We start from the raw sequence: 72,089 nt of genomic DNA on the forward strand, positions 1-72,089 counted from the left end.
AGGTAACGGTAAACATTTATTACTCGTTTTTAAGTGATTTTGTTTTATAGAAGTGAGTGAAAGATTTTCGCGTCGCAAACTATACCGATTGTTAGCTTGAGTAACGTAAATAACCACCGACAGCTATAGTTAATACAGATGATGAAGTTGTTTGCCCTCATTAAGAGCGATTAATCATTTACATTATTAATAATAACGCCATAGTCGGCGCAAGTTACGGATTGTAACGTACGCGATTTTACTGAGTTGTTTAACTGTTCTTGTCAATAGCAACCAACATTATGGCTTATTGGACAAGTGTATTTATTTCAGATAACGTAAAGTGTGCACAAGATTTAATCAAATCCTAACTAATATAGCGAGAAGAACCGATACTGTAGTGTTGGCCATTCACCACTTCAGGGCACTGAAATACTATTGACGAGTGTAGTATTGACAGAGTTTGTACAATATAATAGGGGCATGTAACCTCTGCACTTCTGTTTTAGTCCGGTTCTTGGACATTGTTTTCATTTTAGATTTCTTACCGTTTACGAGATTTTTGTTTCTTACGTATAGGTAAGGTAGTGCACACGACACCTGAGATCCCAGAATTTACAATTATTACGAGCCTTTTATATTGACCCGAAGTTTCTATGTTTGTTACATCTGTGATGTTCGACCCTTTGATCATATTGCCGCATCATATGCACAGCTATCCTGGCTGCGTCCAGACAAGCGCAGAGATTTCCGCAACCACTGTCTTCTGTACTGTCTTATCAATGAACACTGTCCCTCATATCTCTCCTCGACCTTAAGTCTCTGTCTGAACAACATGGCAGAAACAGCCATTCCCATCACAGCAAAATCCGGTCAGCCCCACTCCGTCTACAGCCACTTCTCGAACTCCTTCAGAGTAGCAGAAACCCGACTTTGGAATAACCTACCGCATTATATTAGAGAGCTAAATAACATCTCCAGCTTCAGAAGACAGGTAATGACATATACTAAAGCAACAATAAGGTTACCATTATCCCTGTATGCACTCATTCCCGTGTACATTCCTCTTTCCTCATTTCCCAGTATTCTTAGGCAACATAGTCTCTATAAATTTTCTTTTCTCCAGAGCACGCTATATCAGAAAACATCTATTTTGTGGAGCTATAAATTCTTTTATCTGACATCATCATTATTGTTATTAATGTCACAATAATGGGCATTATTATTGTTATTAGGTTCTTATTATTGTTATTATTAGTTGTGGCTGCAGCTGCAGTACTCAAGTAATGCCAGTATTAAGTTTTTTAGTTCATAGTCAGTATAATTTAATCACTGCATACACTCAAATCGTTTTAATATTAGTTGTCATACTAAAATTGTTATTTTCTCAAGTTGTTACAGTGTTATATATATCGTATGTTTGAAACCCTGGTCCAGTTTAAGAAAAGGGTTGATGGCCCTAATCAGATCAGGTTAAATACATGAATAAGTAAGTAAATAAAGAGATCAGGTTATTATTTTTGTTCTTTAGAGATCGTCTAAACCAAATATCATATTTACGAATGCTGTCATGCTTTTTTAGTTTGATTGCGGCTGGCATGCACCATGTTTCTTGTATATCACTGTATATTTTTCAGTTGGATCACGTTTGATATTTTGCCATTTGCAAAATTTGCAGTTGTTGGACGGTTAGTTGTTTTATACTGTCGCCGGTCGCGTGGCCGAGCGGTTCTAGGCGCTTCAGTCCGGAACCGAGCTGCTGCTACGGTCGCAGGCTCGAATCCTACCTCGGGCGTGGATGTGTGTGATGTCCTTAGGTTAGTTAGGTTTAAGTAGCTAAAAGTCTACGGGACTGATGGCCTCAGATGTTAAGTCCCATATTGCTCAGAGCTATTTGAACCATTTTTTATACTGTCATATTTTTAACGTAAGCCAGTAGATACCTTAGAAGTTTCACATTTTTCACATATTCTAAAACCCCAAGTATGATTAAAATGATACATTTCTCTATTGAGTATTTTTATGTTCATGTACTTTTATCCATTTTATGATTCAACTAACCCCTTTCCATATGTTGATGTTTACACTCATAGCATTGGTTCCTTTTACGACCTGAAGCAGTATCTTATCTTTACATCAATTAAGTTATTAGACATAGGCATTGGAACTTCGTAAGTCCTTTTTTGGCAAACAGGACCTGAAGATGACCCAACTGTTGAAAATAGCGTTCTAAATACTAAATACTTTAAAAATAAGGGTGTGTTGTTACATTTGCATGATTTTTCATGGATGCTCCCGACAGTGGCACCTGAAAACCTGAACAACTTCAGCGTTACCAATAAGCTCGTTCCCAACCGCCTTACCATATCAGCCCGCCCATTGTCAAAGTCGCTTTCGTCAGTGGATTTCCCCATTTGCGGGTTGCATCATGACTAGAGTGAAACCCAGTTCGTCTCTGCTCCGCTTACATAAATTCCTTACGTGGCACGTGACCGCGGTGCAGCAAAGCAGTATTCAGTCTTGCTGTGGGCAGTGGTCATAAAGATTGGGTTCATCAGCGTAATGTGTACTGACAGAACATGGTAAAAAAGCTTTAACTCCACCTACATCAGTATACTCGAGAATATGTACATCACTACTACACTCATCGTTAGATTACTTGAAAATAGTGAGATGAGCGGAGTTAAAAGATGAACGAAATGAGGAGTCTGCATTGTAATATTACCGATGACCCATGCAAAATTTTCAGATGGTCAAACTGGCCAAACTAAGCTGGAATACGACTTTCTGGACAGGCTTAAACAACTTTCGCTTTGTTGACGATATTATACTCCCTGCCTCTAGTGCAGATGGTCTCGTTAGTAGTTGTTTGGGGTACCTGACGGTGGGAAATCCGAGTCTAGTGTGAAGGCTGTTCAGTTAGCCTTAAGGCTGTTGTAGAAGTCCTCAGTAGTATGTGATAAAAGCATTATGTTGTTAAAACGGAAGGTTCAATAATATAATTCCTATATCGGTGCTAAGGAGCATGTAGAAATTTGTTCGCACATACTTTGTGTGTTGTCATTAAGTCTGTAAAACTACTGGATTTGTAGCTAATACAAATTGCTATAGACACCAGTTTTTCGCACACACCATCTAAAATCTGAATGTGAAATTGGTTCCTTAACACTAAAGCTGTGTTACATGCCATAGTCACTTGCAGAGTACAGATTTTTATGCACACGTAGAAGGGGAGTCAACTACCGGGTTATTACAGACAGGGCACAAATTCGGCTTTGGGAAGGATACTGGCCCTATCAAAGGAACCATCACCTCATTTACCTGAAAAGATTTAGTGAAACCGCGACAAAACTACACAGGTTGGACGAAAATATGGAGCAACCGCCAGAAATGCAAGTTTGATCTCAAATACAGAGGCTACCCAAGTCAGTCTGCAGATTGTACTGGTATATTCGAGCACGAACGGCACTTGTACAAAGTCCTCAATACGTTCCAAGTGTCAATAGTGGTCAGTACGGTGTTCTGTAAATGCATTATATCGGGGCTAAGTGAATTCAAATGTGGGCAAATTGTTGGTGTTTGTATGGGAAGTGCTTCCGTAGCCAAGGATGCCGAAGTGTTTGACGATTCAAAAGGTGCCGTACCTAAGATTTATACCATATAAAGAGAAGCTATAAAACAACATCCGTTAAGTCACAACGCTGGCGGAAGAGGATGATGATGATGATGATGATGATGATGATGCTGATGATGATGGGGCGCTCATCAGGGTGCTTATCAGCGCCCATACAAAAAGCCCAATCTTTACACTGTCCAGTCTCACCAAGTTTACGAATGATGATGAAATGATGACGACAACACAAATACCCATTCCTCGGGCGGAGAAAATCCCCTACCCGGCCGGGAGTCGAACCCGGGAACCCGTTGTCCAGAGGCAGCAAGGCTAACCTCTGGACCACTTGCTGCGGACGTGTGTTGAAGACGACTGCGGAAAAAAAAGGACGACAGCTGCAGAAGTCACTGCAGAATGCAATGTCAGATTCACGCACATCGTTATCACCAAAAGAACACGAAGGGAGCTCCGTAAGTGCACAATTGCATGGCGAGCTGGAGTTCCAAATCACACATCGGTGATGGTTCAAATGGCTCTGAGCACTATGGGACTTAACTTCTGAGGTCATCAGTCCACTAGAACTTAGAACTACTTAAACCAAAAGAACACGAAGGGAGCTCCATAAGTGCACAATTGCATGGCGAGCTGGAGTTCCAAATCACACATCGGTGATGGTTCAAATGGCTCTGAGCAGTATGGGACTTCTGAGGTCATCAGTCCACTAGAACTTAGAACTACTTAAACCTAACTAACCTAAGGACATCACACACGTCCATGTCCGAGGCAGGATTCGAACCTGCGACCGTAGCGTTCGCGCGGTTCCAGACTGTAGCGCCTAGAACCGCTCGGCCACTCTGGCCAGCCATCAGTGATGCATGTGTCCGAAACAGCCCAGCGTGGCGCCGAAGCCGTAAACCCTGGACTGTGGAATAACAGAAGAAAGATATTTTATCGGATGAGTCTTGCTTCACACTGTTCCTACCTTCCATCCGAGTTTACGTCCCAAAAGCGTCACTTGGAGGGAGTTCGTTGACGATATGGGCAGCCATACCGTGGTATTCTAGGGGCCCAATGGTTGTTCTGCAAGGTCGCGTTACTTTGTCTGACCAGGTACGTGCCATTGTGCAATGCTACAATGCTTATTCCCCAGGGCGATGCTGTGCTCCAAGGCGACATAGTCCCTGCCACACGGCTCGCATTGTCCAATACTTGTTTTGTGAGACGAGGATCAACTGTCGTATCCCCTATAGCTACCACAGTCACCAGATCTCAATATTACTGAGCCTTTGTGGTCTACTTTGGAGAGAAGGATGCATTATCGCTATCCGCTTCCACACCCTTACCTGAACTTGTCACTATTTTTCAGGATGGATGATGTAAGATTCTCTTGAAAACAATACAGGATCTGTATTTATCCATTTCGAGACGATTGGAAGCTGTTTTTCATGCCGATATATTTCCTACACTGTATTTGATATGGTAATTTGCTCTGATTTTCGTGTTCCTCTATTTTTGCCCATCCCCTACATATCAGAATGGTAGGACGTGGATGTGGGGCATTGTCCTCCTGAAAACAAGTCCAAAGTGATAAGCATCTGTCCACATCACCTGGTCATGCACGTTAGATATCTCAAAAGAAAATGCGGTGAAAATGGGGGAACCATTAATTCGTTGAATAACCAGTCTGGGTAGTAAGTGCTGCGGTGCAGTGTGAGAAACGAGTTGATGTTGATAGGGAGATACGAGGGCTGTACGTGATCTTTTAGGAGTGTAATGCCACGGTAATTTTTTCGCACGAACCAGTCCCAGAAAAAGGAACTGAATGAACTGCTTAAAACTCAATGCGTGTCGACGAGAGACGTATTTACAGTAATTAAGGGAGCTGCGTAAGCACGGTCGTTACTTTCAGAATAGGAATTAATTCAGCGCTCAGGGTCGACTTTTGCAATGTCTGCCGGAGAAGTAATAATACGTAGGCCTTGCACACAACACGGAAATTGTGAAGAAGAAATTCACGGAGCTAGGAAGTCTTATAATGAATGCCAGAATACTGCCAACTAAACATCCGAAACTGCACTCGACGTGCAAATGACGATGTCCCGTGGCTTCGTTATTAATGCAGCTAACGTGAAAGAAGTCTAGTCCATTTTGCACTCCTTCATCGTATTGCACGGAAATTAACGGCAACTACACCTGTCAGCAAACGGCTATGCGATTTTGTAAAAGCAAGCTACTTGCCATACGATGAATATATAAACCTGAAACTGAGAACAGCGATTTGCAATACAGTACACCATCATAATATTGGGGATGGTAATTGCTGCACTCTATGAACATTCCTTATCATACAATACGCACTGTTTTCCAAAAATGTCATTATTTGACAAAACAGCATTTAAATGAAACTTGGTTTATGGCAATGACAAAAACATTTTACTTAAGGAAATATCCAAAATTTAAGATTCTGAAAACTACGTAAACTTGACAATCCAGCCCCACTAAGAAGAATTGGTTTTAGGACTGACACATCTCATGTGGAATCCCTGATTCTCTTCTACGTGAGGGACTTTTTCTTATTTTTTTCCAAATTTCATAGATCAGCAAATATACCCAACAATAAATGCTGTTGCATACTTATCTAAAAATTTTATGCTACACAAGATTAAAAATACATACCGTTCTTACAACACTAATTTTGCTGTATTCAGAAATGTATACTTTCACTAGAAAAATATGTTAGTTAATGAAATATGACGAGAATAAAATTTGTATTTCCAGAATAATTTTGGTGTACTTTTACTAGGAATGTGGGTGCTAAAAATAAATTTTATAAAACAGAACCTCCTGCTTCTGACTTTGAAAGAAAATGTGATTTATAATTAAGGAAAGCAAATGTTTGACACATTTATGTAAATATTACCTATTACCTTGTCTTCTATGTTATTATGCAACGTGTATTTTTTCTGCATTAGTGGTTACTTCCAAGATAAGTTTCAATTTCGGTTTCAATGAGAAATGTTTGTTAAAGTTAATCTCTGTTACAAGTCATCAACTCAGCTTCACGTTTGTGTGCTTTCCACAATTATAACCGTTTTGAAAAAATATACGTAAAGTTTCTATTTGGGATGCATATCTACAAAACTGATAAAACTAGAAAAAATACGTCGAGATGGGTATTATTATGTGGATTACAGCCTGTATGTTTGTATTGTGCATCAGTTCGCATAATCTTAACAGTTACCTTGTGTCCCAGGTGTGTCCATGCACGTGTCTCAATGCCAATAGAAGTAACATGGCATCGTTTCCTTTTATGACGATGTAGGTGTTCCGGCTAAAGTCAAATTAATGTTTTATAGAGATGTATGTGGTTTACCGCCAAATGATGGCAAGATCTCGTGATAATTAACAACGATAACGAGGTTGGGTTTACCTAAAGGTATACACAATAAAGAATGTGGAAGGCGTATAGGTCTTAACACGTTACTCGTGGTGCTCCAGATTTTTATGCTTTAAATGCATTTGTGATAGATATCGCAGTGGGAAGTGCATGGATTATCTTGAATTATGAAAGTAAAAATCAAGTCCGAAATTGAAATACTGGAATCTACGTTTTTCATTTTCGGCTGATGTTAACGACACAAGATATATGGTGATAAAATCTATTTTAATAAGATTTGAAATACTTCTTTCTTTCGTCGATAGTTTCATTATTTCCTATTGTCACCAAAAATTCGATGTCAAATAGTTTCTCTACAAAAAAAAATAAATAAAAAGGAAACAGTTTAAATGCAAAAATAAACAGTATACCTTTGTTAATTGTCATGCTCCAATCAATGATGACAATATGAAAAACCAAGTAAAGTAGAACTATTCTGGGAACTTCTAGAAGAAGAAATATCAAAAATTCCAAAATCAAGTGTTATACTAATGGGGGACTTTAATGCACAAATAGGGAGAGAAAAATCGTTTCGAAAAATAGTAGGATATTATCCAGCTCATAAAAGAACAAACAAAAATGGGTCAAGACTAATCAATCTTTGTAGAACATTTCAGTTCAAGGTAATGTCAACCTTTTTCAAAAAATTACCAAAAGAGGCAAAAACATGGATCTCTCCGAATACAGAGGTAGGGGAGTTGCAGTTAGATCACATGCCTATTTATAAATCCAATTTTAACGAAATCGTGAATGTAAAAGTAGCAAGAAACAGGGAATTTGATTCTGATCATTACATGATTAAGATTAAACTGAAACTTCTCCTCAATAAAAATCAAAAGAGACAGCAAAAATTAATTAAATGCAATACAGACAGGCTCAACGTCACCAAAGAGGCCATAAAAATTTTTCAGGTAGAAATTAAAGGAACTAAATCAGAGAAATGGGAAGAAATATAGAAAGAAATTAACAGGGCAGCGAAAAATGTAATTGGAACAACAAAAATGAAGAAGAACGTCTGGTGGAATGAAATTTGTGAAGAAGCATTTACAGAAAGAACAAAGCAGTGGAAGAAATGGAAATGTTCTGGGAAGCCTGAACACCTTGATACATTTAGAATGCAAAGGAAAGAAACAGTAAGAATGATAAAGAGTGCTAAAAGATCTTTTGAGAAATCAGAATGTCTTGACATACAAAACAACTTTGTAAAAAATAACTCCCGGAATTTCTATCAGATGTTTGAAAGTCATCTAAAGGGCTACCAAGCTACAAGTATTTGCTTCAGAGATGAAAATGGTAAAGTAGGCCTAAGCGACAGCCAGAATTGTGAAATACTAAAAAAGTACTCTACCATCTGAGCTACCGAAGCACGACTCACGCCCGGTACTCACAGCTTTACTTCTGCCAGTATCTCGTCTCCTACCTTCCAAACTTTACAGAAGCTCTTCTGCGAACCTTGCAGAACTAGCACTCCTGAAAGAAAGGATACTGCGGAGACATGACTTAGCCACAGCCTGGGTGATGCTTCGGTAGCTCAGATGGTAGAGCACTTGCCCGCGAAAGGCAAAGGTCCCGAGTTCGAGTCTCGGTCGGGCACACAGTTTTAATCTACCAGTAAGTTTCACATCAGCGCACACTCCGCTGCAGAGTGAAAATCTCATTCTGGAAACATCGCCCAGGCTGTGGCTAAGCCATGTCTCCGCAGTATCCTTTCTTTCAGGAGTGCTAGTTCTGCAAGGTTCGCAGAAGAGCTTCTGTAAATTTAGGAAGGTAGGAGACGAGATACTGGCAGAAGTAAAGCTGTGAGTACCGGGCGTGAGTCGTGCTTCGGTAGCTCAGATGGTAGAGCACTTGTCCGCGAAAGGCAAAGGTCCCGAGTTCGAGTCTCGGTCGGGCACACAGTTTTAATCTGCCAGGAAGTTTCAAATCAGCGCACACTCCGCTGCAGAGTGAAAATCTCATTCTGGAAACATCGCCCAAGCTGTGGCTAAGCCATGTCTCCGCAGTATCCTTTCTTTCAGGAGTGCTAGTTCTGCAAGAGCTTCTGTAAAGTTTGGAAGGTAGGAGACGAGATACTGGCAGAAGTAAAGCAGTGAGTACCGGACGTGAGTCGTGCTTCGGTAGCTCAGATGGTGGTGTTCCTGGCCAGATCAGAGGATGAAATGCATATGGCGCTACAGTGGCTACGCCAGTAAGGGGCGGTCGCTGGGAGCGTCATCAACGTGAAGAAGACAAAATACATGGATGTCGGAGGGGGGCTTTCCCACACAACGGCGGTGCCCTTTGACAAGGTGCCCGTACTCAAGTGTTTAGGAGTGCAATTCTATAGCAATGTCCGCCGCACAGCGGCGGCTACGTACCGCCGGCTCCTACACCAGACACGTGCTCTGCTGCAGGACAACAAACTACGTCGCTTGGATATGCTTCTCAGAACACGTTATGTCAACACCTATCTTGTCTCAAAACTGAACTATTTTGCGCATATCCTTCCCTTTACGGCTACGATGGCCGACAGATTTCAAGCAACATATGGACATTTCGTAAGCACCGGTCTGGTTTTTAAAGTACGATACGCCACCCTGACGCTGCCGCAGCGGGCGGGCGGTATCGGTTTAATTCATGTATATAACCGTGCTCGATCGCTTTATCTCAACACTATGCGTCGCAAGTGGACCTCTGCCCACGCCACTCTGACGGGCACCCTGATAGCGGAAGTGGCACCACACTCTCTGCATCCCCCGGTTTCTGTAGGACACATTTCACCGGCACTCACCCACATCAGAGAGTTCTTGATTGACTTCAGCTACTTACGGTCCGAACTTCCGACGACACGGAAGCCCAGCACAAAAGACTATTATCGCCTCTATCAACAGCAGCAACCTGTAAATACGGTCACCCACAGACATCCTGAAGTTGCCTGGAACACGGTGTGGAGAGCGGTACACACGCCTTTTCTCCCTACGACGGTGCGTTCAGTGTGGTACGTGGTTGTGAATGGGAAGTTCGCTACTCGTCAGAGGCTACATTCCATTCATCTGACGGACGACCCCTTGTGTCCGACATGCTCAGTCGCTGACACGGATGCACACCGTCTGACGTGTGCCGCGACCAGTGAGTGCTGGCTACTGACGCAGCGCATGGTGGCGTTACTCTTGCGGCGATCTGATGAAGTATTGCGCCCCGACAGCGTATACTTTCCATCAACCAGAACGAACGCCGTTAACTGGCTAAAAGGCATGGCCGTTTACTACATATTTTGCGATGCTCCCAAAGGCACACTCGACTTTTGGTCCCTATTGATGACGACACATGCAGCTTTCAGCCGCCACCCGAAGTACAGAACTCGTTTCGCAAATTATTTAGGTTCATTATTTGTGGATCCTCCTGCTCACTGGGGCGTTCCGGGTATGAGACGCTGAAAATGAAGAAGAATCCTGGAGCATATTGATCCTCTACGGACGGAATAGGGGGGAACCCCTCCCAACAGACGAGAAGACGACTCGGACGCACGGCTACGGCAGTTGTAGGATCTTTCTTTGTAATGAAACGAAAATAAATCTATATAAAAAAAATGTTATAAAAATTAAAGAAATAAATAAATAAAACAACATCGACAAACCCACTACATCCTCTTCCTGATCCTTCGATCCTCGAACTCGAACACGTTGCTTGGGCGTGGCGGCGGTATGGCCAGGCTTCGGGTGTCGACCCCTGCCCTACCCGTCGTCCTGCTCCTGCAGCGGTTCATTAGATTTAAAAAAAAAAAAAAAAAAAAAAAAGATGGTAGAGCAATTATTGAACTGTGAAGAACCAAACTGTAAGCTAGAATTTCCAGATCTTCGTGAAAATACAGAAGCAGATCCACCATCTACAACTGAAAAAATGAAAATAGCAATAAGGACCCTGAAAAACAAAAAAGCCAGTGGAGAAGACTCAATTACAGCTGAACTTATTAAATGGTCTCAACCAAAAATGATAACTAACCTTCAACCCATGTCTGAAGAAATATGAGAAACTGAAAAGATATCAGAAGACCGGAAAGTGGCTCTCATCCATCCCTTGCACAAGAAAGGTGATAAGCAAAATGTAAATAACTGCAGAGGTATATCTTTGTTGCCAGTGTATTATAAAATATTTTCAACAATACTATTAAACAAGATAGAAACAACATTTGATAGCCAATTGGGAGAGTATCAGAGTGGATTTAGAAAGGGCAGATTTTCAAGTCTATAATTCATCACAGACTTAACAACTCCAATGATATAGTTGTAACATTTATAGATTTTAAAAAGCAGTTGATAGGGAAACACTAGATAAAGTGATCAGAGGATTTGGCATCAAATCTAAATTAGCAAACCTTATTCGTGAAACGCTCACTGACACCAGATCAAAAGTAATGTTTCAGGGTGAAATATCGAAGGCATTCAACGTAAAAACTGGTGTAAAGCAAGGTGATGGCCTGTCTCCACTCCTCTTTAACTGCGTACTAGAGAAGATAGTAAGACAATGGAAACAAAAACTAAAAGAAGAGAAGCTGACAGCAAGCAGACTGGGAACTAAAAACAAAGGTATTGGAATTCACTGTTTAGCATTTGCGAATGATTTTTCCATTCTTTTTGAAAACCTAACAAATGCTGGAATACAAATCAGTCTCTGAGAAGAAATAACCAACACAGCAGGTTTAAGAATAGCTGTAGAAAAAATTTATGACAAATGTAAAAAAGTGTTCCGGAATTCCTAGCGACAGATATTGGCCAGATAAAGAGGGTAAATAAATATAAATATTTGAGAGAAATTAGCCAAGAAAATGACTTAGATAAATTCGCTATAGAAAAAAGAGTAATGAAATGGAGAGAGCTGATGGAATAACTAGGAATGTCTACAACAAAATGTGTCTGTCTAAAAATTTGAAGATGAAGCACTACAACACAGTAGTAAAACCAGAATGTCTTCATGCAAGTGAATGATTAGGACTGAACTACAAATTACTCAAACTTGAAGTCCTAGAAAGGAAAATCATTCGAAAAATACTTGGACCACCAAAAAATACAGAGGTATGGATGGCAGCATAGAAAACATAAATGAAACACCACGAAAGAGGCGACTGCTATTTTTTGGACACTTACAGAGAATGAATAGCAACAGGCTAACCAAACAGATTTTTAAATATCTTTCGGACAAGAAGTCAACAATAGACTGGATTCAAGAAGTTAGGAAAGATTTGGAAAGAAACAACATAAGTGAAAAAGATTCAACAGAAAGAGACAGTTTCAAGAGGAAAGTGTTAAAAATGGGAGGATTCCAAGGCAAGAAGGAGAAGAAGACAGGGTCAAAATGGTCCGAGGAGAGAAAAAGGATACATAGTGAAAGGCTGAAAGAATATTGGAGGAAAAATAAAGAACAACAAAGAAGGAAGCATTGAAATTGGTGCGTGGTCCTTAGACGACAAAAACGAAGAAAGAAAGAAGAAGAAAAAGGAAACGTAATACTGAATTTGGACACAGAGCGCCCTACAGTATCAACTCATTATGTTTGAGACTGTGCTAGCGATCTGATGAAGTGACGTGGAAACTTTGACCGTCGTTTTCTCAGAAACTGTTGTGTGTCGGCACTTTAACTCAATAGGTGTCTGTTTCCAATCTTCTTTCAACCTTCGAAGTTTCGACTACGTTGCGTTTCCTTGATCCGCCTTCAGGTGTTTAAAGAGTTGAAAATGTATCCTGCTTTCTTTTCATTTTTTCTGTGGACACACTAAAGAATTGTGGGTGGTATGTCAAAGGCAACATGAGAACATCTGCAACATGAATATTTACCAACACCAAATCAATAATGCTGGAAGAAAATAGCTTTTTATAGCTGACTATTACTGGGAATTCTGGAATCTATCGAACTGTACTGGTAGCTTTGACGAGAAGCACATCAGGGTATTCCTGTTGGCAGTATCAGTTGCATATGGGTTACTTTTACTAGTTGGCTTTGGTGAGTATGGCCTAGACAGTGCTGCAGACTATTAAAGTTGTTTCGGTAAATCACTGTCAAGAGGCACGATCCCGATTGTGGGGCCCAAAGCCTTTCCTGGATGAAGACTGCTTTTTCTCTCTCAAAACACATTATGAAACTATATCGTCAAACACAATTAATCAATGACAGGCGTGTATTTAACTACGAGTTAGGTACATAGAATGTTCTTTTGATGTGTTAGCGTCGAAGATCTATGCCGATGTCCGCCTCTGGAACAAGCCTGTAAGCGTACAGATATAGAACCTGTATTTAGCAAATCAAATCTACACTTACTCATCTTTTCTCTGGTGTAGTGGAATAGCTGACAGGAAAAAGCCCCGCGCTACGAATAGGGCGAGGTTCTGCGCCTGCCGATATTTGGCTGACAAATGAGTCAGTCCAGCCTCCACCTAATGGGTTGCAGGCTCGCACTCTGATTCTGATCACGTACGGAATTATGTAAACTGAAGATTGTGTTAACCTTCGGTCTGTATGATAAGGTGTTTAATTGAAGGTGGCCATATCGAAATCAACAGCAAACTCAGAAGGAAATGCATAGGTGCGTGAACTGTGAAACGTGATTTGGCAACGTAGGGACATTTTGCTTGTTCCTGAGGAACAATACAACTCAGTGGTTATTTAAACCGTAAATAAGAAAAACTTATCATATTTAATATTTTAGTGGGGATCAAAGGACAGAAGCGGAGGAAGTTTTGATAGGACATATGTCAGAAGGCACACGGTTATGAACTTCAATAATCTGACGCATGTACCTTGGGCGCAAGCATGTCCTCCAGTGCTGTTGTAGACCGACAATCCAATGCTTACTAATTTCGACAGTCAAATAACTTGAACATTTTATAACTTAACCGGGATTGGAGGCTACTGTACTCTCTGTACACAGTCCAGTGACATAACATTTAAGCAAAGTTGATGCACTTACTTTCGTCAGGCTCGTAACTATACCCTATAACCCTATAACATTAAGAGTAAAGCTCTCATCTTTTCCGATTACGATTCTTTTTTCTTTTCTTTTCTCAGTCAGTCACGCCACTCTCTTTGCCCCCCTCTTCTCTCTCTCTTTCTCCTTCTCCGTCCCATTCTCCCTCATCCATTACCGTCAGTATTCTCAGTTTACATCTACCTGATTGTCCTCTGCCTTTATTTCTCTACATTTTATGAACCTGTATACTGTCGGAAAAAAATGCAACACCGTCAAAGACAAGGTAATTTTATTGAGAAGTGAGGTGACAAACAATTAATCATTGAACGAGTATATGAGAAATTCATACCAAAGGAAACGCACATGTTACAGTTAAGGGTGCCCAAACAGTGATATCAGTATATAGCGTACTCCCCTCTAGAGCAACGCAAACGTGTGTTCTCACATGCAGACAATGATAAAAATGCTGCGCTTTTTTTTGCAATTCGGCACGCCGTGGAGAACGAGTAAGTTCCCACTATATCATGTCCCAAACGTATTCAATTGGCGAGACATATGGTGCAGTTGGCGGCCAGGGTAGTTACTGTATATCACAAAGAGCACTTTGCTTGGCAGTAGGCGCATGTGCGTGTGCATTGTGTTGTTGAAAAACCACATCACCTCCCTTTGGAAGAACTGTCAGTAGCGCTGATGTGACAGCCTATGGAATGTAGCGGTCACTGATTACTTTACGCTACAAAAACATCAATCGTGATCACACCATGACGTCTGGGATAGGACCTGTGTGTTGTTCGTGAATGCACTCTGGAATAGGCAGATCATCAGATGAAACGTCCCCTTAGAAAAATTAATGAATTACTGTGCTGGTAAAAGCCTTACGTTATTTGATTTTCAAACAGCTGAGCAAAACTGAACGTACTCAGACATTTCTCTCTTTACTTATTCTGATCATCACTAAACTGACACACAATATTTTTAGCGCAACGCAATCTGACTTTTAATAATCCCTACACAAGAATGGCCCTGACTAACAATAACCTATACCTTTCATGAATCACTTACCTCACAAAAATCTTCATTACTCGAACTACTGCAATACAGCGAGCGCCAATACTGCCAGCTAAATAAAAGATTCTAACTACTGAAGTCACTAACTACTGATAGGCATAGTTAGCAAATGAAAGATTTTGATAGAGAACGAACAATGTATAGACCTTAATAGTGTTCAAATGTCATAATGTATATATGTTAGTTTATGACATTCAGTCTTACAAATTTACTCTCTCTGATGGACACATGTCCAGATGATCCGCTCTCAAAACTCCGCCATCTCTCTCCCCACATCCACCACTGCTGGCGGCTCACCTCCAAGTGCGCAACGCTACGCGCTGTTCACATCCAACTGCCCAACACTACAATAGCGAATTCCAACAATGCAAATCAGCTACAGACTGCACACAGCACAGTCAGTGATTTTCATATAGAGCGCTACATGGCGTTACCAGCATAAAAACCTAAACAGCCTACTTACACAGATATGCCACACATGTGCTCGTTCATCACTGGCATACGGACAGAATGTGCTCTCATCATTGAAGACAAAAGAGCACCATTCCACTCTCCAGTCAACTCTTTCATGACACTGGAGTAGCCCTGCTTGGTGGTGTCGTGGAGTCAACGATAGCCTGGCCAGAGACACACGTGATCTTCAATCTGTTGCAAGCAGGCGGTTCCCAGTGGTCCCTATTGACACAGCAGGTGCAAGTGTGCCCAGATTTCACCCCTCAGTGATATTCCGTCGGCTACCTCTGCTCATACAATGCGTCGATGTTGACGTGCGCCTGTACTTCGTGGACGTCCAGAACCTGGTTACAGGTGTGCAAGTGTTCCACAGGCCATAGTTTGCAGTAGCGAATAACCACCGACACACAGTTCCCAACGTGTACAGCAATCCGTTGGTACATCCATCGAGCTTCTTGCAACCCGACAATGCGACCTTATTCAACTGGCTGAAACTGTTCAGTAGGCGTACATGTCATCTGTGAGACATGGTTGTACCATAGAATGAACTTTGCAAACACTTTTCACTTCTAAGGTCAGTTCCGTTACGGCCTGCAGAGTGGAAACACAGGTTGCGCAGACAGGCTTCCTGAGCGCTATTTGATCACCGATGATGGTGGCAGATGAATTACTAACACTAAAACCGTTCAGTATGCAGATAGTATACCCTGGTTTCATTGAACACAGCCCCTGAGAGAGTTACATTTTTTTCCCCTGGCAGTGTTTTCTTTTTACTACTGTTGGTACTACTACTTTCTAGTACTTATGTTACAGTAACTTCTAGGTGTTGTATGCAATATTAAATGTAATTTTTTTAAAACCATCTGTGTTTTTATGTGTACATAATGTAAAGTCTGTAGATTGTCTTGTTAGATGTAAGATAAATAAATCAGTAAGCAGCAAACAGTAAATACATTCAAAGATCATACAGTCTAGAACTGGTATGCCAGTCCGACAAAAAGCTGTAATCAATGAGGCCGTGATCCTACCGACAAACCAGGCTGAAGATACTCGCTTGGTAAAACACTCTGTCCTGCTGTGTGAAGAAGTCTGTAACTGACCGCCGCACGTCCACATCCGACAGAACTGTCAACTATTCAAGGCGTTTGTTTTAAGGGACTGAAGGGGTGATAATCGCATGGGGAGATATCTATAGGCCGGGAGTTCGAGTGCCTGACACTTGAGATGTAGTTAATGGATGAGCCTAGACCTGCTGATCGACCGGCGTCTTTCGTCGATTCGAGACCAGCACTGAACTAGGTGAACCTTTCCACAACAGTGGTTTCCAACAGACATGCTGTCCCACACACAATCTTCATTCTCTGATGAATGTCTACTGGTGTTTTTGTCCTTAGGCAGGCAAGAAAAGAATAGCAGCACATTGGTCCCGTTTGGACGCATTTGCTAATAATGTCGCCATATTTCATATTTCCCCATTTATTGCAGTCACACCGGAAGCATACGAAAGCCACAAAGAACGCCTGCCTAGATGTCGGTGCTCATAAACACGCGTCTGAGTCGTACTGTTTTGCATATAAGCTGCAGCAACGTCCTCAAAGGGAAGTTTTTGAACGCGCCTTATACATATGCAAGATCTGTGACCTACCGAAGACATTACTAACGCCTTCCACGAGAACGCTCGATACACATCAAGGAAAGCTTTTTAAGACACGAAAAAACCCTTAAAAGTACTTACATTACTTCCTCTTTCGAAAAAGTGACTAAAAGTGCAGTTTCGTTGTTACTCAACACATGAACTTGACAGAGGGGACAGCAAAATCGTTATTGTGCCAGATATGTGGAATACTCCATGTTCAACATTGTGCGGAGTCTGGGCGACATCATAAAGCGTACAGAGTGCTCAAGATAAAGTTGACCCTTATCTAATCAGATAACGCAGTAGGCTGGGGGGGGGGGCTTAGCACAACGGTGGTGGTGGGGTCACCAACTTAATGCACTTGCCACTGTGTTTTCTCGTCCTGCTTTAATCTATTTATTGTGTGGTCAGCTTAGTGCCTGCTGCTTCAATTGTGTAGACTGCATGGTCTGCACAGCCTTTGATTGAATTTGTGTGTTTTATGGCCAATGCTTATGCATAAATCTACTCAATATATAAGAATTAGTGACCCTTTACATGGCTGGTAGTCTTTGCATAATTAAAGTGTTCCAGCAAGTTTAATTTAATTTCATATAATGCCTTTAAAAGAGAAAGACATAGGTTGGATAAGTGCTTATATGGTTATCAGCACCAACCAACACTGAAGTGTCATCTTATCCACCTTGGTAGTTGCAGAGTCAGTGCAGCAGCTTGCTAAATAAAGAGGCCCGGGTTCGATACCCGGACGGATCGGAGATATCTCCGCTCTGGGACTTAGTGTTGTGTTTTTCTCATCTTTGTATCTTCATAAGTGACATGGAAATCGCCTGCATGGCGTCACATGACAAATGTAAGCCTAAGATGTGTAAGAAAAGTAATGAGACTGACAATACTATCAGCAATCTGGCAACGTCATGTTGTTCTGCTTGTGTAGACTAGTATGTTCATCACTTCCAGATGCTCAGTCCGAGTTACAGCCAACATGAGATTTATGAGATTGCCATCAGTGAAGTTGTGTTTTTATTGTGTGTTACGAAAACTAAAAAGTGGAATTTAGAGTTAAGGAATGCTACCAAGTTTTGTGTTAAACTTGGGGAAGCCACTAGTGCGGCCTTTAAAATCTTGAAACAGGTTGGGGAACATTCCTTATCAAGAGCACAAGTTTTTCGCTGGCACAAATAATTTTTGGAAATCCAAGAGCATGGTGAAGATGAAACTCGCTCTGGGAGACCTTCAATTTCAAAAACCAACGAAAACGAAGAACGTGTGCGTGCTCTTTTGAGATTCGATAGACGTTTTGTTAAGGGATGATGGTTGACCTGTTAAACTTAAACACTTTCGCTCTACATAAAATTTTATTTGAACTTTTAAGCATGCCAAAGGTCTGTGCCAAAACAGTGCCGAATGTTCTTGGGAGGGTTGCCAATGACCAGCAATGACTCAGTCGTATGATCACCCGTGGTAAATCTGGAGTTTTTGAGTACGATCCTGAGGCAAAGCGGCAAAGTAAGAAGTGGCATACGGACATATCTACTTTAACGAAAAAGCTCGAATCAAAACAATGTTCATTTGCTTTTTTGACAGTAGGGGTATCGTGGGTAAAGAATTTTTTCCTCCAGAACAAAGTGTCAAACAAGTGTTCTACGAAGATATCCTTGAAGGGCTCAGGAAAAGGGTGAATCGAGTGAGACCAGACATTGCATACAAGTGTATGTTACATCATGACAATCCTCGACGTGACATGACCACTTCCATAACGGAATTTTTGACCTCAAAAGGCATTCCTGTTGTTTCGCAGCCTTCCTATTCACTTGGTCTGAGTCTTTGTGACTTTTTTCTTATCCCTAAATTGAAAATTGTCTTAAAAGGTCGTCATTTTGGGACTCCGAAGAACATTCAAACAAATATATACGAGATGTTAAAGGCCCTACCAGTTGCCTTTCAGTGCTGCTACCAAGTCTGGGAACAATGACTCCGCCGGTGCACAGCTGCCGAAGGGAACTGGTTTCAAGGGGACATTAGTGTTGTTTGAAAAAATAAAAAATTCAGTAGATGAAAAAATCACTTTCATTCTTTTTGTTACACACTCGTATATAACTTCGAACCAGAGTACAACTTGAATGAATATTATGAACTGTCGAAACACACTGTGGTATCGTCTTCCCACTACTGAGATGGCTGTATGGTCAAGTACCGAAAGCCAATAACAAAAAGAAAAAAAATCTCATATCAAACGGATATTACTGTACATGGGATCGCGTCTAAATGTGGTATCTACTTTGTCGTCAGTAATAATTAGTTTCTGTAGCAATTACAACAAAAACAATTTTAGGAACATGTATTAGACTTACTGCGACATTAATTAAAGATCCATTTGTTTTGCTATGCAATTCTGGCAAAGCTCGTTCGTCGTGGTCATTGTTAAACAGCTTTCTCTGATTTAGTTCATAAATGCAACAGCTTCTAAACTTTTCACAGTAATGAAGACCATAGAAGCGTAGTCTATTCCGAATGTTCTTCTGACCAAAAAGCAATTCTGCTTTCAGAATGAAATATTTTTACAAATGTTTTCATCCCCTATTTGACTTCCTTTGGGGCTGAATTTCCAAAAACCACAAAATACGAATTTTTGTAATTCCTAGCCACGAAGTCAAATACCAGTTTTCACAGGAGTATCTCTAAAGATGCTTTAGCATTCTTTAATAATTATTTATCTTAAGAAATTGACCCACTATTTGAGACCCTCAGCGATGAATTTCCAAAAATACTGAAACACGTATAATTTTGTTTCAGAGCGAGAATTCCATTTTCGTAGTTCTAGCGGCAAAACTGCCTTAAGAGTGACATATTTTCAAAATACATTTAATCCCTTTTTCACCCCCTCAAGAATAGGATATCGAAACATCCAGTCTTAAGCGATGCCTACATTATAATATCAACATCCTTTTGAAATTTCAAGTTTCTATCTTTAGCAGTTAGGGCACGGCAATGGTGAGCCAGTAATCAGCTGGGACATTTCCTTGTACATACTGGGTGTTCGGAAATTCCCGTTACAAATTTTCAAGACTTGTAGAGGGGAATGAGTAGATAATATTTTCAGTAGGAACCCGTGTTCATAGCCATTCAAAAATATGTTGGTAACGCGACCACTTTTACAAGAAATTGATTAGGCGTGACCCAGTACGTCACTTGTTTTACGATTCCACTCATTAATAACCACAGAAATTGCTCGTGTACTCGTTTACAGGTTCTTTCCAAAGTGATGCAGCATGGCCTCTTTCAATTCGGATGTGCGACGTCTCCTTGGAGTACCACAGTCACGCCTGCTTACGATGTAGGAACCGTTTCTCGAAGTCGTTGTGTAACTGTGGCGACAAGGGTATGCGATGGGATAGGATGTCGCCGAGAACGATCTCGATAAAAGCGACGCACAGCTCTTCCATTACCGTGGGCTTCGTATTCAGAAGGGTCATGTCGGTGTGCTCTGCAAATGTGTACTGAACCATGTTGCTCTAACACTCACAGATAGATGACTGATGCTCGAAGTAGGTCAAAGAGGTGGGACAGACACCAGATGACATCAGCCGAACAGACGTAACCACTCCCCAAAATGACTACAAACATGGCAAACATGTTTCCAAACGGCTGTAACACGGAACGGTAAGTTTTCGGATATGGGTGCTTATTCAAAATATTACGTACTTCCTCCCCCCCCCCCCAACTCCCTCCCCCCCCTCCTCCTCCATCCCAACAAGTCCTAGAAGTTTGTAACGGGAATTTACGATCATCCTGTATAAAGGATATTGGAACAGCATGCAGTTCTTGCAACTCTCTCAAGTGCAGATTTTAATGAGATTGTAGTTTCCTGGTTTGCCTCTTCCAACATGACTTTAATGGCACTGAATACAGTCACACGCGCCTGAGTATTACTAACTTTTTCTGCACCTATAGCGAGTGAAGACTGCGGTGCCATGGTATGTAGTAGGCAGGAAACAGAACGCTCGAACGGCACAACTCGGCAGATGATAGTAAACTGAGGAGGCGCCCATTCGGAATCGGCCAGAGGTCAGAAAGAAAATGCATTGCTACGCAAGTGCGCCATTATTTTTCGTGAGTTCTGCTTTGAATACTATGATCGCGCCACGAGATTACTGTTTTCAGAGGGATTTGTGGTTTGGAAATAGGAATGTGTCCTGTACGCATGCTCAACACAAGTAACCAGGTCCTAGCGGGAAAAAGCAACCGTTTCACTGTTAATGCTGATGCTATAAAGCAATTTGTCCTACAGTAACATAACAAATGAACTCGGCAAAGAGTCTGGAAGGACTGGATCTGTTACGCACTGCCAGCTGCAGGTTAGCGAGGTTGAAAGGGAATGGTACATCTCTGACTTGCCCTGTGTTTTCCACTCCCTCGTTACGTCGGAGAAAGGGTCTTCCTCAAAGCTGTGACAACAATATGTAAATAGATGGACATCGTCATCTTATAAGAGTTGTGTGTAGCTGGTTCTGCAGCCCCCTGGGATACTCCGACATGCAGCTTGAAGCAGGAGCTTGATGAATGCGTCATAGTTATTCGGACTGTTTACAGTATTTTGTGTTCAAGAGTTTTGTTGAAGCTGAATCTGCATCTGTAGTGGACGACTCAAATTCGTAAAACTTTTTGATCGGTGCCTATAACTGATCTGAGTTGTGTGGAGAATATTGCTTAGAGAACCTGCTTCTTTATTAACTTACTGATGTCACAGCTGACAAATAGGAGATCAGGTCTGTAACCCTTCTCCAATCGATTGAAATAGAATGTCTGTGGTTGCTTCGGATCATGGGTGAGTTTGAGTTTTTGGCTCTCTGCCCACAGCTTAACTTCAACTCCATCGTTACTACATGCATTCTATGCCCAGACAGCGTTTTGGCTGTTGAAATCGTCGCTAATAACTGTTTTTCTGGTTGTGGTGATTTTATGGAGGTCGGAAAACTTAGCTTCAGAGGGTTTGTAGACAGAAGATACAGTGCACTTGACGGGTTCCACAGTTAGGATTTCGATGTCGTTGTCATCTCCTAGACAAGCAGATTTTTATCACTGGACTTGAGTTTGCAGAATACTGTACTTCCATACTTTGAGGGAGGTCTCTCTATAATTAGACCCATGGCGTCAACTCTTGGTCGGCAGTCGTTCGCACCACGGTGGGTTTCTTCTATGCATAGAGTATCACTGTCATGTTTTTGACGTAAGTCATATAATAAAACTGATTTGGTTGTTGAAAATCCCTTGATGTTGATCGTGATTGCTCTTAAGGGTGGTCTTGAAAAATATGTATTCTGTAAATCCGTGTGTGTCATCGTGGCGAGAAGTCTGGCAGGAACATTAGCATTGTCGTTGATGCGATTGTGAAGTGGAAACGCGAAGCCACAACAGCGAAACCAAGACTAGGCCCACGTAGTGTATTGACGACCATTGCGGAGGGTTGGTGTGAAAGTTTCATGAAACTAGAGGAAGGAATCGCTCATGAGTTCTAACGCGCTACTGGCAGTCCAGATAGCACAGTGGCTGTGTGTCGGGTGTTAAAGAGAGTGGCGTTCAGTAGTCGAGCAGCTCCTCATAAGCCACTCATTTCTGTAGTCAGTGCTAAGCTACACTTGAGGTGGTGTAAACAGCTATGCCATTGGACAGTGGATGACTGAAAACACGCTATTTCCGGTGGCAGTCCAATGAAAGCATTTGGATTTGGCAAGTTCCTGGAGAACGTTACCTGCTGTCATGTGTAGTGCCCACAGTGAAATATTGCGGAGTTGGCGTTACGGTACGGGTTGTTATTCGTTATTATGGTGTGGTACATTTACGGCACTGAAGAAAACGCTAAATGCAGAAAGGATATGAACACATTTTACGACATTGTGTACTGAGTACAGTAGAGAAGTCGATGTCTGTTTGTATCAAATGCAATGTACACAGTCGCAATGCAGCATCTTTGAGACGATGACATGTGGGCAATAACATTTCAGCAGACTTTAAACCACCATAAAGGCGATGTGTGGATGCACCCCATATTACTGTCCACTAGCAGGTATCCGGACACTGTTGATCAGATAGTGTATGTGACTCAAAAGAGTTCCATCACGTATCTCTTGCGTTTATGATCTATTACCCTTGTGATTTAAGGTTACTTAAATACATTAGTTCTTAAATAATTAGAAATACGTTCCTATGACATGTCAGGATGTTACTTTTTCTTCGAGTCGTTTTCAGTACAAGCAAATTATACAAAATTTCCCGTACAGCCACAGCGTTCTAGAACTGACAAATGAATGGTAACAGCACACTCTTGCCTCAACATTCTTCGCTGTTCTTCAGTGCTGTGCTGCCTGGCGAATCTTAGCTTCGTTCAATCGGGGACTAACGAAAAATTTGTGTTTGCAACAAAACCAAGAACTGCAATTAACATAAATGAATAAATAAAAGGCCGGACTGATTCTATCTGCAGCTGGTGGGTAATCTTTAACGTACTGAGGTTCAAAAGGCTCTGAGCACCGGTCGTACGGTTCCAGACTGTAGCGCCTAGAGCCGCTCGGCCACCTCGGCCGGCACAACTTCCTGAGTTTTCAGTGACACCATGCCTGAGAAATTATGATCCTGCTACTGTGCGATAAGACACGTTTCAAATCAGTTACTTGCCATTAAATTGATAAATTTTAGAAAAACTTTATTGTTTTCTGTCATCAACAGCTTCTAACATTTTGCTCATCTTCAGACGGCAATATATCTTTCGGGCTTGCATCTTGAATATTAGTGACTCTCATTCCGATATTTAGGCTGACAACATTTCAGGCTTTTACAAGGTGAGTCGCTTGCAAGATTTTCAAATTTCTTCCTACAATAGCGTAGATTAATTCCGCATGCGTTAGAGATAATGTTGTTGACAACAAGAGCGTCAGTCACAGACAAAACTTCACATGTGTAAGAGTAAAACAATGCAAGCGCATAGCCAGTGAATGCATAGTATTTAAAAAGTACTTAGCGAATATTATGTTGGAGTGCCAGGTAATAAATACTTAGAACAATACTTGCTATGACAACGCAAACGTCAAATGAGAGGTTTCCATTATTTTTCGGGCTGGTATCACTCTTCTCCATTGAGTAGGTTGTCTGCTAATTGTGTGTCCACAGATCCTAGCCCAGTGGGATGGAACTGTGGCCTGCATCTTAACTTTCCCATAATTCGTGGACTGGACAGTGCAAAAACATTATTTTTGTGTATAATTGATGCTCTTGTTAGCAACAGTGCTATCTCCGATTCACGTGCGTTCAGTCCACAATTTTCGTATAAAGTCTCACGTTGAGACTGGCCGAATATTTGTTACCCGACCTATAGGGACCAGAACTAATAATATCCCTGGTGCACGCCCGAAAAGTGATGAAATATTCGATGCGCTGGGAAAACTTCAGGAAATATGATAATCAGGTGTTGATTTTCTTTACTATACTTTGCGAATGAAACTTCTGAAATCTGGCATTTTCCTCGTAGTTGGAAATACGACGGCCATACACTTATTATTGTATTCTGAGCTTTTGTGATTACGATCATGAATGTAACGAGTCAAAATATTGATTGTGTTATCATTTACACTTGGACACTGACATCAAATTAACAGCATGTTTTTAAAATACACTGATACACACAGAAAATGACTTCGGGGTAGTTGGTGGTACCTACCTTTCAATGTACCATACAACCACGAACGCTCTAAATTACCTCTACTTATAAAACAGCTTGATGCTGTGATAGCATTTGGAAAGACAACTATTTTGTTTCCGCCTCTGCGCCACTTACAGTTCACTAGAGGCTTCTATATGCTGACGAGAAACATCACGTTTACATGAGAGATGACTCATTAGCTACACCTTCCAATCCCCGCACCGCGGTTATGTTGAAGGTACTGCACTTCTACCAAATGCGTACCTGGAACAACGAACCTTTGGCAAAGTCCTTCTTGACAGTCAGCCTGAAGGACGCGGGGACCTGTAAAAGATCAGAGTCCGTGTCGTGATACAAACGTTGCAATTATCCACAAAAAGCACCGCAGGAGAAAAAGCGGAATGGATCTCCTCGTTTTAAAATAATTACAGGGCTCTTTCAGAACTGTTGTGCAGCACTCACATTCGTCAACTGGTTCTCCGTTCCGAAACAAAGGTGTAAAATATCTTCAAATTACTCTTCTTTCTGTTGGGGTCTAATGCGATAATTCTTTTCGGTAAATCGCACGTACTGTCGTGCACGGTGAGAATGACACAGCGAGCAACACTTTCTAGCTACACGTCTTATAGTGATGGTAGGTTTTATACTGATGGCTGGTGTTACGAGATTTGATCAGATCACCAGAAAATGTTCGTTATTTGGTGTTGTTGCTGAACAGCTTTCCGTACAATAAAACGCCAAAAACCGAAATTACAACATGATGAGAGTAGCGCGTCAAAAACGGATGGTGTGCGACTCGAACAAGCATATTTAGAATAAGATGAATTTTAATTTTATGTATAGTAGTTGCAAACACATAGTAGTTGTAAACACAAAACCACCCTAAAATAACACAGTGGACTAACATTTCAGTGCAAATGCTTTGCTGCTTTAAACAGAAAATTACAGAACATCCTTTCCAAATTTGTTAGAAACGGCACACGGGTGCTTTTGGACCCATCTACTCCAAAAAAATACGTAATAGATAGCAGATGACATTCATTGTGGTTCACTCTGAAATTAAAGGGAAGAAACTAGACCTGTTATACTGACTTGTATTACTTGTGCACAAAAGGAAATGGTCCTGTAAATAATATAAGTGAGCAACCTGTTTGAAAGCTACAGAGACATATCATCTGTAGCTGCATCTTAAAATATAAAAAAAGCAATATTTTTGTATAGTGATGTCAAAAAACGGAAAGTCCAGATTGGAACATCAACAATGTTATGAAATGGAGAGATTGCTACTGACCGAAAGATGACATGTTGACTTGCAGATAGGCACGATTAAAAGGTTATTACACATTTTAGCTTTCGGCCAAAGCCTTCTTCAGAAAGGAAAATACACACACAAGCAAGTACATCTCACATACACGTGACTATCTGCAGCCACTTCGGTGCTTACGTAACCATTACGGCACCTCACCTCAACCCCTCGATACAAGCAATATTCTACTGTGTTTCTGTAAAGTAGTTAACATATTTCTGAGACAACATTCAGATTTGATTTCATTAATGTAGAGGTACTTTGATCCATCGATATGTTTATATTGCAATGATACTATTCTTATGTGTATTCTTTCTTTTGTCACTATGATCTTTGTCGTACTTGTAACTCTGATTTTTGGGCGCGTAAGCGGTTATTAGAGAGTCAAGTCTTAGTCGTCATGTTGAAAAGACGCAAATTGTAGTCAGTTTATGTATTGTGAACTTTAACAGTGAGGAAGATATTTTCAAGTATGTTTTATATTGCGAAGTGCTATTGCAACAAAAATAATAAAAAAGAAGTGTAACTTAAATTCGGAGTGCTAATTATTTTTTTACATCACCATTGTGCTACCTTGCAAAAGTTTAATCTTCAAGAATGGTTTATGAAACACATATATAAAACTTTTGAATATCGGAGAATAACACCTAGGTCTCTTTGCATCCGAGCTTGGAATCATCACTACCTAGATTTTCGACGATTGAACCATGAGTTCACAACGAGACCAGCGTGGGAAACACGAAAATATGAGTGCCTAGTTTATCCATTATTTCATGAAATGACTTTATTAACTGTGCTCTAATGACACCTGCCACATAACATAACTTTTTTGTTGCCCGAAAATGCAATATTTAGCAGCGTGAGCAACATTGCAAATCATAATTAATTTTTGACCTTTGTTGTGGTAGAGTTGTTAGAGTCTGGAGACAGCATGAGGCGTGCTTGCTTGTATGATTGAGTGGTGTTTTCCTTTCTGAAGAAGACTGCGTGCATGTAGCGTAATTTTTGTGGAAGTGCGCGATAGTTTTCTACATGTTTTCGAACTGTGTAACTGAGGCGGGACGTGGGTACCAGCCTGGTATTTACCTAGTCGGATGGTGGCAGGTGCGCCTCCCAGACTCCCGGAAGTTGCATGCTAATGCGCATGTCTATCCCAACGGGTATTCAATATTTTCACACATGAAAGTGAAATCACGGTACAGTGCAAAAGCTTATTTTTTACAACGTAAAGTATCTGTGATTCAGGCCTATACCACCGACAACGGTACTAAGGAGTAATTTTAGCGGAAATGTTTATTTTAGTCACAATTGTTTCGTCATCAGACTAAACCATATTGTGTAATAGAATCGATGGGAACTGCCATGTACAAATAATGACAAAATACACAGTCCACCAACTACGTTCGACGTTCACCTGCTCACCCACTCACAGACGGCAGGTCTTGACAATGGCGGTGAAGGATATAGAGGGTGGTCAGAAACAGCCTGAAAAGATTTTAAGGGTGCTGCAGGGAAGGCTGTGCTCAGAAATAACTGGTCAGAAAACTATTCGATACTTTGCGCCGTTTCCGAGTTATTTAGCAGTGACGTTAGTCTGTCATGTCCTTCTGTGCGAATTCAAGCAGCTGCACGCGCCTTAATGCGGTAAGGCACAGATTTGTCCAAATGCTCATTACCAGTTAAAATGAGCCTTTTCCGGAAGTAATAAATTTAAGCTAGGTGAGCAAAAGCTACGCTAGTTTGGTCAAAGAAAACGAAACAAAGAACACGTTTGGCGACACTTCTCTTCCAGACTGCTTGAATTGGCACGCGCGATGATCTGATTGGCTACCTGTGACGATAAATAACTCGGAAACGGCGAAACGTTTCGAATTCTGTTCTCAACGAGTAGCTGTCGGCAGAACTTCCCCTGCAACAGTCCTACAGGTTTTTCTGATTGTTTTTGACCGCCCTGTTTGTAACACTCCAGTACAGAACTGGACGTCTACTGAGTGGGGACAGGTCACCTTCTCAGATGAATCACGTTTTACGCTCCATCGACAGACGGCCGTTGGCGGTAAGGCGTGGGACTTCTCAAAGCAAACACCCAGCAGCAATCGTCAAAATGGTCCAGGCCCGAGTAGGGAGCCGCCCTAGTCGTATTACTAGACGAAATTTTAGCACGCTCAATTCTGTCGTGGATGACCGTGGACATAAACCCAGAGAAACAAACATAAATTAAATATTACTGTTCAATTGTAAATAAACAACAAATAGCAGTCTGAATAGTTTACAAAGCTTTCAAATGGCAATGACATTGGCACCCAACAAGCGGTATAGCCTTCAAACAAAGAGCCCCAATGTCATTGCTAACAACTGCCTTCAAAGAACACATTAACGCATGTAGCGTACAGGCAGAATCTTAAACAGAGATACATTAAAAAACTGCAAAACCTACTGTGGCAAACAATCGTTCAACATAATTAAAAGGCAACCTGCTTGACATTTATGCAGCCAGTCTTGGAGTAAAAAGCAAATTAAATAAGGTGAGTTTAAGAACCAGTAATAAAACTTGATATTCACTGAAGGGTTATGGCCAAGAGTGCCAAAGAAAAATTGTTAACAGAAAATACACTTTATCTTAAGTTAGAATTTTGAGGCTTTCAACTAACGTAAACTCAAGCTGACAGAGAGCCACAAGACGTTTGAGGCTAGCTATAATCTTTCGTAACTTGCTTCAAGTATCGTAATAATTTAAATTAAAATGAACTACAGAAAAAACAAATGATCCAACGCAATAAGATAGTTTGAAAGGTATTGTTACAACAAAAACATAATGAATTTCAAACATTTTAAGCTCTCTTCTTAAAACAACAAATTTTTAAAGCAACAAAAGCCTTACCGCCGGTTAAATTCAGGATCATCAAAGCCAGATACACAGCCGAGCGTTCAGAGCACACATGAGCCTCTTGTACTAATGCCACTGAAAAACTGTTTCAGTGCAAACCTGATGCTAGCCATGGACTGAAGTGTTTCTTTGATCTTCATCAGCGAACATATCTCGGGAAGCATCCACAGTTGGCGACTAACATCGGGAGCGGCTGACAACTCCGTTTGGTGCTTCTAATCACTGGTATGCAGTATCTCTATAAATAGACCATATCAGAAAGTTATCCACTATGGCCATCACGGTTACTCCGCTGCAAGGTGTACTACGTTGGCCAAGGAACGACACCATGGTTGCAACTTCCGGAGCAGAAAGGGAAGGAGGAGGAGGAGGAGGAGGAGGAGGAGGAGGAGGAGGAGATTATTAGTGTTTAACGTCCCGTCGACAACGAGGTCATTAGAGACGGAGCTCGAGTCCGGATTAGGGAAGGACGGAGGAGGAAATCGGCCGTGCCCTTCCAAACCAACCATCCCAACATTTGCTTCAAGCGATTTTAGGGAAATCGCGAAAAACCTAAATCAGGATGGCCGGATGCGGGTTTGAACCGTCTTCTCCCCGAATGCGGGTCCATTGTGCTAACCACTGAGCTAACTCACTCGGTGACTACCAAAGCGCCACCGCACATCTCCCACAGGATCTCCCCTCAACTCATAACAACAACAGAGGCGGTAGTGCAGACATTACTTGTTCGGCGCCACATAGAGCACTGCTGATAGGTGAGACCCAGAGGCCATTGAGCCAGGCAGTGCATGGTCCTTCAATCCACAGAGTCGAGATTCTGTCGCCTCCTAGCGAGGCGGCGTGGTAGCAGGGCCTCGAGCGCGGCCCGAGATCTGTGACAATCTATCACTGTCCCACTCACTTTGGGGAATGATCTCGTGGCATACCGTGGGTAATTTTGTCATTCTGGTAGGCAAAATGGATCAACGCAAGTATGCATCTATCACTGGGTCCATATCAACCCTTACATGCACTTTACTTTTCCTCGGAACAGTGGCATCTACCAGCAGGACGATGCCATATGTCACACAGCTCGCAGTGTACGTGCGTGGTTGGAAGAACGCCAGAATGAGTTTACTGTACTCCCATGGCCAGTAAACTCCCCGGATTTAAACTCAATCATGGATCTATAGGACCACCTCGAACGGGCTGTTTGCGCCCTGAATCCTCCATACGAGAAAGCTAGCTCAGCCGGCAACAGTACTGGAGTCAGCGTGGCTTCAGATCCCAGTTGGTACGTTCCAGAACCTCATTGACTCTCTTCCTGCAGACCTCGCAACGGTCCACTCTGCAAAAGGTGGTTATTCAGGCTTTTGACAGGTTGTCACATAAATGGACAGTCACACTGAACAGACAGCTTGTAGCCTGCAATGCCGGTTCTACTCGTTATAATAGTCTGAAATTCGTTGACGCGACAGGCTTCTTCAGGTATACCATGTCACGGTTCTGATGGACGCATCCGACTGTGTATAGGCTGCGAGAAGAGTGAACATTAGCAGACAACATTCGTCATCGTCACACGGTGCCAACGTGGTGGTAAGGTGATCCACGAAGAGCTCCTTCGCGGAGCTGGTAATTTGTACAGCAGCCGTTCCATTCTAGCATGTTGAGGCTGGTGGCTGGGACGTATTTTTGAGGCCTCCATGACGTTATCTTTCAACAAGATAGCGAAAGATACAGAGGGTGTTTCACAGCTGCCTTAGCTCGTACGTTACACAGATCTCTCACGCACTGAAAACCTTCTGGCCACGTGTAGCCGAGAGAGAGACATACTACCGGTCGTCGGCCACTACGCTGGAGAAACTTTTGGACAGAGTTAAGCAGTATTGAATGATGTACTTGTATCTGTCATTCGAGCTTAGATCAACTCGATACGCAGCCAGGATAATGGCGTTGGATCTGCAAACGAGTCTGTTTTGCGAGGTAGAGGAGAACGTGTGACCACGTGCTGCCATTGACTTTCAGTATGAAATATCGTCATAGTTGGGACAAATTGGTAGGGCACTGTTGATTCAGCCACCCTTTATTTAGGTTACGTGCTTTCTCATATCGATTTCGACAGAGTTCTTTGGCATATTTTCCGATAGCTCGGTGGTCGATTCGGAAGCCCATCTGCTACATGGAAAGTATTTAGGTTTCACTGGCGCCTTTGGAGCTAGTATATCAGTAAATGAACGCCTAAAATATTATTGTCTGCCGAGATGACTTGCAGCACGTCGTTTGTACTGCTTGCATACCGCGGCCGCGTATTCACGTCCTTGATGGCGAGGAGCCACAATGCCGGAAGCCTATAGCTGTCCTCTCTACTGAAACTGCATGCGTTCTTGGAAATTTCAACCGCTTCTCGGACCTTTCTTCCATAAATCTTAGTTTCCTTAGGTAACACACGTACGTCATTGAAGTCACACCGGCGGACAATAATATTTTGCGGTAAACATTCCCCCTCTCTTGCTCTGTAAGTTTCGCATCTAGCCGATGATGATGGCCAACCAGTAGCAGTAGGAGTAATTTCAACCGATAACCCTTCTCCAGCGTAAGTGCAGAATAGTGCCTTTCTATCCAATGACGATGGGCCACCAATAGCATCCGTAAGAGTTTAGTGAATAACGCCCCTTCTTCTGCATCAGCGATGGATATTCTCCTATGACGATGGCCCTTCAATGGTAATCACAAAAATTTTAACCGATACTCCCACTTCTCCAGCACAACCGCGTGAAAACTCCCCTTTGTAAGAGTACGCGACATTGGTCTCTGACAGTGTTCTAGCAATAGTGGACACCGAAACATCCTAAAGAAGATCCCAGAATAGGGGTCGAAATGTCGATTATTTTAGAAGGAAATTTTTCGTGGCCTAACTACCCTGAAGATTTTAACTTGAGTTAGATCATAGTACTCAATTTATCTCCAACAGGTGGCGAGGCAGGCGTTAAGTCCACTGCCCAGACCGCTGCCGCTCGCCCACACATAAAGGGCTAGCCTCTCCGCAAGGGGGCGTGGTTGACACAAAGAGATTTATCGACGGGGTCTCGGCCAACAAAAGGACCAGCAGCCTAACCTGAAAACGCCACCAGGATGCGAAACTTTCTCTTCCAGCACACAGTCCAAGTATCCGTGTACTTAATGGCAAAATAGTGGTTGTGAAATGAACAGATATCACATAGCGTCTGCGACAGTAGTATCACAACATATGTCTGACTTTACATCATACCGACAATTCTTTGTTAGCGTAGTGTAGCCTCTCAAATACGTTTGCCATTTCCAGACTATTTCCCTATTACAATATATACTGGCGCTATGAGGGGGCAACAGTAATTAGTTACATACATTTCTCCTGCTCGGAGAATGTGATTACTGGAGCACTGAGCTCTCAGTTGTTTTGAAGTTTTGTGTAAACTGTGTTACACAATGATGTGAACAAGATGTGCCCTCCATATCATAAATAAAAGTAGCGTTTGTCTCTGTCGGGGTAAAGGAAGGTATGTTGATAAAGTCATCAAGGATTATAAGCCGAGTCATGGCGTCGCGTTGTCGCAACGTTATGACGAGTATCCTACTCATCTTCTCCTGAAGAGCATTTTACATACTCATCGAATGCTTCTCTAGCCGACATTTTATTTTGCATCACTTGTTATTCGAAGAAATATTCTTTCTCCAAGAAGAGTCAATTTTGGAATTATCATTATCTGTGTACAGTATTGGAAGCGAAGTGCCCTTTATACGATTTATAATATTCACTGTTATTATCTCCCATGTTTACGATTACTTAATTTTGATACTGTTCCGTGCAGTTTCTGCGGGGACAATTTTTGTGGGAATACACGTCCATCTGTGACTCTTATGTTGTTATAGAGTGTTTCAATTTCTGCCATTTTAAAATGAATATGATAATATATTTTAGCCCCAACAAAAAATTCTTTATGATGTTTCGTATAATATAATCGAACTATATTCGCCGGCTAAAGTGGCCGTGCGGTTAAAGGCGCTGCAGTCTGGAACCGCAAGACCGCTACGGTCGCAGGTTCGAATCCTGCCTCGGGTATGGATGTTTGTGATGTCCTTAGGTTAGTTAGGTTTAACTAGTTCTAAGTTCTAGGGGACTAATGACCTCAGCAGTTGAGTCCCATAGTGCTCAGAGCCATTTGAACCATTTTTGAACTATATTCTGTGAGCAGTGCTTTCGATTTCATTCTGTAACTTCTCTTTTCACCTCAGTTGTTTACATATAATAATGTGGATAACGTACTCTAAATGTGAGCGAAAATAACATTTATTGAGGTCATTGTTTGTTTGCCGATAAACTTTCCGTCTATAACCAAAGTTATTCACAATTTATTTTCAGTTTACTATTTACGGGGGCTATTCGAAAGTAAGGAACGATAGGTCGCGAAATGGAAACCATAGTGAAAATCAAAACAGTTTTATTTGCAACAGTTAGCTACAACTTCCAGCTACTTAACTCCATAGTTAGCGATCCGACTTAGACGTTTGTCGTAGCGTTGTACCAACTTTCCAATACCCTCGTTATAGGAGGCAGCCGCCAATGTTTTCCGCCAATTCTCTGCGCTGGCCTACAACTCGTTGTCTGTGCCAAAATGTTGTCTTCATAGCCAGCGGTTCATGCGAGCAGAGATCAAACTCAGAGGGAGACAATTACGGGCTGTATTGTAGGTAATCAAACAATTCCAACTGAAAACGATGGAGAAGCATCTTCATTGCCCCTGCAGAATGCGGCAGAGAATTGTATTGAAGAAGAAGACGCGCAACAGTTATGTAATGTTGGCTGCATAGCTTCAGGCGAAATTTCTCACCAGGCCCTCGTACTTGGCCTGAGACACTCTTGTTTTAGGTATCTTTATGTGCCCCCTGTGTGCTCAGAACTAAAAAGAACGACGTAATGCGATCGAGGGGCATACTAGAGACACTGCCCAACACACCTGCCCAAAACTTCAGCTGATTTTCACTGAGTTTTCCATTTCGCGACCGATCGTTCCTTACTTTTCGAATAACCCTCGTATTTGCGACAACTACGCGATATTGCACGATGTTTCTAGGCAGGCGTCTCTTGTCTGTAGCATCTTTTACTGATTCGGTTTTAGACTTATTTTTTGAAAGTATACTCTTTAACGCCTACCTTACCATCGTCGGAAACCGGTAACTTATCGGCCGAGAACGTTATCATTTTGTGAATGAAATACATTTCAACTAAGGCTGAAAGTGATTTTTCGTTTGTGTTTTTCAGCTATACTGCAATGATCGTCAAACTGCGGCCCATAGGCCACATACAGCCCGACTGAAGTATTCGTCTGCATTGCGGTTCTCCGCCGTATTTTAACAACAATATGCGTCTGGCAACTAACAGCGGAATCCAAAAACATTAACTAACATTGAAAGCTTTTTAAGAGTGTAGTTTCCTACTCAGTGACAAACAAAAATACTTACAAAATAGTAATATTTCTAGCTGGACTTATTTTTGAGTTTAACATATTTGACCGTGAGCTAAGTACAGTTGGCCGCTAACTTATAAGGCAGAGAGGTAGGTAGAGTGGTCACTGCAGGCTTTCAGGAAGTGAGAGGGGAATATTTTATTGTTTGTATTCCAGTACTGACAACTCAAGGCCTTGCGCGACTCGTACCGATAAGCTGCTATGGAATAAATTTAAAACGGAAGTAAAATGGGTCCGTAAATGTGTGTTACAGAGAAAATTTTTACATGTTTGTGGCAAGGAATATGAAATGAAATTAAAGTTCATGTAAGAATACCCAGTTTCGTTAAAGAAAAGTGATATTCAAAATATTTATTAAACATTTGTTGTCATGCTCATATTGCGCTATGCATTGAAGTATAAATTCAATTTTTGCTGTTAATCAGTTAATAAATTGCACAGACAACACAACAATTCTTCGTTACACAATTAAAGTGTCACAACTTTGTGATCGATATCGGTTGCGGGAATCTGAAAGAGAGAAGAGTCGACACGAAGTGTTCCAAATGATACGGATTGAAACTTTCAGTACTTGGAGGCTGGCGGCCAACTGATCGCGTCCTTAGTATTAGCTAGGCTACTACAGGCTCATAACCAATAATATACGTAGGTTACCGATTAATAATACGTTCGGGACATATGTGGTCCGAGGTGCCGTCCAACAATGTCAGATTAGCTATTGAGCAAAATGATTTGACGACCACTGATCGGGTGCGTCAGTTTTGTAATGTCTACACTAAATATAGACCGGAACAACATGTGTGTCAAGGAGTTTTTATCTACTGTGGTTTAATTGTACGCCACAAATGAGTTTCCTTGTGATATTTTTGTACTGTAGATCTGAAAATCCTATAGATCACTCAAAAATGTCTCAGGTCACTTTTCAGAATTTAAGCACGATCTTTGGAACAGTGCTTACTTGTTGTAAAGACATTATACATAAATTCTGAACGTACTGTTACGGTGCGAAGCTCATCCATCAGCACATTTGGTCCAAGAGCAGCACTATCCGGAATTACCACTTTTCCGTGAGGTTACAGTAGTGAAAGGAAGTCCAATTGTGACGATAAAATTAAAGCATTATCTGGTACGGATTTTGTGTAATATTTTCACTGTCTTTCTTAGATGATGATTAAACGTTTAAACTCAAGATGTGGGCACTCAAGACGACCAGCCTCAGCCGAAACCACGGGGAAAGTGTAACGAGGGCGACTTCTATTCAATTGGGACCCCAACAAATGAAAAAAACAACAAATCATGATATCACGACGGTCTCTCCCGAGAATAGTGAAACAGATATTAAACTTTTTCCCTTACAAAATTCAACTGTGACAACTCTGAAGGACAGTGATATGGAGCAGAGATATTCTTTTACAAATGCGATGGTGGGGTCTTTGATAACTGAACATTCGTTAAGGATCAGGTTTGGTGATGAGCCACACGTACATAAAACCGGTCTTTAAACCAACAAACAAAATAAGTCAAGTACTACGACCTGTGAAGGATAAACACTCTCCCCTGTCGACATGCGGTGTGTATAAAATTCCATGTACCTGTGGTAAAGTTTACATTGGTACTACCAAAAGAAGCGTAAACACGCGACTGAAAGAGCATAAAAGTCTTTGTCGACTTGGAAAAATAGAAAAATCAGCTGTAGCGGAACATGCTCTTCAACCAGGCAACCACAAAGTGAAGTTTTCGGATACCGAAGTTTTATCAACAACGTTAAATTACTATCCACGACTATATAGAGAAGCTATTGAAATTTATAAACATCACGATAATTTTAATAGGAAAGAGAAGGCTATGAAACTTAGCGATATATGGACAGTGGCTCTACAAAATTGCTAACAATTTTTATGTTTGACAAGGTGGTAATCGATAGTCAACCTTATCTTTGCTATGGATTATCACTGCTCATCACGTGTCACCTGAACCACGCCCCCCTTTCCCACAATATATAAGTCGCTCTCAGACACCCGACCAGTCAGTCGGCAAGACTCAGCGGAGCAGCGCCTCTGAGGTTGTCCAGCGCAATCCTGGACGAAACGTAAGGAGCAGAAAAGTTGTTGGACCACGACCTCGCATCCCGGAAAGTATATCAACAGCCAAACAGAATTGACTCCACTGGGATACTTTTAATCCTCACGGTGAAACTGCTGGAAATGGAGTGGGAAGGCCTCCTTATCGTCGCAATCTCGACCGTATGATTATTTCTTTCGGGGTTATCTAAAGGACAGAGTCTTCGAAGACGCACCTGCAACACTTCTGGACCTAAAACGGTCTTCAGTGATCCATCACGCAATTCAGTTCCAGAGTCTGCACATTCGTTGCTGCAGGAGGAAGGCACTTTGGAAACCTTTTCTATTAAATTTCAGATTGCCTATTGTAGCATAAATATGATAACAAAAATCTGTCACCCCATATTGTGTAGTAATAGACAAAAACTTTGTAGCACCTATTTTGCCCTACCCTGTACCTCCTATCAAGACCCACGGTGATCCTGTGGAAACCTGAACTACAAGTTCCTCACGACGGTCGTGGTTTTTCCATTAGGGAATCAGACTCGCCACTTTATAGATTTTTTTTTACATGGGAGCTAAACTCTTCGCTTCGCAGATGTGAGTCAATGAAAGCTGCTAATGTTGTACAGGTGAGCGGAGGCGGTAAGCACTTCCCACGCCCTTGGCTTCACGCTTGGCAGAGCACGTCATCTGCCGGCTGCCGTGTGCCTCCTCAATAATTATACAGGACGCTGGGTACGTCGACGGTCAAGGCGAGTTGCCCGCGCCAGAGCGGAGCCAAGGTCAGGATCAGCTGGCCGCGCGATCTTCGCCCATTGGCGCAGTCTGACCCGCTCTCTCCTTCTTTGACTATCTACATGTACCTTCATACTCTGAAGGGTAGCGAATGTCGGAAGGTACTAAGTACACTGCTACCACTAGAATCGCAGCACCATGAAGGCGACATAGAGCAACTGTCAAACTGTCATGAAGTGCACAACATGCTTGGATATGCGAATGATTAGCGTTTCAACGCGATCAGCGAAGTATGTGGGAGTAACGCCATCAACATTCTGTTTATAAGGGAAGATTACGCATCATTCTGAAATTGTATGTGGATGTTGATCATTTGTGACAACGTAGTGTTATGTCTTGTCTAATAAGATGGAAACGACAACCATCACGTGTCGGGATTTGACAGTGGAAGACAGCCGTTTATCGTTCCGCGGTATTGCTGTACGCGTTGGTCAGGATCTCACAGCTGCCATAGGAATAAGAGTCGATGGCGTCGGCAAGAGCTGTCCCGTCACATTAACGTGACCATCTGTCAAAACCCTAATAATCACCTTTTGTAGCGTTGATCGCTGCGTTGTGTGAATGAAATGCATCTGTGAGGTTAAGGAAGGTACCAAAAGGGATGTGGAGCCATGACGACTCCAGGTGGCGCCGGTGGCCGAACGATTCTAGGCGCTTCAGTCTGGAACCGCGCGACCGCTACGGTCGCAGGTTAGAATCCTGCCTCGAGCATGGATCTGTGTGATGTCCTTAGGTTAGTTAGGTTTAAGTAGTTCTAAGTTCTAGGGGACTGATGACCTCAGATGTTAAGTCCCATAGTGCTCCGAGCCATTTGAACCGACTCCAGTGCCCTGGTCAGCTGTGCTAGATTTCGTGGTTGAGGAAACGTGGCGCATACAGTTCGATCGAGTTGGTCATACAGATTCTGGATTGCGCTTAAATCCGATGATGTACATATGCAGACTGAAGCGACGAATGAGAATTTGTACCGAGGCCGGGATTCGATTTCAGGTCTCCTGCTCACTAGGCAGATGCGCTAACGATTACGCCACCCGCCTTCCTCCTAAATCCAAATTCCCATTCACGCTCCAGCCTACTTGGTATTTCCTTTAAACTCGAACAGGATTGCAGTGCCTTTCAACGGTACTGGAACAGCACCTTAGCGTCGACGGAACGGGTGATCCTGCCTCAAATCCAGTGATACGATCTTTAACCAAAATAAACTACATGGTTCCAGAGAGCTTTTCAAGTCTGAGACATCTGTGTTGTATACATCATATACGTCTGAGACTGGAAATGATCTCTGGAACCATATAAATTCATTAAATCCGAGGAGTAAGGTAAACTCTTCCTGGTGTACTTCGGACCATGCAGATACACTAAGAGCCATGTGACACGTTCCATTGACCTGATAGTAGATGCCATCATGTCGAGGGAAAGCACAAACTGCGTGTAGCGGTTGCCATCGTCCCCAAGGATAGATTGATACTTGTGTTCATCGATTGTGCCTTCCAGAAAGACGCGATCGCCCAGAGAATGCCTCGAAATCACTCCCCAGACCATAGCGGTCCCTCCTTCTGTCTGTACCCTCCCGACGAATGCTCCAAGGTATTTGCTTTCAGACGTTCCCGCCGTATACGCGGGGCTCCGATGTGCATAAAACGTGATCCATCTAGAATGGCCACCTGCCGCCACTCAGTGGACGTCCAGTTGTGGTAGTGGCGTGCAATTTCCAATCTTCGTCGCTGATGAATAGCAGTCAGAATGATTGCATGAAACAGGAGCCTGTTGCGGAAGCTCTTGTTCAAAATGTTCAAATGTGTGTGAAATCTTGGAGGACTTAAGTGCTAAGGTCATCAGTCCCTAAGCTTACACACTACTTAACCTAAATTATCCTAAGGATAAACACACACACCCATGCCCGAGGGAGGACTCGAACCTCCGCCGGGATCAGCCGCACAGTCCATGACTGCAGCGCCTAAGACCACTCGGCTAATCCCAAGCGGCGCGGAAGCTCTTACGCAGCAACGTTTGCTGAACGGTAGTTGGAGAGACACTATTGGTAGCCATTTGGTTCGTCTGCGTTGTCAGTTTCTCAACAGTTGCACATCTGTTCGCCCGTATACATACATCTCCGCAGCTGTCGTTCATCCTTCTCATCTGTGGCCCGACCGCTTCCGTAGCGTAGCGGTAGCGATACAGCCTATCACACAGGGGGCCCGGTTGTTACGTGCTCTTCATCATCATTTTCATCATCACTGACTCGCAAGTCGCCGATGTGGCGTCACCTAAAAAGGACTTGCAATACAGCAGCCGAACTCCCCCGAATGGGGTCTCGCAGCCAATAATGCCAAACGATCATTTCATTACATTTCATCTATGGCCCGTGCGGCACCACAGTTGCCTCCTCACTGCTTTTACATAGCGACATTTTGCCACCCACGGTATTTTTTTAACCACTCCGGCACGTGAATAGTTTACAAACTTAGCTATTTCGGAAATGCTTCCACCCTTGTCCCGAAAGCCAATGATCATGCCCTTTTGAACGTTTCCCAATTATGACGACTCCAGTTATTTCCACGTCCCGCAGACAAGATTTATATACCCCCTCTGCTAGTGCTGCCACCTGCCGTCTGTGAGTGATTATTGGACGTTGACGTCGTACATTAGCGGTGATTACATTAATGTGACTGTACCCTGTACTTACTGTTCGCCACGGGAGAATCTATCTGGCAACGGAAGCTAATACTAATTATACTCATTAACCTTTGACAGTGTCGAACATTTCCCCTACCCAAACTAATTGGAATCTTTGCAGGTACGGAGTTCGAGAAATCTGTCCGATACTCACAAAAAGATATCTTTGTTGTTGGGGAATGTCCGTTGTAAGTACACGGTAACCGTATTCAATTTCCTCTTTGAAACACAGTGAAAAAAAGAGGCGTGAATTTCACATGTCATTCAAACACATTTCTTAAATAACATACATTTCTTAAATAACATACATAACATACATGAAGTGTAAAGGCTGTCGTTCTTTCCGCTCACCAATCGCAAATGGGAGACGGTAGTAGTGGTAGTGATACCAAAGGTGTATCCTCCACCATACACCGTAAAACATCCTACGTAAAAACAGAACACATGAAAAGCGAACATGATAGGAAAACTCGTCAGAATACAGGGACTGGGGATGCCAAGAGAACACATAAACTGAAGTACCTTGGTGGGTGAATCCAGCCAAATGGGCTTAATAGAGGAGCAAACAAAGTAGGAGGCAGAAAGATAGAAGTAGCAAACAGGTTAATGTAGAACAGATGAAAAACAAACTCCTATAATTCAAAGACAAGACACTACAACAGGATTGTTAAACCAGATCCAGAAATTAATGTAACGAAATGTAATCGAATTAAATCAGGTGATGATAAGTTAGTGCAGTGTCTGTATTTAACTGCGTGTGTATAGCTCGATGCAGTGTACGACGGAACAGACACTGCTGACGATTGACAGCCCTAATAAATTATGCAATGTATTCGCAAATTGCAAATGCCTTATCACAAAAATTCAACGGAATCGTATGAAAATTAGTGGCAGTTTGGGACTCGAACCCGGATTTCCGGCTTAGTGCGATTGGTCGCCTTAACCTCTTCGGCTATCCGAGCACACTTTTAAGACCGATTCAAATCTCCGTATGACCCACTATCTTCTTCCCATAGCGCTCACACAATTACGTGATTCTCGCACAGGGATGGACTTATATTTCCGTCAGGTTGCTTCGGCTTTGGCATGAAATATTAGTGAATTCATTACAGAACTGAATACGACTATCGATCATTCCTTCGGACATGAAAACGCAGCATTGGAAAAAAAATACATTAAGAAGAGCCGGCCACTTGAAATAGAATTAAGATGGTGGCAATCTTGCGGGCTTGCGCCAACATGGAACAGCGTAGTGTAATTAAATTTCTGTTAGATGAAATTCTCCGTCAGATGTTAGTGCAATATGGTGAGGATTCTTTGAGTCGAACGCAAGTATACAAGTGGGCAATTAAATTCAAACAGTGTGTAACAAGTGTTTAAGATTCACCACGACCATGATGCTCTTTCTGTGCAGTCACGGAGAACAACATTGCGGGAGCTGCTGAGATGGTATGGGAAAACAGGCGTATATTGCAGCAGCAATCAACATTAGTGTCGGATCAGCCCACCATACTCTTCATGACGTACTGATGTTTAAGGAAGTGAGTGCGAGGTGGCTTCCAAAACATTTGACATAAGAAATGCAAGAAAGACGCACTTATGTGTGCAGGGAGACCTGAAGTTGGTCTGCTTGCTCCGCCCCCAGTATTCCCAGATCTGGCAAAATAAGATGGCTCTAAGCACTATGGGACTTAACATCTGAGGTCATCAGTCCCCTAGACTTAGAACTACTTAAACCTAGGGACATTACACACATCCATACCCGAGGCAGGATTCGAACCTGCGGCAGTAGCAGCAGCGCGGTTCCGGACTGAAGCGCCTAGAACTGGATCTGGCACCTTCAGATTTAAAAATCTTTAACAACTGAGAGAAACTCTTAGTAGCTCAAGGCTCGCTGGGGATGAGGAAGTACAGGCAGCAGTACATAACTGGTTACGCACACGCCGCCAGGAATTCCTTGCACGTCGAATTGAGAAGCTTGTCCAGCACTGGTGTAAGCGAACAGAACTTTTTTTTTGGGGGGGGGGGGGGGAGGACTGCGTTCACTGAGTTCATCAATAGGCACTCTATTCTCGTAATAGATTTTTTTAAATAAATAAATCCGATTTTTTATTGAATGACTCTTGTGGAAAGCAGTTCCGTATGGATGTAGTTTGCGGTACAGGGGATGCACAGGATAGACTATCGTGGAGAACTACATCAAATCAGTCTTCGAGCTGAAGACTCAACAACATGTGAATGATACTGACTGCTCAGGTAGGCATTTGTTTGAAGGGTGAAAGAGGAGAGGTGACTTGTAGACGTGAAACTTGGTCACTCCTGAAAGATGATGACAAGGAACACCGAGGAGAAGGTAGGGACAAGGAGGCACAAAACTATGTATACAAAGTAGGGCTGTAAAAGTAATTTTGTATCATATGCACTCGGTAACTCCGCCTGGGGTCAGTTGCCTTGCAACAGCCACTGCCGGTCTCAAGACTGGATAAAGGAGGAGAGTTGAGCATTGGGCCAACAACCCAGTCCTGTAAAAAATCTTTGTTACGAAACACAAACTTGCCCCGGGCGTGGCTGGATACAATGGAATACGAAAACTGCAAAGGACAAACGGCATACGATTTAGAAATTTTAATTCTGGATCTTGGAATGTTCAGAGCCTGTATAGACCAGGAACCATCCAGACTATGGTCTCAGAAATTAACCGAAATAAACCGAACCTGGTGGCGGTACAAGAGACAAGATGGCTAGGAGAAGGAACTCACAAATGGGATGGATACACTCTATTCTAGGGAGAATGTGTAGATAAACACGAATTCGGCACCGGTTTTGTAATACACAACAAAGAAGCAAATTCGGCGAGGGAATTCAAAGCTGTTAACAAGAGATTATCCTACATAGTACTTGGAAACCAAGTGCCAGACACCACATTCATCAATGTTCATGCCCCAATTGAGGATCAAACAGACAAGGAAAAGGAAGAATTCTATGACCAACTAGAACAAAGAATTGAGAGCACACCAACTAGAAATATCAGGATAGTGCTGGGAGATTTTAATGGAAAAATAGGCAAAGAAGAATTTTACATACCAACTATAGGAAGACATAGTTTGCATGATGAGACCAATGAGGATGGCCAGAGGATGATCAACTTAGCTGTCTCAAAGAACCTGAGAGCAAGTTCGACTTACTTCAAACACAAGAGAATGCATAAGGGAACATGGTGCTCACTGTATGGAAGAACCACCAACCAGATATATTACATCTTGGTGGACCAACGCTACAGCCATAGGGTCATGGTTCAAATGGCTCTGAGCACTATGGGACTTAACATCTGTGGTCATCAGTCCCCTAGAACTTAGAACTACTTAAACCTAACTAACCTAAGGACATCACACACATCCATGCCCGAGGCAGGATTCGAACCTGCGACCGTAGCAGTCGCGCGGTTCCGGACTGAAGCGCCTAGAACCGCTAGACCACCGCGGCCGGCTAGGGTCATGGACATCATGTGTAGAGGAGCCGACTGTGTGCCAGACAACTTTCTCATTGTGTACAGGCTTAAACCCATGTTCACCTACATGCATAACAAGAAGGGGACACTAGAATCAGCTACGAATGCTGAGAAACTACTATAAAGGGCCATTAAAGAACAATCTGCTATAGAAATCAAAAACCGTTTTGAGGTCCTAGAGACCCTGGAAGCAAGAGAAAACGTGAAGGAAAGGTGCAAAGAAATAAAGTCCACGGTACTAAGTGTAGCGGAGGATATATTGGGACGAAAGAAGATAATGAAGAAGAGGAAATGGTTCAACGAGACATCTCAGAAGGCTACAGAAAAGAGAAGGAGGATGAGGGAGAAGTGGCTAGCTGACTGGGAGAATGAGCAGAAAAGGGAACATTTTATCAATATCAGAAGGGAGAAAAAGCGAATTCTAAGAGCAGAGAAGAGAATATATTGATCCAGTTTGCTAGAACAAGCTGAGGCAGAGAGCCAAAACAAGTACTCAAGGAAGTTCTTCCAATAAATAAAAAATCGGAAACCTGGATTTCAGAGCCCAACATTTTTCATTAGAGATAAGAACGGCAACGTGATAAATGACAAGGAAAGAATTGTAGAAAGATGGAAAGAATACTTCTCAGAACTGTTGAATCGCCCAGATCCAGACGAGATATTACCTCCAAACACTAAGGAGGAAAGGAAAGATGAAGAAGAACGGGAAGTTAGTGAAGAAGACGAGAAGATCGCAATCAAACGACTCAAAAGCAACAAAGCACCTGTGGAGGACAGAATAACACTATAACTAATCAAGGAGGGAGGTGAGAGCTTGCACTTAGAGATATATACAGTTGATATGGGAGAAGGAGACACTGCCAGAAGAATGGAAATTGGCTGTAATATGTCCAATATACAAGAAGGGAAGCAAAATGGAATGCGGTAACTACAGAGGAATCAGCTTGTTGAATGTAACGTATAAGGTGCTGTCCACCATTATCCTCAGAAAACTGCAGCCATTCATAGAGAACAACATACAGGAGTACCAAACTGGTTTTCGACCAAACCGATCGACAATAGAAGACAGTTGTTTGAAAAGCACTGGGAATATGATAAAGATATATACAGCCTGTTCGTCGACTTTCAAGGTGCATATGACAGCATCCACAGGAATAGCCTATACAATGCAATGCGTGACTTCAGAATCCTTGAGAAGCTAGTGAGAATGGTGCAAGCTTGTATAGAAGGGTCAAAAGCAGCAGTACGTTTCCGAGGAGCCACATCAGAAACATTCGAGACAGGCCTCAGACAAGGGGATGCTCTCTCATGTGTTCTGTTCAATGTCATCTTAGAAAAAGTAATAAGACTGTAGGCAACGTGAGTTGGCTGGAGTAAAGATGGGCGGTAAGTTCAATTGTCTCGCATATGCAGATGACATAGTACTACTAAGTGAATCAGAGCACGAGTTGAAAGGAATGTACCAGAAAATGGACAATTACGCACAGAAGGTAGGGCTAAAAGTTAATCGAGACAAAACAGAGTTCATGCAGGTAGGAAGAAGACAAAAGCAGGAAGAATTTCTTGAGATATATGGCAATAGGTTCAAGAGAGTACACCAGTTCAAATACTTGGGATCTTGGTTTACCATGGAGAACAACATAAAAATGGACATCAAGGAAAGAATAGCAGTGGGAATGAAATGCATGCATTCCCTCAGAAGAGAGACTCTCGGCTCTAAATCGATCTCAGTGAACACTCAGATGAAAATCTACAACACAGTTATATGCCCAGCAGTAATGTACGGTTTAGAAATATGGAGCATGACTAAACGAGAAAAGGAAAATTAACATTTGAAAGAAGAGTAATGAGGAAGATATGGGGACCAGTTCTAGATAACGGAGAATGGAGGAGGAGGAAAAACGAGGGAACCTACCTTCTGTTGCGACAACCAACTGTCCTACAGAAGGTAAAGAGCAAAAGAATACAATGGGCGGTCCATGTAGCCCGTATACCAGATGGAAGACAAGCGAAGGTGGCACTAGAAGGGAAAACAAACACCAAATGCCCCATTGGGTGACCAAGGCAGCGCTGGATGGACGACCTGGCGAAGGACCTAGCAGCCCTGGGAATTGAAGACACCTGGAGGAACCGGGCACAAAACAGAAAGGAATGGAGGCAGTTTGTGGAAGCAGCGCGTGATCTGCACGGCCTGTGATTGCTGGCTGGATATAAATCCATCATGCATTCGGTATTGACAAGAGACACAACCGTTATAAAGCACTCGTGGGCTCGGTACACATCCATGGGCGTCGAGGGAATTGTCAGTTTCGTAACGGAGGGAGGTGTGGGGGAGTAAAAATTATAGAGGGAGACCATGATGTGGACATAGTAAACACGTTCAGACGGATGTAGGTTGCCGTACTTATGCAGAGATGAAGAGAAATGCGCTGGATAGGATAGTGTCGAGAGATGCATCAAAAATCAGTCTTCGGACTTAAGACCAGAACAAAAACAGTACTCAAATTGTATGAGACAATCGATACTGCACGGAAGTGTTGTAACAAATATGTATGAAATGGCCGCGGTTTCCGGGGTAGGAGTGAAGGGGTCTAGATCCTCTGTTCCTCTTTGAGCTAGGAATATGGGGTAGAAAGTTTTTGGTCTAGTCCGGTGCAGTGGCCATTTGTATAGCCATCCGAACATATATCTTACTGTAGCCTTGTTACAGTATAGTAAGCAGAGTTTGATTGACGAACCGGAATTGGTGCCCAAGCAAACTGTGCAAATCAAAAAATTCCTTTTTAATTCCTTTTTAACTGGGCTGAAGTTAATACTCAGCTGATGGCACCATCTGTATGTGCACCGTTCGAATTTTACTCGCAAAAGCAGTCACCATAATTCGGATTTTACGTGCAATGGGAGTCGCCGTTAAATAACTCCGGACTGGAGCGAGACTTTTGGTTCAGATTTGTTCTACCGGTGTATCAGATCTTGGTCTAAGATAAGTTTAAACCGTTTGAGAAAATCTTACTTCGTTTGAATTTTACGTGCAAAAAACTGGTTTTCCTTGGAGGCTTCTGATGCGCGCCAATTCGATACTTTACACTTGTTCGAATCGGTTCAAACTTTACACAAAGGTAGATAAATGGATGAAGCCAAAATAAAAGGTTTTCTTCCAGTAATCTTTATCCATTGTCAAGATACGGTAGTTTTAAGTCGACCTGAATGTAGCGCGTGAAATTCTTTCTTACGTGAAATGAATGCGCCGATACAGTTTAAAGTGAATCATATAAATGAAGAATGCATTCTTATGATAAATGCAATTTTGTCATATGATGACATGTTGGAGACCGTGGCTGTTTTTGAAGACAAATGTTGATGGTGTAATGACAGCAAACAGGAAACAATCACTCGAAACCGACGTTTCACGACAATTTATAAAAACACACCAAATGTCAGAAAGAAAGCGTGTAAACCGTCTGATGATGAATCGCAACGATTCGAAACCGGTAACGGTTTCCTTTGAGTAAAGGAACTCAAAGTAAATTTGTGGCTGGTTGCTGTCATTACACCATCAACATTTGTCTTATGATAAAACTGAAAACTCGCTTCATTCGGATTTTCGTGAGATTTTTACGAGCTCCACTTCTATGTTTCAAACTTTGAGAATCGGTTCAAATTTTGTAAGAAGGTAGATAAATAAGTGTAATTAATGGTCGTCTTGTTTCTTTGCGAAAGCTTTATTCGTTGCCACGATATAAGCATATGGATCGAAAAACAATAAAAAAAATCTATATCAGTTGCCAAACTATGGCAGTCAATATTAAAATTATGATAGAGTTAATGGTGGGAACCATAACGAAAAATGCTCCTGTCATAGCACAAAAAAGGCGAATATGTCTTGGGGAGAGTTGGGGACGGAAAAGAAGGGAATTATCTTTTCGTCTTATCAGGCAGCTTAAAAGACATTTGAATCACAATATCTTGGCATATTCGCACTTTATTACGAATTAACCCTACTTCCCTAGCTCAATAAGCTCTCTTAGCTACAAAGTGTTGGCACACCTGCATCTTACAAGTTTTAGATAAAGTTAAGTAACCTGTTCCTAAAATCCAGAAGATTCGACAGTCACAGTAAACCATACATAATATCATACAGTTCAAGAGCATACATGCAATACCTAAAAATGTTTCTCTGTGGAGATTAAATGTCTGGATGCATTGTATTACATTTCATGGGTACTAATACTAACAAGTAAAATACAGCGAATATGCCAAACTGGTTTGAATTAAATGTCTTTGAAGGTGCCAGATAAGTCGGAAAACTAGTTCCTTTCTTTTACATTCCTAACTCTGCCCAGGATACAATGGCCCCTTTTTGTGCGATGAGGGAAGCATTTTTCATTCTGGTGTATTAGTTGCCAGCTACGGAGAGTTTCAGCACTAACTGGTCGATCGCAGAGTATTTTTGTGGAGCTGTGAAGGCCTGCACCCACTCCCCTAGCGCGGCGCCGCCTGCCTGCTGCGCAGGTCGGGAGCCGAAGCAGCTGCCCACTGGTGGGGCGGGACTCAGTATCCTTGGGGCGTCGGGGCCTAACCTGACAAATGGCCCCCCAAACCGGACCTTCCGGAACCTTTTTTCTCTCTTTTCGGGTCTGCCCATTTGACCTGAGCGGCGTGGGTCACGTAAGGCCTAAATCGACGGCTATCGGGAAGGACCACGCATGCGCTTTCATTTATCAGTGCTCTCCGCCAGAAACGATAAAGCCGAGTTTTTTACATGTAAGTGAAGTAACGTCATAGCAAGTGTCAGGCGACTGATACACCAGTGACGGCGTTTCCCGTTTGCACACGATCCAGTCAAAATTCTAGTGGTACTGTTTCCAATATGGCGTCAACTGAAATTATTCGTACGTACCTTCGTGTTATCATTCGAGTTACGGCATTAGAACTGAATCAAGAATTCAGTAAGAATAATAGAAAGCATAAAGGTTTTCTCGGAAAGCTCATGTGCCTGGAACTGGTTATGAACGCCTACATTCGATATATATGTGATATTTGTCTCTTCTGTTGTGTAACCCCATCATATGAACAACTATCCTGGCTGCGTGCAGACAGGCGCAGAGATTTCCGTACCGTCTGTCTTCTCTACTGTCCTAACAACGTATATTGTCCCTTGTACCTCTCCTCGACTTCAACGCTCCTGTCTGAACAACATGCCAAGAACACCCGTCTTCATCGAAGAAAAATCCTTTCTGATCCAATACGTCACTCATCAACTTTTCGAAGTCGTTTCCGGTAGCAGGAACATGACTCCGGAATAACCTTCATCATTGTATTGGAGAACGAAATAACATCTCCAATTTCAAAAGACAGGTAATGACATATCTACTGAAGGAACAATAATGACAACTACTGTCCCTGTACGTACTCGCTACCTCTGTTCATCCTTCTTTCCAAACAGATCTTCCTCGTTTCCCAGTGTTCCTAGCAGGTGCTGTCTCCTTAAATTTACCTTCCCCAGAACTCGCTATCCTAGGAAGCATCCTTTCTGTACACCTATAAATTCTTTTTATATCTGCCATTATCATTATTATTGTTGTAGTCATTATTATTATTATTGTTGTTATTATTATTATCATTATCATTATTAGTAGCGGCAGCAGCAGTAGAAGAACCGCCAGTATTAACTTTATTAGCTCTTAGTCTGTAATATTTTTTCACGTTGCCTCTACACATACTCAGATCATTTTACTACAATTTGTCATAATAAAATTATTGTTGTTCCTCGGGTAACTACGATGTAAAAAAGGTGCCGTGGTCCGATGTAAGACAGGAGCTGAGGTCCTAATCGGATAAGGTTAAATAAATAAATCAGCCTTGGATTTTAAAGTGGATTTTGTCCAGAAATAATATGACGGTGCCGAAACACACTTATAAAGGAAGTAGCACTCGTAAACATCCGTTCGTGAATCACTGTCGATTAAACAAAAGTATATTTCCAGTATTTCTTAAACTGCGCGTCGAACGCTAGTAAGAGAATCGATACTCATGTTACACATCCAATACTGGCCTGATTAAACTATAAATGACACTTCGAGAACATCTGGCGATTGCCTCATCTCTCCGAAACTAAAATTTCGAGTTCTTGTGCGATACGTTACTTGTTTACGATGCCCTGAAGACTCATTTGAAAGCATGAGTTAGTCAAATAAGACGTCACAACAGTTGTAAATATTGTAGTTCTTCTAAAACGAATTTCGAAGCTACGCTTTGTGTAAGTACACTGAAAGATACACCAACGTAGTTCGTAACAGGAAATTCATGTTCCTTTACTAAAAGGTAGAGTCAAACTGAAATTATACTGACACTTATTTTCTCGAATTCACTGGACAGATGTTTAAGGGCATGTATACCCTAATGATGCCGATACTACAATCTGAAAGTACTGCTACAATGGAATTAATTAATTTTTGTAATTCCACAAACGAGGTCACCCCTCGTATAGTTAAAAAACTGTACATTTGTTGTTAACGACCACTTTTTAGACATTTTTGCACTGCGAAACACACACACGCCAAAACCACTAACACGAAAATGAGAATACTGCGATACTGATTAGAAATTCAGCTATGAGGTAGTAGTCGATGTAGGCTAATCGATGGAGTGCGGACGAAAGTTAAAGCGGCTTTAAGTTTTAGTCATCATCATCAATTCGACGATCGAGGACCCTGTAAATCATGCACTGACCTCACAATGCTCCTCCATAGATGGCGATCTTGTGCACTTTGGTCCCAGTTGTGACGGACTCCTAGCTGGCAAAGGTCTTTCTGTAGCTCATCCTCTAATCGCTTCCTGGGTCTGCCGATTGGACGGGTACAATTAGGTCTTTCTTTATTTATTTTTTATTTATTAATTGTTTCGTGGGACCAAATTAAGGAGAAGTCTCCATGGTCATGGAACGAGTCAATACATGAAATTATAACACGATATTAGAAACAGATAAAATGAAATATAAAAAACATATTCAGGTGACAAGTCGTAAGTTTAAATAAAGAAAATCAACAATGTAACACTGGAATTTGCTTAACTTTTTAGCTCTTCCAGGAGCTCCTCGACAGAATAGAAGGAGTGAGCCATGAAGGAAACTCTTCAGTTTAGACTTAAAAGAGTTTGGGCTACTGCTAAAATTTTTGAGTTCTTGTGGTAGCTTATTGAAAATGGATGCAGCAGAATAGTGCACTCCTTTCTGCACAAGAGTCAAGGAAGTGCATTCCACCTTCAGATTGGATTTCTGCCTAGTATTAACTGAGTGAAAGCTGCTAACTCTTGGGAATAGGCTAATATTGCTAACAACAAACGACATTAAAGAAAATATATACTGTGAGAGCAATGTCAGAATTCCCAGACTATTGAATAGGGGTCGACAAGAGGTTCTCGAACTTAAACCACATATAGCTCGAACAGCCCGTTTTTGAGCCAAAAATACCCTTTTTGAATCAGAAGAATTACCCCCAAAAAAATACCATACGACATAAGCATATGAAAATATGCGAAGTAGATTACTTTTCGTGTTGAAATGTCACTTATTTCAGATACTGTTCTAATGGTAAATAAAGCAGCATTTAATTTCTGAACAAGATCCTGGACATGTGCTTTTCACAACAGCTTACTATCTATCCGAACGCCTAGGAACTTGAACTGTTTCGTCTCGCTTATAATATGTCCATTCTGTCTGATCAAAATATCGGTTCTTGTTGAATTGTGAGTTAAAAACTGTAAAAACTGAGTCTTACTGTGATTTAGCATCAAATTATTTTCTACAAGCCACGAACTTATTTCATGAACTACATTATTTGTTACTGTTTCAATATTACACACAAGATCCTTCACTATCAAGCTGGTGTCATCAGCAAACAGAAATATTTTTGAATCACCTGTAATACTAGAAGGCATATCATTTATATAAATAAGAAACAACATTGGCCCCAGCACCGACCCTTGGGGAACGCCCCACTTAACAGTGCCCCATTGGGACTCAACATCACTACCACTCTCAATATTGCGGAGAATTACCATCTGCTTTCTGTTCTTAAAGTAAGAGGCGAACCATTTGTAAGCTACTCCCCATACGCCATAATGGTCCAACTTCTGCAGTAATATTTTGTGGTCAACACAGTCAAAAGCCTTCGTTAAATCAAAGAAAACACCTAGCGTTCGCAACCTTTTATTTAATCCGTCCAAAACCTCACAGAGAAAAGAGAATATAGCATTTTCAGTTGTTAAACCATTTCTAAACCCAAACTGAACATTTGACAGCAAATTATGTGAATTTAAATGCTCCAGTAACGTTGTATACACAACCTTCTCGATAACTTTAGCAAACAACGATGGCATAGAAATAGGTCTATAATTGTCAATATTATCCCTGTCTCCCTTTTTATAAAGTGGCTTCACTACCGAGTACTTTAATCGGTCAGGAAACCGACCACTCCTAAAGGAAAAGTTACAGATATGGCTAAGTACTGGGCTAACATACATAGAACAATACTTCAGTATTCTGCTAGATACCCCGTCATATCCATGAGAGTTCTTGGTCTTTAGTGATTTAATTATTAACTCAATCTCCCTCTTGTCAGTATCATGGAGGAGCATTTCAGGTAACAGTCTCGGAACACTTTTTTCTAAGAGTGCTATATGATTCCCTGTTGGGACTAGGTTTCTATTTAGTTCACCTGCTATATTCAGAAAGTGATTATTAAATACTGTACATATATGCGACTTATCAGTAACACGGACATTCCTACTACACACTGATTCTATATCCTCGACCTGTCTCTGCAGACCAGCCACTTCCTTTACGACTGACCATATGGTTTTAATTTTATCCTGAGACTTAGCTATTCTACCTGCATACCACATACTTTTTGCCTTCCTAATAACATTTTTGAGCACCTTACAATACTGTTTGTAATGGGCTGCTGCATTTAGATTCTGACTGTTTCTAACGTTTTGATATAATTGCCACTTTGTTCTACAAGATATTCTTATCCCTCTAGTCAGCCACCCAGGCTGCCTGTTTGTGCTAGTACCTTGTTTTGAACGTTCTAACGGAAAGCAACTTTCAAAGAGCACGAGAAAAGTCTTGAGAATAGCATTATATTTATCGTCTACTGTATCTTTAAAGTTAAAATTTGTGCATCATGATCTGAAAGGCCATTCACCTTTTTGCTAACAGAATGCCCTTCTAGTAATGAGGAATGAACAAAAATGTTGTCTATGGTTGTTCTATTGTTCCCTTGCACTCTCGTTGGAAAGAATACGGTTTGCATAAGATTATATGAATTAAGGAGGTCTACCAGCATCCTCTTCCTTGCACCATCACTTATACAATTAATATTGAAGTCACCACATACAACTAACTTTTTGTATTTCCTATAAAGTGAACCAAGAACCTCCTCTAGCTTTAGCAAAAATGTTGTGAAATCGGAGTCTGGGGATCTATAAATAACAACAGTTAGAAGTTTAGCTCAATTAAATTTAACCACACCTGCACAACATTCAAACACCTTTTCAGTGCAGTACTTTGAAACATCAATTGACTCAATTTTTCACATACATGGCTACTCCCCCACACCACAAAGAGCTCCTCGAAAAGCTGCCAGCCAACCTGTATCCTGGTAAAGGAAGCCTCTGAATTATCTCCTTATTTAAGAAGTGTTCAGATATACCAATAATTTCAGAGTCAACATCTATAAGCAATTCACTAACTTTATCTCTAATACCTTGTATATTTTGATGAAATATACTAATTCCCTCATTACTCGGATTCCTAAGCTTTGTCAAAAGTGGTTCCTTTGTTAGAGAGACTTCCCTTAAGCAGGAATACCTATCAGCTGACTATCTTCTCATAAGTACGGCTTTTGCCCGAGAGGTGTCTGGTTTCCTAGCAATGTGGCCTGCCAATTTTATTCTTCGCGTTTTCAGTTTTTGAACGATTGCCTCATCAGCTTATACAATTCTTGGTTTTTTCTATTTCTCCCGAGCTCACTTTCTGAACAGGCCCAAGGATCCTTCTCATAATTTTGCTTTCGGAGACCAACACGTTTTCTTCATCCTTCTTTGCTGTACTTGGTGTACTGCCTTTTTTTCTATTTGGTGCTTGTTGTTTGTACTTGTATGGCTTCTAGCCGATTTTTTTAAAAATTAAGGTTGTTTTAAAATTGTTTTGCCCTTAAGGCGTAAGATTCTTTAGGCTTTCAGCCTAATTTAAAGAACTGTTTCACGTAAGACCTTTGGCATTTTAACGGTTTTAATGTTATTGAATTTTAAGTGTTGGGCCTTCAGCCGATTTTGAGTTTGAGTTGTTTTGCTCTTAAGGCCTTGAGCCTAAATTAAAGGACTGTTTCACGTAAGGCCTTTTTTTTTAAAAAAAAAAGACATTGTTTAGCCTTAAGTGTTGGGGTTTCAGCCGATTTTGAATTCAAATTGTTTGCCCTTAAAACCTCAGATTCTTTGGGCCTTCAGCCTAAATAAAGAACTGTTGTAAGTTAAGACTTGCCTTTTAAATTTCTGATTATGCTTGCGTTTTAAGTTATTAGCCTTCAGCCGTTTTTAAATTAAAGTAGCTTTCAGCCGGTAATTATGTCTCAAAGATTAATGCTGTGTGTTAAAAAAAATTGTGGCGTTCTTGTAATGTTTGATCAAATAATAAAGTTGTGTTTTCGAGTATAACTGACAGCCCCTTATTTTGGCCCCTTTCCACAATTTAAACTACCTGTCCTGTCCTGCGAGTAACCAGGACGTTTCAATATTCTCTCCACATATTCAGAATTTTTTTCTTGTCTGTTACTATATTTCCATCGTTATCATTAATAATTAAAGTTTCGTTTCTGTGACTATTCCTCACATGTTTTAACATCTGAAACATTAAGTTTTAGTGGCCCAGTTAAAGGCAGCGACATTCGAGTGATGTGCCACAGTAATGTGGGTGTTCCCAATGCAACTTCAATGTCGCCATTCGAGTGGTACCCGAGTGGCGTCACTTTAGCTATATGTGGAAAGCTGGCTTGGGCTGCGTTCATATACGCAACTAAAAGACGCCATATCTGCTGGCATACTGCAGTACGCTAGCAGCTACGGTTCACGAAGAAGGCTGCAAATTTTATGTAGCTGTTCAAGTTTTCAATATTGCGTCAGCTGATTTGGTTAGCGGGAATAATAATGTTACAGTGCAGTTTAAGGGCATGAATAAAATACAAGTCAAAGTTAACGACAATGACGGAGCCGAAAATGGATTTCGCACAAACATTGAAAACAAATGTAGCCTGCTATGGCGAAAAACCAACAACTGGGTTGTAAATTTCATCTTCAGAACACTACTCTTCCGAGATTTTGGAATTTTATTGTGTTCGATAGTGTAGGCATTTTGAATAGTTCTGTTTTTAATTTACTAACTATCACATCACTCTCTGAGTTTCACTCCTGCATGGAATCCACAATTTCTAAAGTGCTTCGTCTCTTAGACTGCGATTTTTATTTTATTTACTCCTACAGAGAGTAAAACAGTAATAACAGGTTGCACTATCGGTATCAGAAACTGACTACTTGACCTGCACGCCACTTTTTTGACGTAGTTTTCAGTAAAAAAAAATGCAAGTTCACTGAAATCGTACAGAGCAGCAGTTATTCCCCAAAATCTGGAAGGGAGTTATGGATTTTCGGAACCAACAAGAAGCAGTCCAATCATGACGTACTGCTTGACAAAAAATGTGAAGCAGCGTAAAGGGAGGGAGGAAACGAAACGATACTTCATTAGTTGAGATGGTATATGAAATTATTTCAGTGACTGCAAAATCAAGTGAAATTTACAATGAACCTGGTATTTAGAATGAGGCCATTTATCGGTATGAAGGTACACCCCTGTGGCCTGGATGCATGCACTGATTGTGTTGGGAGGGCGTCGAGACGCCTTTGTATCCTCTCTTGAGACAAGACATCCCACAACTGTTGTAACTGACGCTTGACATCCCAGCTACTGGCTCTGGTCGGAGATGACGTCCGAGCTGTTCTACTGGGGACAGATCTGGGTCTCGCTGGCCACCGAAGTGTCTCGACATGGTACAAATAGTTCACCCACACGCGCGCCTTTTCTGAGTTGATGTACTGCAACGAGGAGCACCACAGGCGATAACTTCCACGGACGCCGTTGGTTTATGGTCCTTTTACTAGAAGTAGGATGATGATTCACTTTCAAAACGTGATTACCGAAATTTGTTACAATTCAATGAAAATAATACACACAGTTGTTGATATTATTGTTGCTACACATAAATATAACAACTGCTTTCCCGTTGTCGATTAGAAGATGGATTTATGGAGAAAAATCTGCCGTTGCTAAGCACTATCTCGATATGGGACACGGCATGGACTGGAAAGACGAGATACTTCAGTTCGGCACCCGTACTTGGGTTCCATAATTAAAAAAGCAGTTGAAATAAGTACAGTTAACGACTTAACGGAGAAACAGGGCTGCAGCTCAGCAAAGTATAGGTACCAGCTGAAGCGCCACTAAGGCATCGTTGGTCGCAGACACATGAATTCGGCAAAATAATGCCGATGGGAAATCTAAGTCAGGGTAGCCCAGCTGGGCACCAACACCACGCCATCGTGCACACGCTAGAGTTCACGGCTCGCGGCCGGAACAGGTGCAACGCATGCGGAGTCCGAGCCCTGTTTCGGTGGCAGGGGCTCTGCATTTCTACATACCCTGCGATGACGTTATGGCTTTTTATGAGGTAAGTTCCTATGGGACCAAACTGCGAAGGTCATCGGTTCCTAGACTTACTATTTAACATAACAGCAACACACACACACACACACACACACACACACACACACACACACACACACACATATGCGCGAGGGAGGACTCGAACCTCCGACGGGGGAAGCCACGCCAACCGCGGCAAGGCGCTTCAGAACGCGCGGCTAAGCTTCGCGGCGTGACGTTATACAGTATGTTATCAAAAGTATCCGGACACTCCCCAAAACATACGTTTCTCATATTAGGTGCAAATTTACTGCGACCTACTGCCAGGTACTCCGTATCAGCGATATCAGTAGTCATTAGACATCGTGAGAGAGCAGAATTGGGCGCTCCGCGAAACCCATGGAGTTCGAACGTGGTCAAGTGATTGGGTGTCACTTGTTTCATACGTCTGAACGCGAGACTTCATCACTCCCAAACATCCATAGGTCCACTGTTCCTGATGTGATAGTGCAGTGGAAACGTGAAGGGACACGTACAGCACAAAAGCGTACAGGCCGAAAACGTCTGTTGACTGACAGAGACCGCCGAAAGTTGAAGAGGGTCGTAATGAATAATGGGCAGACATCTCTCGAGACCATCATACAGGAATTCCAGACTGCATCAGGATCCACTGCAAGTACTATGACAGTTAGGCGGGAGGTGAGAAAACTAGGATTTCATGGTCGACTGGCTGCTCATAAGCCACACATCACGCTGGTAAATGCCAAACGACGCCTCGCTTGGTGTAAGGAGAGTAAACATTGCACGACTGAACAATGGAAAAAAGTAGTGTGGAGTGACGAATCACGGTACACAGTGTGGCGATCGGATGGCAGGGTGTAGGTATGGCGAATGCCCGGTGATCGCCATCTGCCAGCGTGTGTAGTACCAACAACAAAATTCGGAGGCAGTGGCGTTATGGTGTGATCGTGTTTTTCATGGAGGGGGCTTTCACCCCTTATTGTTTTGCGTGGCGCTGTAGCAACACAGGCCTACAGTGATGTTTCAAGCACCTTCTTGCTTCCCACTGTTGAAGAGGTATTCGAGGATGGCGATTCCATCTTTCAACACGATAGAGCACCTATTCAAAATAACCGCCTGTGGCGGCGTGGTTACACAACAGTAACATCCCTGTAATGGACTGGCCTGCACAGAATCCTGACCTGAACCCTATAGAACACGTTTGGGATGTTTTGGAGTGCCGACTTCGTGCCAGGCCTCACCGAACGAACTCGATACCTCGCCACAGTGCAGCTCTCCGTGAAGAATGGGCTATCATTCCCCAAGAAACCTTCCAGCACCTGATTGAACGTATGCCTGCGAGAGTGGAAGCTGTCATCAAGGCTAACGGAGGGCCAACACCAGTAGTAGAACAAAGTTCGTACAGCCCCACTCTCCATTGATGCCAATTTCTTTCATAATTGCGGATCAAATATGGGGGGCGATAGATATGAAAACGTCGCAATGACGTCATGGCGGGAAGTTCCAATTTGGCAGGAAGATAGGTGAATTAGGCTACCTCTTTAACCTAACTGCCTCCCCTGCCTCCTTCCCTCCCACCCCCAGAAAATGGCGGATAGTTCAAATTCTAGTAGGACAATGCAACACACCAGGCCTACCTCCACTATCCTAAGAAAATGGCGGGAAAATAGGTCACTTGGGCTACCTATTCCTAGGAATAGGCGGGAAAAGTCCTCAGCCTGTGTTGGATAGGATGGACATAAGTTTTTATTTTGCAGGCAGTCTTTATTTAAACAATTTGAGGCAGTAGCTCCATCCAGTAAGTTGTCCATGAGGTCTGGAGTCCAACTGACCTAGGACAAGTACTGCCATCGGAAGGTGCTGTCATCCCTCCTGTGACATAATCCAAGATGGGTTTCTGGAGGGGAGAAATGGTGGGAAAAGGACTCAGCCTGTCCTGGGTTGCTGGAGAGAGGAAGGAGTGAACTTTATTTATTTTGGAAGAATTTATTTAGGCACTGATTTGACATAATATATTTATTACACTGATACTAAACTTTCACCCTGACGTGCTTGAGATTGCAGTAAATAGTTTACAGACAAGCAAACAACTCGTAAACTACCGAAATAATGGATACACTGATATACAGTCTTGCAAACAGCTCGTAAATTAGCGAAATAATGCAGACCCACAAACCACTCGTAACTGACCGAAATAATGCACTACACTGATGTGCAAAGACGCAAACGACTCGTAAATTACCAAAATACTGTGGTACACAGCATTCAGACATGCAAACTACACGTAGTTCACCGAACTAATGCATGTAAAAGTCTCTGCAAACACGCTTACAACGCTTAAATAGCCGAAAATAATGCAGTGCACAAACACTCATTACACGTAAAAAAATGATTTCGAACTATCGTCAACCGCGATGTACGGTGATGTGCTCCAACACATGTATACGCAGACGCCGCCATGAGCCACCGCCAGACGCGTGCTAGCGTCAGAGCGCGAGCTATTGCTCTCAGGCCGCTGGCGACGGCAGGTGGAAGTCTCATCTACAGTTAGAGTTCCTCGAGTATTTGTCTGGAAAGAACCACTTCATTCAGAGGTAATGCCATACTTCGATTTATAAAGCCAGTGTAGCTTTTAACATGGATACTTCTATGCACCTGTAGAACCAAGACCGCTTGTGAGAGTGGCATGCGGTAGTTGTTGCGATTGCGTTTTTTAACATTTGGAGGTTTGTAAGACAATTATGCGTCTCATTCTAAGACACAATGGTACCACTCGCAAGAAAAACTTGTGAGACATGTCCACCCATCGTTGATTTTCGGTCAGTATTATTTCGTATCGACAGCAATCAGTTACTGACGAAGTATTATACTTAGTAGTAGGGGATGTGCGATAGGTTCGCCTTGAGAATCAGGTCTTATCAAGTATGTGGAAAAGACTAAGTCCAGTCGTAAGAAAGGTATGGATTTGATATGGAATACTGCTATATCAAAGGGAAGAGTATGCCATGTCATAAGAATGGTACAGATATTCCTATTTCCAGAGCCACAGCCGCCAGAAGGGTATATTTACGATACTTCGATTCTTGTCGAATGTCATTCAGTTTAGACCGCAGTCGTAACATTTAATTGTAAAAAATGTTCAAATGGCTCTGAGCACTATAGGACTTAACATCTGAGATCATCAGTCCCCTAGGACTTAGAACTACTTAAACCTAACTAACCTAAGGACATCACACACATCCATGCCCTAGGCAGGATTCGAACCTGCGACCGTAGCAGTCGCGCGGTTCCAGATTGAAGCGCCTAGAATCGCTCAGCCACCGCCGCCGGCATTTAATTGTAAGTGTAGCGATCAAATATATATGTGACGGATTTTCTAGGACGATTCTATCTAGGGCTGTGTGGTGCGCTGGCGGTGGTCTGTGGCGAGAATGATTCACGTTTCCCATTAACAGCAGGAGCTGTCCGAATGGAAAGGGCTGTTGGGACGCAGGAATGTAGCTGACTTAACCGTGTCGTCCTCTAGACGGCCGAATAGCGAACTAATACTTAGTATGTATTGGACAGCTTTCGTGATCACGTGGAAATTAGAGAACATTCAATATGGACATGTGTTTGCGCTGGATCATTATTCCGTCCCATGTAAATGGTTTACAGCACGGTCCACCTCGCTGAAGTTTCGGGGTTGTAGAGAAATAATTTCTAGTCTATATCTTCGGGATTATGTTACGCGAGCTATCGGTAGGATACTGCTATGTGCATGCTATCGAGAATTATCGCGTAAATGGTATAATATTCTGGCACAATATATGAAAATATATGTGTGCTTGTAATCTCAGAGTCTGAAGATGTGTTTAGAAAGCAAAAACGGAAGGAAATAGGTCAGGGCCAGAAGCAGTTACACCTTTGTGCCTAGGGGAACGGATCCAGCCTTTGTACAACAGTCTTCGCGGTATTTGTACATGTGTCTGGTGGTCGCTACTGCGTGTCCTATCGTGAGGGAGGTATAGATTCAGCACATCGATAGCTGCAAGGGGAATGAAAAGTTTTTATTTTTATATGGAAAATTATATGCTCTATAGATACTGAAGTTTGTTCCAGAACCACGTTCATAAAGAGTAGACATATCAAGCACATTGCCCGGTGTCAGACTACAGCAGCAATTCTAATATTTAATTGTCATTACACTGATAAATATGTATCTGGTTCCCAGCCGCGTGGAGTGGCTGCGTGATTTGAGGCGCCATGTCACGGATTGCATGGCCCTTACCGCTGGAAGTTTGACTCCTCCCTTGCTCATGGGTGTGTGTGTTGTTCTTAGCACAAGTTAGTTTAAGTAGTTTCTAAGCCTAGGGACCGATGACATGAGCAGTTTTATCCCTTAGGAATTCACACACATTTGAACATTTGTCTGGTTCCCAATATTCTTGTGAGTCATGAGATGGTCATAGAAAGTGTAGCAACAAGCAAACAGGTCGGAGCCGGAAACAGTAACGCCTTTGTTGCGAGATGGGGATTGCCCATCATTTTACAACAGTTCAGAGAGTCCGAGAAAGCTTATGGTTTATGATGATTTGACTCGTGGCAACTCCTGGGTGAGTGAATAGTGAACTAATACCCAGTTTGCGTTGAGTTGCCTTCAGGGCCACGTGTGTTGCATGTATATTCTGCGTTAATTTGAGAAGAGTGTTTGCGCTGGGAGTATTCATAGCATTCTCTTGAGATGTGGGGTCATCCAAGGCTGGTTGGCCTCTCTCTCTGGCTGACATGCTCTTCCGCAGCAGCACGGTGAATACGTGGGATGAATTTGACGATTCGTAGATCACTTTTGCAGAGTTTAACTGTCAGTGCAATGTGACGATCGGTACAAAATACGAGTAGCTTTTTGCCACTGAAAGTCTCGTCTGCAGAAAAAAAGGTAGTAATTTGGCGGGTAAATTCAGTAAGAGCCAATCAGAATGCTCCATTCATTCAAAAAACATCCTTCGTGCTGAGTCATAGTAGCCTCTACATACCAGTGAGAACGTTTGTGGTTTGGAGATGTTCGTTGAAAGCAGGACTTAACGACTTCCAGGAAGGGTAACAAGTGATAGACGGAGTGCCTTATTAGGACCATCAGGAACAATGCAATCGGTGTTATTCTGGGCTATTTTGTAAACAGGTCCTCCTAGGACAGGAATTTCCATTCAGTCAAGCTGAGACGCCACAAAAGCTACAACAAAAGCAAGGTTTAACTATATCTGTGAAAGTTTGCCAATTCCTAGAAGGGACTGATAAGTAATGGACAGACTGTGCCGTTAGGGTCGCGAGAGAGAAAGCATTCAGTGTTATTCTGGGCTATTTTCGTTAACAGTTTCTGAAACCATTGCAGAAGATTTCTATACCGCGTCCAGAGGGGGCCTTGGCTATTATTTACAGAGACACGACACATCACTGTAACATTGAGAGCATTTAACTGCACCTGCATGGATGAGTCACTATGCAGACATCTCTTGCTTGGCTATTAGGCCTGTGCTTGACCGGCAGGTACGCGTGGTGGCTGGGTAAGCAAGTAAGTGGTCAGAGGCATCCAACGTGTCTTGTTAGGATCTAGGAGCAATGCACCCTGTGCTGTTCTGCAAAGCATTGGAACAGATTTCTATAGCGCGACCTGTGATGTCATTATCTACAGATAGAGAGGTTTCGCGCCAGCAATGGTAAACACGTTCGCCTGGCCCTGAGGGTGTCTTGCCTCTTATTTGTGTAGACATCTGATGTCAGTATAACACTCAAAGAGCTCTAACTGTACTTTCACCTGCCGTTGGCAGTCTCCTGAGAGCAATAGCCTGCACTCCGCAACTGGCTTCCGTTCGGCAGTGCTCGTGGTGGCGTCTGCATGTGCGCGCATTGGAACAGTTCACTGTACATCGCGGTTGACTATAGTCTGAAATCGTTTTTTTACGTGCAATGAGTGTTTGTGGACTGCATTTTTTTCGGCTCTTTAAGCATTTTATGTGTGTGTGTTTGCAGAAAATTTTACATGAATTATTTCGGTGATCTAAGAGTAGTTCGCACGTGTGTGTGCAGTGTACTGCACTATTTCGCTAATTTACGATTTGTTTGTGTCTCAGCACATTAGTGTACTGCATTACTTCTGTGACTTACAAGTAATTAGCGTGTCTGTACGTCAGTGTACGGCATTATTTTGGTGATTTACAAGTAGTTTGCAGCTCTGTATGGTACTGCATTATTTCGACAGTTTATGAGTCGTTTGCGTGTCTGTAGACTATTTACAGCAACCTCAAGCACGTCAGGGTGAAAGTTTAGTATCAGTGTAATAAATATACTATCTCAAATCCGTCCCTAAATAAATTGTTCCAAAATAAATAAAGTTCACTCCTTCCTTTCTCCAGCAGCCCAGAACAGGCTGAGTCCTTTTCCCACCATTTCTCCCCTCCAGAAAGCCATCTTGGGTTATGTCACAGGAGGGATGACAGCACCCTTCGTTGGCAGTACTGTGTCTTAGGTCAGTTGGACTCCAGATCTCATGGAGAACTTACTGGATGGAGCTACTGCCTCAAATTGTTTAAATAAAGACTGCCTGCAAAATAAAGACTTATGTCCATCCTACCCAGCACAGGCTGAGGACTTTTCCCGCATATTCCTAGGAATAGGTAGCCCAAGTGACCTAATCTCCCGCCATTTTCTTAGGTTAGTAGAGGAAGGCCCGGTGTGTTGCATTGCCCTACTGGAATTTGAACTTTCCGCCATTTTCGGGGTGGGGGTGGGTGTGAGAGGGAAGGAGGCAGGGGAGGCAGTTAGAGTAGTTAGGTCGCCTAATTCACCTATCTTCCTGCCAAAATTTGAGCTTCCCGCCATGATGTCATTGTGACATTTCCATACCTATCACCACCACCTTTGATTTGCCATGTTGAAGAAATTTGGCAACAATCAAGAGTGGGGCCATACGAACTTGGTTCTACTACTGGTGCTGGCCCTGCGTTAGCCTTGATGACAGCTTCCACTCACACAGGCACACGTTCAATCAGGTGTTGGAAGTCTTCTTGAGGAATGGCAGCGCATTCTTCATGGAGAGCTGCACTGAGGAGAGGTATCAAGATTGGTCGGTGAGGCCTGGCACGAAGTCGGCGTTCCAAAACATCCCAAAGGTGTTCTATAGGATTCAGGTCCGGATTCTGTGCAGGCCAGTCGATCCAGCACAGGCTGAGCCCTTTTCCTGCCAATTCCTAGGAATAGGTGGCGGTCAGATGATTTAGATTTGTGGACGTAGCCCAAGTGACCTATTTTCCCACCATTTTCTTAGGTTAGTGGAGGTAGCCATGGTCTGTTCCGTTGTCACACTGCAATTGAGCTTCCCGCCATTTTCTGGGGTAGGGGAGCGGAGGGGCAAGGGAAAGGGTTAGGTTAGTGGAGGTAGCCCAATTCATCTATATTCCCACCAAATTTTGAACCTCCTGCCATGAGGTCGTTGTGACGTTGCCGTATCTATCGCTGCCATCTTGGATATATTTGGCAACAATGGAGAGTGGGTTGGCGCCCCTATTTTTCCACTACTAACACCATATTGAACTCCAGTATTACCGATGTAGGAGGCCACGAACTTGTAAGTCATTTTCAGTCAGGTGTCTTGATACTTTTGATCATATAGCTTAGGTCTGCTTCTTGGCGTTTGCATTTTTCTGACGAACCAGCGTATAAATTTGCCATCTGCAACAGCTAAGTGCACAGGACTTGCATGGGGGCTTAATTAAAAAAAATAAGAATGCAATGCAAATACTTTTTAATTTTCTGTCCTGTATGTCCGATTACGCAAGTCTCGTAAACGGCTGGCCCTGACTAGTATTATTACGCAATCTGACTGCATGAAACAACAACAAAGAATGAAAAGAAAATTTCAGTTAATACAATTAATTAATTAAGTCCCCAGCAACTATAAAACCTACGAAACAACAAACACAAGTGTAGCTGTTCAGTATGTGGTAGTATGACTCAACGCACATCTGGCACGGTTCTTCTTCAACAAGACAAGAATTTTTAAATACCAATTATACTGACGTGATAAAAGAAAATTAGAAATACTATAATTGCGCAAGAAAATCAGAATTACACTCTAATACAAGAACACACGCCAGATGCTTTGTTGACTGAACCTGTCATGACACACTATTCAGGACATTGAAAGAATAAAAGAAAAAAGAGTTTATTACCTCCATATATATTGACGAAATGCACTCTGACCATTACAATATCTCCATTAGAACAACATCTGCTATCTCTCCCATCAAACCACTGCATAAAACATGGAACAACACTCTCCACTACCACATCTCACTCTGACTTCACGACAAGCAGTGTCCACCACAACTTCTCGGTAAGAACTGCCTGCCGCTACGTCTCAATAAGCACTGCCAGTGGAGGCGGCGGAACAATACTATCTGGCGCTGTGGCTCAGTGTAGCCACCTTTCATATGCCCCTCCTCCACGGGCTAGAATTTGATGGTATTTTTGCCAGCATTGGTGGTGAAAATACCACCAAATTCGTCAAAAAAAAATACAGACAAAATTAAAAGATAATATTAATACGTAAATATCATATAACTAGATAAAATTTTGGCTTTGCACTGACCTTTCAATAGCCTAATATATAAAATACACTAAGCAATACAAATTCTTTCATACATGTGACTTTACATAATAGTTTACACAAGTATTATGTTTTAACAGTTCAATTAATAGCGTCAGCAATGACGAATATGTACAGGTAAGAGTCTCATAACTTTTCACAAAGAGTAATACACAAAAAATCAGTTTATACAAATTTTCACAACAAGTAGTTGACAGTCCCAGGAGTAGCACACAGCACTGTTGAATAGGTGCTACAGCAACAAGTGACATCATCTCAGTAGAAGCAGTCCATCAGTGGCACCCAGCATTGTGGTGTAGGTGCAGACTCCAACAGGTGACATCATTTCAGCAGAAGCAGTCCATCAGTAGCACCCAGCATTGTGGAACAGGTGCAGACTCCATCAGGTGACATCATTTCAGTAGAAGCAGTTCATCAGTGGCACCCAGCAATGTCGAGTAGGTGCAGACTCCAACAGGTGACATCATTTCAGTAGAAGCAGTCCATCAGTGGCACCCAGCAATGTCGAGTAGGTGCAGACACCATCAGGTGACATTTCAGTAGAAGCAGTCCATCAGTGGCACCCAGCAATGTGGAGTAGGTGCAGACTCCAACAGGTGACATCATTTCAGTAGAAGCAGTCCATCAGTGGCACCCAGCATTGTGGAACAGGTGCAGACTCCATCAGGTGACATCATTTCAGTAGAAGCAGTCCATCAGTGGCACCCAGCATTGTGGAACAGGTGCAGACTCCAACAGGTGACATCATTTCAGTAGAAGCAGTCCATCAGTGGCACCCAGCAATGTTGAGTAGGTGCAGACAGCAGTCCATGATATTCACTATCACTGATCACACTGTTAATCAGCGTTTATTAGCAGAAAGTAAACATGTCCTATTGGCACCAATCATGTAGAAAAAGTACAAGTAACAGTCCATAATATTCTCCCTACTCAGACAGTTCAAGCATGAACAATAGTTTGAATACACTTACAAATGCTTTTACAATGCTTTTACACTAAACATACAAATCATAACAACACACAAATGATATCAGATAATTGTTATATTACTATTACAAATACACAAACATCAGTTAATAATTATGGGTGTCAGTGCAAGCCACTACAAACAAATAAAATAATATTTAGGAGATAGGTGGCTAGGATTAGGAAAGGAAAACACACAAAACACACTCACTCATCTTTCATCCACATTAAGTACTACTGTGTAATTGTATAGTGTTAACTGGCTGAATCCACTTCTGTCAAATTTCATGTTCATCATGTGTATCAAGTAGTAGTGACAGCAATGTATAACAGTCAATAATTGTTAAGTCAACGTCATAGTCATCATGTCAAGACCAATGTTTGCCAAGCCAGATCAAAATGTATGGTTGTTGAACAACTGTCAGTGTGCCAAGATATGCAATGCTTCCTCTCTCCAAAAAATAGTACATACTGCTTAGTGATTTAACAAAGTGTGTGTAGACAATCTTCCTTCCACTTTAGTGTTCTAGTCTGCTATCTTCATCCTCCTTGTTCCATATAGACCAACAAAAAAAAAAATATGCACCCCACTTACTTTACCTCTTATACACCAAAACTCCAATCAACTTCATATAATCTCAATACCTCAATAATACCTCTTCAATACGTCGATACATATAAACCTTATTGCCAGTTTCATTTCACTTCCATAACAACTCTTTCCTCTAGTCAGTTTCCTCGAACAAGTACAGATAAAATCCTAATACAAACCTCCACATCCCATACAATCCGAAGACACACTGTCAACACACAACCTCTGTGTAATCCATCTGACCAAAATATTCTACTCATTATGAATTATAAACAAAAGAAATGCATACATGACCTCTAACAGAATTAGTTCGAATAACTCTCAGTAATTAAGTACGATTACGGAGTGTGAATGATCATAACATTTCACAGTGTGTACACCACTTCAAGAATTATGGCAAACAGAAGCAAACATGTGGAGTATTTCTTGTGTCAAGTGTCACTTCCTATTTCAATTGCTCACGAAAAATGCAGTGTAATAACTGTGTTGGTATGTCATGTCGTTAGCTTCCTTCCTATTGGCATACATTTATACAGCTTTCATGAAACCTCCAGCTCATGTGACTTCTATGAAGTTTCTTGTACTAATGTCGTTCGTCGAATTACAGCAGTTCATTTTCTTATCTTAAAAATATAAGGCACTGAGCGTAAGCAAAGCAAGCAATAGCGAGTAAATATACCAGTAGAGAACAGAATGTCAACAAGTGGATGCAGCACAAATCTTACAACGAGGCTCTGCCAAGCGAACAATCCGTAATTAATACAATAGTGTGACCTAAACTCTATGTTCATACACAGTATATCAGCATTTCTATATACCAAATTAAAGTATAGTTATGACAACAAGCAGAAATGTGTAAATATGCAATCCATACGCATAGCAGTAAACATATATCTTACGTACTAAACAGGTCATTACCATCTTATCATCATAAGCAAATAATGTTCATATGTAATCTTAATAAGTAAACATGAAGGCGCAAGCAAATAATTAAACATGAAGGCGCAAGCAGATAAATCACAAAGTATAACTTACATACCTAACCACATCAGCACAATTAATCAGGTGACAATTATAATTTAAATAAATAAGCACAGCAGGCACATAATAAAAAAATATGACATCAGTGAAAAAGCAGTGCAGCCAAGCGATGCATAATATACACTAGTTACAACTCAGTTCATTAATAATCATTGTCAAAATCAGTTAACGTACGCAAGCAAGTCGCTTCACAAGTAAATTCATAGAACATGAAATTTAGCACAAAGTATGAATCACATAATCGCGAGCAGCAAATTACTTCTAAAGTACGTACCTAAGTGGAAATATGTTACCTAAAAATGAACTCAATTAACAGTTACCTTTTTTTTTAGTTTATTAGTTTCTTCTTGGAAATTACATTCTTCCTGAAAATTTCTCGATAGCAAGTCGTCCTAACGTCGGACACGCACAGAATTTACCTGAAGTTCTTAAATATTTTATAGAACCGTATCCTGAAAAATACTGAATGTTAATAACATAATTCATCAAGTCACTATAGCTTTATACTGAATTTAATCGGAGAAATTAAACTGTGTATTTGTTTACGGCTGTCAGTGCATTCGCACCGAGCGCTCGATCAGCTGTAGGCATGTGACGTAGAAAGCAATTGTTTGCGTTCAACGACTGCCTTGTGCGGCGCGCAGACTTCACTGTTGCTTTGAGTATGTGCCGCCGCCAAAACACAGCGCGGTATCCTTGTACTCTCCGCATGTTTACATGTAGCTGTTAGTTTCTCACAAGTATGTCATTCTACAAAAATTTTGACGTTTGATATATGATGTATTCCCTTAGAGCGTCGTGATTTAAGAGTTTCTACTTCAACAGTGTTATCATGTATAATTTTGCGAATTCTATATGGACCGTTATAAAGCAGAAAAAATTTGCGACACAAGCCTTTTCCTTTGTGAGGCAGACGGTGAGACTTAATTAACACTTTCTGACCAACTGACAAGATTTTTAAACGATCAGGACGCTTAACTGATTTTTCTCTTTTAGAGCCAGGTTGACAACTTCAGAATGCCGCAGTTTCCGTGAAGGCGGAAAAGGAACGATTTCAGAAATGCGATTTGTCGGTGCTTTGTTTTTTAATATCAGTATAGGCGGCAAAGAAGTTGAGTCATTAGGAAGTTCATTCAGAATGTTTTGAAAAATATGAAGATACTGATCCCACGTTCTGTGATTCTGATGACAATAAAGACGACACAATTTATTGATTTCCTTCATCCATCTCTCTGAAGCGTTAGATTGAGGGTGAAAAAGTGAATTGAAAATTGGTTTAATTTTACGACCCCGTAGAGTACGAAGCCAAATTTTAGAACGAAACTGTGATCCATTATCTGATATAACCTTATCAACATGACCAACTTCTTTAAGAAAATGGTTAATGAAAGCATTAGATACTGAACGAGCTGTTGCTTTGCGTAACGGTGTAAAACACACATATTTTGATGTCAACTCCACTGCTACGAAAATGTACGCAAAATCATTAGTAGGACGAACCACTGGACCGAACAAATCAACTGCAGCCATGTCCTTTAATTTTGCTGGAATGATAGGAAACAACGGTGCTCTATGAGAAACTGTTGGCGGCTTAGCATTTTGACATAATTTGCATTTGGCCAGAACAGATCGAATACGCTTTTGCATATTACTGAAATAGCAATTTTCTCGTAATTTATGAAAGCATTTTCTGGGACCAAAGTGTGCATAACTGAAATGCGTATACCAAATCAGCTTATTAACCCACTCATCAGGAATACAAACTAACCAAACAGAGTTGTCGACCGATTTTCGTTTAAAAAGAACTTTCCAGATAGATCGCAAAAACGAGGTGTGGCCAAATCGTCCAATCTAACAAAGCGTCTAAGAAAATTACAGACACCAAGGAAACTACGAACATCACGTTTTGTGGTAGGAACAGCATAATTACGAATAGCGTCTAGTTTCTCTAGATCAGGAAGAATACCTTCTGTAGAAACAATGTGACCGAGAAATTTCACCTGAGAACGACCAAATATTGTTGTGCTCACTCCAAGAATTTTTAGCAATAAGAATGTCGTCAACATATGAAGTAATATTGTCACGAAGATAAACAGGTAAAATTTCGTTTAAACTACAAATGAATGCTGCAGAAAATATAGTAAGTCCAAACGGTAGATTCCAAAATCACTTTTGGGTAAAATAGTCATATCCGGTTATTTTTTACACGCTCTCTAGATTGATTGATAGTCGAAGAGTTGTTTCGATAGATGCAAAGAATAGTGAAAGAGTAGGCAGCGGTGCAGAAAACTAAAAGAGAAATAGCACCACTACAGCTCGAGGCCCTATGCTCGCTACGGCACATATTCACTTAGAGTAGTGAATCCCCTGAGGACATTAATAGCTGCACACATATCTCAGTTTGTGACTTAGTGGCAAATTTGGCGGAAGTGCGTACATAAATTGATCTAACCATGCACATGGATGTATGTCATTCTTAGAATTGCGGAAGATCTTAAATTTCCGAATAGACAAAAAGTGTTTACAGTCAAAGTTTTCGCCTCGTGGCGACAAAGACGTACCGCGTCTGTCCCAGTCACAATGACGATTATTGTTAAATTCTTAGAATTGCGGAAGATCTTAAATTTCCGAATAGACAAAAAGTGTTTACAGTCAAAGTTTTCGCCTCGTGGCGACAAAGACGTACCGCGTCTGTCCCAGTCACAATGACGATTATTGTTAAATTCACGCGCCTGGCGCTCTCTTGTTGCATCCCGTACACGAAACAAATTACTTTCTTCAAACCCCTCTGCTACCTGTGATTCTAAATTTCTTCTGCTATCTTTTCCTACGATTTCGCCTTCAATTTGCTTGACTTGCTTTCGTAATGCCTCAACTTCCCTTTTGACGCGTTCATTAAATTTTCCCTGATTTTCAACATGTTTATTTATGTTCTGATACTCTTCGGTTTCTGCAAATGACAATGGTGCTGTATCATCCGAATCTCTGTCCCCATTTAGACTAAGATTTGTCAGTTTATCTGAGATCTCCTCAACTCTTTCCGATGAGTCACCTATTTTTTCTTTCTGTTTATTTACGTCTTCCGTAAGTGTCGCGACTCGGGTTTCGGTATTGTCACATTTAGTAGTTAACTGTTCACACAGTTGCGTTAAGTTATTTATTCTGTCATTTGGTACGGATTCCTCGGTTCTTTCAATTATTTCTTCCTTATCGTGTGCACGATGTAAATTTAACTCTGAAAAATTTTGTACTATCACGCGATCTTTTTCTTCCTGTTCTCTGTCCTGTTCCTCTTGTCCGATTTCTGTTGAAATTAAACTATTACTGTGAGCCTTCAAAATCGGTTGTACTTCTTCTCTAATTTCTTTCTTTGATTCATCTTTCATGTTTTTGAAACATGTCCCTGTTCGTGAGCCTAACTGTGTTTCCATTGTTCCCATATCAGTTTTACTTGTTCCTATTTGTGAGCCTAACTGTATTGTCAAAGTTTCTATCTTCGTTATTAATTCAGATCGTAAATTTAATACTGCACTCATCAACTGCTCCATATCTTCTGTCGTTAACCACGCAATCTGAGAATTTTTCGATTGTGAAAAATTTTGAACTGTTTCCGGACAATTTTCCCGACTTATTAAATTGTTTTCAACACCATTATTCATCATACTGTTGTCCTGTGTTGGCGAGTTCGCCATGTCAACAATTTCGTTATTCTGACTATTCATCATTTTTGCCTGTTTCATTGACCGCGTAGTCATTTACAAAACATAAAAAAAACTCGTCACTGTACGAAAATTACACACAATGACTCTTTATCTCCAACAATACCATTCACACGAAATGTTTCCTTCAAACACGATTGACGAACAATTGAAATAATTGCACTAAATTGTCAAACGCCTATACAAGACAACAAAATTTAAATTTTGAAAAATACCATTAGAAGAATGCCAATTACCAAATCTACACATGCAAAATAAACTACAATTATTAAACTACAAATTACTACAACAATACTACTGTCTACTATTTTTACAGTCAGAAGAATTCCAAGGGACGATCCGAGGCAGCGGTCGCCACGTGCATGGGGGCTTAATTAAAAAAAATAAGAATGCAATGCAAATACTTTTTAATTTTCTGTCCTGTATGTCCGATTACGCAAGTCTCGTAAACGGCTGGCCCTGACTAGTATTATTACGCAATCTGACTGCATGAAACAACAACAAAGAATGAAAAGAAAATTTCAGTTAATACAATTAATTAATTAAGTCCCCAGCAACTATAAAACCTACGAAACAACAAACACAAGTGTAGCTGTTCAGTATGTGGTAGTATGACTCAACGCACATCTGGCACGGTTCTTCTTCAACAAGACAAGAATTTTTAAATACCAATTATACTGACGTGATAAAAGAAAATTAGAAATACTATAATTGCGCAAGAAAATCAGAATTACACTCTAATACAAGAACACACGCCAGATGCTTTGTTGACTGAACCTGTCATGACACACTATTCAGGACATTGAAAGAATAAAA

This window comes from Schistocerca cancellata, chromosome 7 (assembly GCF_023864275.1).
Source record: "Schistocerca cancellata isolate TAMUIC-IGC-003103 chromosome 7, iqSchCanc2.1, whole genome shotgun sequence".
NCBI lineage: Eukaryota > Metazoa > Arthropoda > Insecta > Orthoptera > Acrididae > Schistocerca > Schistocerca cancellata.